At 44.7% G+C, this 65,206-nt stretch overlaps 1 protein-coding gene across 6 annotated transcripts; it reads right to left on the bottom strand.

Moving 5' to 3' along the window:
• Positions 1-4,650: 4,650 nt before the first annotated feature.
• On the bottom strand, positions 4,651-60,718 carry CHST1 (carbohydrate sulfotransferase 1). Of its 6 annotated transcripts, XR_013985106.1 has the most exons (4): positions 60,531-60,718; positions 40,334-40,499; positions 38,734-38,899; positions 35,131-35,796 (listed from the first exon to the last, which is right to left on the bottom strand). XR_013985106.1 is itself a non-coding variant. In XM_081002063.1 (3 exons), the coding sequence occupies exon 3, from the start codon at positions 6,590-6,592 to the stop codon at positions 5,327-5,329; it is 1,266 nt and encodes a 421-aa protein (XP_080858189.1). In that variant the 5' UTR covers positions 6,593-6,636; positions 16,282-16,329; positions 33,725-34,495; the 3' UTR covers positions 4,651-5,326. The 6 variants fall into 6 exon arrangements, 5 of the variants coding, with proteins under 5 accessions (XP_080858189.1, XP_080858188.1, XP_080858192.1 ...); XM_081002063.1 differs by lacking the exons at positions 35,131-35,796; positions 38,734-38,899; positions 40,334-40,499; positions 60,531-60,718 and adding exons at positions 4,651-6,636; positions 16,282-16,329; positions 33,725-34,495; XM_081002062.1 differs by lacking the exons at positions 35,131-35,796; positions 38,734-38,899; positions 40,334-40,499; positions 60,531-60,718 and adding exons at positions 4,651-6,636; positions 33,725-34,494.
• Positions 60,719-65,206: the final 4,488 nt, after the last annotated feature.

Here is a 65,206-nt window from a genome sequence, read left to right as displayed (position 1 = left end):
GGAGAGGCCACCAAACTCATTTTTCCAGTGACCTTTCACAGCCATCCCCACTTAAAATGGGTTTTCATCTTTCAGGCTAGGGGGGCACCTTGTGAAACCACCCCAGTGGGATGGGTATGCAATGCGGCAATTGATGTCCCTGCCCTTTCAAAGGCCACTGAAGAAAAATTAATGGAACTGCATAGTCTCCCTTCCCTATGTTTGGCAGCCGATACCAGCCCCTAATGACTTTCTTCCCACAGATACATGGCGCACTGACTCAGTATTGGAATTCTGTTGGGAGATTTATCACAACTCCAAGCGGAAATAACTCAAGATAGAGGCTGAGAGCCTATGGAAGTCTACTGTGCTTTTATGAGCAGTTTGGAAACTGCCCGCCTGCTCCGTCCAACCCATGACACTTTCATTGGATCTAGTTGCATTCAACTCTCAGGTGTCCTCTTGGACTGCAGCTCAAAGCTAATCTCTTAACATTCCTTTCACCATGCAGATTAATGATTCTGTAGTTAGTTTTCCTCCTGCCAGCTGCACAGTGGAGCAACATTAGCCATGTGGTTGGATACCATGGAGTGGGGTTCCCCCAACCCTACTCCAGTAGCTGCCATTGGCATGAGTTGTGGGTGGATACTACATGCCGTTGGCATGAGTTGTGGGTGGATACTACAAGGTGGGGTTTAAAACCTCCAAGGCAAGTTGACCTGGCAGAATATTTAAGGTGTTTTTTTTTAAAAAAAAAAAAAAGTTTGTTCGTTTTTTAAAGAGGGGGCAGAGGCAAACATCTGAGTTAATCTACAGTCCATATTGTTTGGTTTTAGGCATAGCTAATTTGTCATTTTCTTTTCAACTGGCATCAGAGATTGCTGACCACCAAATAACTCTTGTTCATAAAAAGTTGTTTCAGATAGATTTTGTGTAATTTCTGCATCAATTTTAAAATAAAGCAAATATGACTACTAAGAAGGGTGTCAGGCAATCAAATAGCCACTAGTACTGTTGGGGAAGAAATGCTGTAAACATAAGGCTCCATAAACATAAGGCTTGTTGGTGTTGGGCAGGCAGCTGGTATGGAGCTTCTTACATGAGTGCATGTGCTTCTCACCTTCTTATCTCTTCCACTTTGGGAACAGGAAATGGCTCTGCAGTTAACACAAATGTAGTAGTAAAGACTGACATTTATTTGTGCCAAGGCCTTTTCAGTTTACAAAATTAGGGCTGTCACTCAAAAAAATAAATTGTAGTGAATTAGTTATATACATTTTAATTGATTGATTAATCAATTAAATCTGCATATGAATAAACCCTCCAAAGAAAAGGCATTCTTCTTTGTTTTTAGATGACACACTCATGTGTGTAATAAAGGAGAAATACTTCTTCTGCAGAGACATCTACTACCCAGGGATCTGAAAGTACTTACATACAAAAATAATCAACATTAAAAAAAAAACCAACCAAAAATCTGCTACCCAGTTAATCAGGCACTCCTTTTTAATTAATCAGAAGATGTCTAATCTTTTTGAAGCTTTATACAAAAGATGCATTCATGTTTGCCTGCATGGTAGGTAACACGGTGGTCTTGGTGTGTAATGTCCCAAACTAAAATCTTGGTCACAGCATCAGAAATGAGAAGACACAGAAACATTCCAAGAACGTAGTTTCATTGTCATGGAGAAATATTACGCCTCAGTCTCAGGACTCTAAGACAGCTACCTTTGGAATGCAGATGAGAAGACCATAAAATGCAGAAGGTTATAAGGAACACATTTTCTTTTTGACAGAAAACCAATGGTCCTGGTCCTTTGGGATTAATAATAAAAACAAATAGTTAAAACCTTAAACATTTGCATGCTTCCAATTCCTACCTGGAAACCGCCCCCCCACAAATAAAAATCTTCTGGCCCATTGAATATTGTAATTCCACTTACTGCCCCCATCAGTCCCATTATTTATCACACACAATGTAGCATGTACAACCCTTACCCTTAACCCCAGTTAACTGCTCTTCAGATGCCCACTTCCAACAATCCAACAACCACAGGTTTGATTCAGTAGCCAAGATCATGCCAACACATATAAAACTTCAGCTCAAGCCTAAACGAGTTGGCTCAAAGTCCAGCAAGAGTGAATCTGCACGTGGAAAGAGGAGTCTGCTTGAGGACTACCTACCTCACACGGAGGCAGGAGGTGAGGGACAGGAAGGCTACGGTGGGAACACAACTCCCTTCCCTACACACATGCATGCACACACCCCAGCATGCCATACTGCTCTTCCTGCTGCTAAAAACAGGCACCTCCTTTGTCTTCTCCTGCTCAATACAATTGTACCTTGGATCTTGAATACCTTGGCTCCTGAACAAATCGGCTCCTGAACAATCAAAACCTGGAAGTGAGTGTTCCGGTTTTCGAATGATTTTTGGAAGCTGAACGTCCGGCGCCACTTCTGCGGCTTCGATTTCCAAACATTTTGGAAGTCAAATGGACTTCCGGAATGGATTCCAATCGACTTCCAAGGTACGACTATATCCATGAGAAGGGGAATTAGCTCAATTTAGTCAGAAACAAGCCCAGAATATACCCAGATTTTCAGCTGGTAGAATCCCATGGGGTTAACTTGGCCACTTTTATTTTGAAAGAAAATTGCGGGACCAATTGGGAGGTGCATGAGCAGGAAGGAACCGATCTTTGTTGCTTTCTTTAACGTTTTGCAGATAGTTGGATGTGCTGGTGCCCAAAAATCTTTGGGGGAAAAGTTTTGAAGCAACTTCAACTAACCTGGTGTGCCAACAGAAGCCAGAACAAGGGCTCTTGGTAACACAACAGGGCTTTGCTGCTGCTCCTTACATCCCGTCCCCTGTGTCTTCCAAAAACAAGATCTGGAGAACCCTCAGAATAGCAAGTTGAGGGAGGAACGTGGGAATCGTTCTGTCTGGCAAGAAGAAATAAATGCTTGTGCTGCCGGAATGATCAGAAGGGTGCAATGTTGAATTCCTTCCTGCAGATTGCCTAGTTAGCTAGAGGATGGGATGGAAGGGAAGGGAAGGGAAGGGAAGGATACCCTTGTTCTTTTCTTTCTGGTAAGAAAGGGGGGGAAACGTGAGCCTTTTGCCTCCCCCTGCCCACTTACCAGATAGTGGGAGGGACTTGTTCACTTTCTCCCTCTCTCAGGTGGCAGGAAGGAAGAGGCCAGGGAAGAGAGCACATCATGGTGAGGCAGGGAGAGAGGGTGAGTGTGGGAGACCCCCTGGAAAGCATCTTGCTCAGGTTCCCCCCCCCCCACCTTCCAGCCTGACACTGCCTCTGATGCCATGGTTCCCTCTTCCTTCTGCCCCACCCCCACCCCCACACAGTCTACTTGTGTAACTGACCTTTAAAAGAAGAACATAGTGCGATTCTGTATCTTTTCAGGTCCTTTTTAATTCCCCGGGATTCCCACAAAGAATCCCGGAGGTTTTATTTTGGTAAGAGCGGTAAGAAATCTCTAGACAGTCCTAGCCCTGCCCACAGACTCCTGGAGTTCGCTGTGGGAAAGGATGTGACTGTGAAGTCAATTAACATCCACAGCGTAGATAAACCCACACAGTTTTAAATTATTTCAAAACTGTTTAATGCCATAGCTTCCTGCAAAGAATACTAGCGATGATATTGGGAGGGAGCTGGAAATACTTTAACCCTCATAGAACACCAGCTCACAGGGTTCCTTTGCTGAGATCTAGAACTGTTAGGCAGGCTAGAAGTTCTAGAATTGCTGCAGGCTCTAATGCAGATGTGAACCTACCAGAGCAACAGGGCAAATAGGGGGTAAATAATCGTATGAGGCTGCCTTATGCTACATTTCTCCCTCTGTTCCTGCACTGCCGTACCTGGCTGTAAGCAGCTCTCTCAGATTTCAAGCAGAGGTCTTTGCCAGTCCTGCTGCCTCAAATCATTTCAACTGGATATGGTGGGGGTTGAACCTGGGACATTATGCATGCAGACATGTGCTCTTCTCCTTGGAATCACAAGTTCTTCCCTAATGTGCTTGGTGGTTCTAGATGAAACAAAAAACCGCCAGCTTAGTTGGGGAGGTGGAGGGAGTTCTTGAGCAGGCTTAGAATACTCTTATAATTCTACGCCAGTGTGGTGTAGTGGTTAAGAGCGGTAGTCTCGTAATCTGGGGAACCGTGTTCGCGTCCCTGCTCCTCCACATGCAGCTTCTGGGTGACCTTGGGCTAGTCACACTTCTCTGAAGTCTCTCAACCCCACTCACCTCACAGAGTGTTTGTTGTGGGGGAGGGAGGGAAAGGAGAATGTTAGCCGCTTTGAGACTCCTGAAGGGGAGTGAAAGGCGGGATATCAAATCCAAACTCTTCTTCTTCTTCTTCTTGTTATATCAAGGTAACTAGTTCCAATTTACTACACATTAAAAAGGCAGGAGGTTAAAATGCATACGGCTCATGGAACTGCCATTATTTCTCCACCTCATCACTTAACAATCAGATAATCAGCCTGTCTGCCTATGATGTACTCTGCTATCAATCTTTGGATCTTTAAAGGTCTAATAGTCGCACACATCCTTCCCCTTCCACCCCCACCATTACACTTGGTCTTGAGGAGAGTTAAATGGTCTGACAATTCATTGAGCCTGGCCTGGTGAATTTGTCCCTCCAGGAACAATTGATTTTATTGTATTCTTTATTTGCAGAAAACACAGAGATAAAGCATTAAGGTATTGTTGTTGATGTTCAGCAAACCACTTCCTTCCTTTCCTTTTTTGGCACAAATAAATGTCATAGGTGTTACTCAACAAACCATGGATCAGCGACCAGCCTGATAACATGACTCAGACATATCAAAACAAGATTTAAAACAAGGAGACTTTTCCACATTCAGCTAACAGTAAAACCTGCTCATAATCAGGAGGAGTTAGGTGGGAGATGACAACACTATTCATAAATTAGACATATATATATATTTATATATATATAGTTATAGTTATCTCTTACATTGTAAAAGTAAACAGTGCAAAAGTATAATTCCTCAGGTGCCCTTCGGTGTGGAAAGCCTGAGGGTTACTTTTTTTCCCTTTTATACATTGTTACGTGTGTGTGATTTGTAAACATTGCTACCCATCCGCAGTTTGTGTTTTTAGCTCTTGTTCTTAAGAGACCCAATACTCATAATCCATACTATGGTCTGAGAGCGGGGGCACCTTCTTCATGTTAACTCTTTTGGAGACTTCCATTCAAAGAATTAGTGCAAATTTCAGAGAGTAGGAGGGGAAGAAGGAAAATAAGGCAATAGTTAGAAATGGCTCGTATGAGCATTAAAACACGAGTCCCTAATGTCTGCATTACCAGAAGGGCAGGAAGTCCCTCTCCTCCACCAGGCTGATGGAGAGGTTCTTCAATTCCTCCTCAGAGGACACCAGTTTGTAGCCCAGTTGTACCAGCACTTGCTGGCACGCGTTCTGCGTGAACGCCACAATTTCGAACGAGAGGCGGAACCGCCACTTCTCTGCAGTCGCCGCCGAGTTCCGGACAGTCCCGTACTTGTGTTTCGCTGCGGACCGATCTCCCCTTGTGTTGTTCTGTATCCATCGTTCCACATTGCTGTCCATGGGAATGCCAAGGAATTCATACATCTCCTCGGTCTTTTTTAAGGGATTCCTGGCCAGGTCTTCATACCTCACCAGCATGTATTTTCCCTTGAGCCAAGGCGGCCGGTTCAGCCCGGTGGAAACAGAGTTCAAAAAGTCCTCACAGACGGTGGTGAGCTGGGTCACGTCCAAGTTGTAGGGCTTCCTGCCTGTGCCATCCCAGATCCGCCAAAGTCTGTAAGTGTCTCGGAATGTCTCACTCCTGGAAGCCAGGATGCCCCTGGGGTCCCTCACCAATTGTATGATTTTCAAATTGAGCCTGGGGTCCTCCACCAAGGCTCGGAGGTCATTGACCTCTGGCACCCGCACTGTTTTGATAGCAACATGCCCGTGATCCTTACAAGATTCAGTGGCCAGGGTCAGGTTCAAAGTGCCACACTTCTTCACACAGTCACCTTCTTCCAGAGGTATGTCGGCGGATGCCGCCAGTGTCTCACAAACTGGTGGGGAGCACAGAGCTTTGCTAGCCCCCCTCCGGAAGAGCCTGTCCGTCGTGTGGTTCACGGGCTGGGGCTTGATGTAATTTTCCAGGAAGTAAAGGTCACAGTCGTAGAGGCTTCTCAGCAAATCTCGGCCAGCACCCAGCATGATCCGCCGGTCCGTGGAGCCCTTCGTCTGCGTCAGCTTCGGGATCAAGGTGTACTGGACGTGATAAAGGGGCTCAAACAAATAGAAGACATCAAAGTGCTGGTTGAAGAGCTGCCCGACGAAAGAGGATCCACTTCTGGTGGTGGCCAAGATCAGAACATGTGTCTTCTTGGAGGTGTTGTAAGCGACGGTGGGGTTTTCATCACACAGCCGGTCGGCCGATTCAATCTCCTGGTTCAGGCTACAGTTCATTGGGTTGGGAGGCACAGGGCAGCTGTGGAAGGACTTGGTCGTGAAGGTGCGGATGGCTGTGTACTGGATAGCAATGGAGGCCAAAGCAAGTAGGAGGACAGCCTTCCAAGAACATTGCATGGCTGGTCACCTTCATGGAGATTCTTCACAGGTCACTTTAGTATCTGCAACACAAGAGAGTCAGCCGGGTTGAATACGAGACCCCCACAGATAAATTCATGTGCCCGTGAAATCTGAATTTGTGGGTGGACAACATGGTACCCTACAACCTCTTGAGAATAAATTAAGCAAGGATATCAAAACCTGCAAATTATGAACTTAATCTATTTCTAGTCAGTTCTAACAGCCAAGTCTGGGGCTTTGTGGAATTGCATTTGTTTAGCTTTGCTTTTACCTATGCTTAGGATAGGTGAGGAAAGGGGGGGGGGAGTACTTCATGATGAGCAAAGTAAGTGCCTCATTGCCAGAAGCCAGTTAGACCTAAAAGACCCAAGTTCAAATCACTAGGTTACCCATAAAGTAAATCACTAATAAAGTAAACCAGGAGACCCCAGGGTCAGTTCAGCATCTCTTAGATTGACCTACCTCAGACAGCTAAAGGTAAAATGTGCCAGCCTCATCACCCCAGTATCAACAATTCTGAGCTTCTTTGAAGGTTAAACAGAAACACAACACACACACACACACACACACAGACATGCATAGAGAAAAAGAAAGTGCATAGGACTATGGAGCTTGCAGGGCAGCAGCTGAAGAAGGAGAAAAAGGGTTTTCTTGTGTGTGTGTTGCTTTGTGGCTGATTAGCTGCTCTCCCTGTGCAAAGGTCAGAGGGGGCAGGGTTTCTGTTGAGGCAGGTGATTAGCTGTGGGAGGAGCTTATCAGAGCTTGCAGGGCAGCAGCTGAAGAAGGAGAAAAAGGGTTTTCTTGTGTGTGTGTTTCTTTGTGGCTGATTAGCTGCTCTCCCTGTGCAAAGGTCAGAGGGGGCAGGGTTTCTGTTGAGGCAGGTGATTAGCTATAGGAGAAGCTTATCAGAGCTTGCAGGGCAGCAGCTGAAGAAGGAGAAAAGGGGTTTTCTTGTGTATGTGTTTCTTTGTGGCTGATTAGCTGCTCTCCCTGTGCAGTTTGATCCATCTTTTAGATTCAGGGGAGCTGTCTCAAACGTTTGTTGGGGGAGACCTAGGTTTTTTTGGGGGGGAGTTATTTGTCCTGTCTTCACACTTTTTATGATGGAGGACCGCTGTAGCCACCCCCAACGATACGTTCTCAAGATGGAGGGGGAGGGAACAGCTGCAGTCGCCTGCGGTTCCTGCGCAATGTTTGCCATCTTGCCAAAGGTTGCAGGCAGCTTTACCTGCAGCAATTGCATGTTGATTGCCCTCTTAGAAGACAAAGTCCAGCAACTGGAGGAACGTGTAGCTACGCTCCAAAGAATTAGAGAGCTGGAGCTCTTCTTGGAAGCAACAGAGCACACCCTCTCCACCAAGGAGGAGACAGGGGACTCCCCTGAGAAGGAGGCTAGTTCACCAACACAGGAGCCAGATATATGGAGAAACGTGACTCAAAGAAGTAGGAGGCCCAGGGTTCGCTCTGATTGTTTAGAAATACACAATCGCTTTGAGGTCCTCTCCCCTAGCATGGAAAACGAAGAGCAGACTCCATTTAAGGATCTCTCCCTCATTACAGTCGATCAGGTATATGAAGATGAGCAGCAAAGTCAGTCCTCAGGGAATGTGCAGGTGACCTTGGAACGGATAGCTCACGGAAGAACCCCGACCAGACCTAAGAGGAGGCGTGTAGTGGTGATAGGGGATTCCCTACTGAGGGGAACAAAAGCAGTGATCTGTGGGCCTGACATGATGTCTCGGGAAGTGTGCTGTCTCCCCGGGGCTAAGATCCAAGATGTAACTGAACGACTGCAAGGAATCATAAAACCCACTGACAAATACCCCTTCCTCTTGGTTCATGTGGGAACCAATGACACTGCAAGCAATAGCCTCCAGAAGATCAAAAGAGACTACGAGGCTCTGGGCAGGAAATTGAAGCAATTAAATGCACAAATTGTCATCTCATCTGTCCTCCCAGTTGAACGACGTGGCCCAGGGAGAGAGGGAAAAATAGTGGAAGTGAACAGCTGGCTTCGCAAATGGTGTAAACAGGAACGGTTTGGATTCTTAGATCACGGACTGCAGTTTCTTGAAGATGGACTTCTGGCAAGCGATGGGCTGCACCTCACAACGGTTGGGAGGAATGTTTTTGCCAAAAATCTCAGAAACCTCACCAGGAGGGCTTTAAACTGACTAATGTGGGGGAGGGAGACAGTGCTCCTGAAGGTAGGAGTCTATCAATTGATGAAGATGATCATCCAAATGTCATAGACCAAATGGAGCAAACAGCACGCAGACCTAGTGGTGGGAGGAAAAAATCCTTAAATAAGAGACACGGGGGAATGATTAATGGACTTCAATGTCTGTACACTAATGCGCAAAGCATGGGAAATAAACAAGATGAGCTTGAGCTCTTGGTACAGCAAACTAAATATGACATAATAGGCATCACTGAAACCTGGTGGGATAAGTCCCACGATTGGAATGTAATAATGGAGGGATACAATCTATTTCAGAGAAACAGACCAGACAAGAAAGGAGGAGGAGTGGCGTTATATGTCAGGGATGTGTACACCTGTGAAGAGATCCAAGATTTAGAACCTCAAAGCCAAAGTGAGAGCATTTCGGTCAAAATCAAGGGAGAGAAGAATAACAGTGACCTCATTGTGGGAGTTTACTATAGATCCCCAAGCCAAACGGAGGACATAGATGATGCCTTCCTGGAACAGATGGCCAAGCATGCAAAAGGAAGGGAGATAGTAGTAATGGGGGACTTCAATTACCCGGATATTTGTTGGATGTCAAACTCAGCCAAGAGCATAAGGTCAAACAGATTCCTCACTGGCCTTGCAGACAACTTCATTGTCCAGAAAGTGGGAGAAGCAACAAGAGGAACAGCCATTTTAGATCTGGTCCTAACCAATGTTGATGACCTGGTTAGTGGGGTAGAAGTGGAAGGATCATTAGGCGCGAGTGATCATGCTCTTCTGAAGTGTACTATAAAGCGGAAAGGAGCAGCCAAACATACTAGGACTCAATTTCTTGACTTTAAGAAAGCCGACTTCATAAAACTTAGGGAAGTGCTGGGTGAGATCCCATGGACAGTAATACTAAAAGGAAAGGGAGTTCATGATGGCTGGGAGTTTGTTAAGAGGGAGATAGTAAAAGCACAACTTCAGGCAATACCAATGAGACGGAAACATGGAAGGTGCCTAAAGAAGCCAGGGTGGCTATCTAAAGAACTTTTAACTGAGTTAAGATTAAAAAAGGATGTGTACAAAAAAGGGGGGAAACCACCAAAGAGGAATTCAAACAAATAGCCAGCACGTGTAGACACAAAGTCAGAAAAGCTAAAGCACAGAATGAACTCAGGCTTGCTAGAGAGGTTAAAAGCAACAAAAAAGGCTTTTATGGGTATGTTCGTAGCAAAAGGAAGAACAAAGAAACAGTGGGGTCACTCAGAGGAGAAGATGGTGAAATGCAAACAGGGGACACAGAAAGGGCTGAACTCCTCAATGCCTTCTTTGCCTCAGTCTTCTCCGATAAAGAAAACAATGCCCGACCTGAAGAATTTGAAGCAAATGATTCAGCAAAGGAAACACAGCCCAGAATAACTAAGGAGATAGTACAAGAATACTTGGCTAGTTTAGATGTATTCAAGTCTCCAGGGCCAGATGAACTGCATCCAAGAGTATTAAAAGAACTGGCAGATGTGATCTCAGAGCCACTGGCAGTCATCTTTGAGAATTCCTGGAGAACAGGCGAAGTCCCGGCAGACTGGAGGAGGGCAAATGTTGTCCCTATTTTCAAAAAGGGGAAAAGAGAGGACCCAAATAATTACCGCCCAGTCAGTCTGACATCAATACCAGGGAAGATTCTGGAGCAGATCATTAAGCAAACAGTCTGTGAGCACCTAGAAAGGAATGCTGTGATCACCAATAGTCAGCATGGATTTCTGAAAAATAAGTCATGTCAGACTAACCTGATCTCGTTTTTTGACAGAATCACAAGCCTGGTAGATGAAGGGAACGCAGTGGATGTAGCCTACCTTGATTTCAGCAAGGCATTTGACAAGGTGCCCCATGATATTCTTGTAAAGAAGCTGGTAAAATGCGGTCTTGACTATGCTACCACTCAGTGGATTTGTAACTGGCTGACTGACCGAACCCAAAGGGTGCTCATCAATGGTTCCTCTTCATCCTGGAGAAGAGTGACTAGTGGGGTGCCACAGGGTTGTCAGGTTGTCTGTCTGCCTGCATGCCTGTTTTACCACAGAACCCCCAGGAATAGCAATTTAGAGTAGGTTCAGCTTTTCCTTTCTCTGACATTTCTGGGGTGGAGAAGTCTTTAGCTCTGGGATGTATGCAAGCAGTTTATCTTAAGAGATTATACCCTCTCATTTGCTAGAAACAAACCTTTGGACGACGTGTCAACCAAAGGCTGCATCAGAAGAGGCAGGTGTGCAGATGATATGATACATAATGAATGTGCGCACAGATTTCCCAGTCACAGCCACACATACATGGACTCAGTCCAACAGCAAGCTGTAACCTCTCAAGGAATTAGTGGTATGTTGTCTGGAATTATCCAAGGCCTGATTACCAAAACAAATGCAATTTCTTAGCCATCTAACCAACACAGAAAGAGAAACAATGAACCCCAAAGAAGCTTATTTATGAAATATGAGAAATATTCTAGCCCTATTGAGAAGTTATCAGAACTAAAATTAAGTTAAACAACTTTTGTAGCACTTCTAGAACATGAAAGTCTGGAGGGACATCTAACCAAGTTTGTTCTGATCCTGTTCAGCTGAATTATTTTATTTATTATTAATTATATTATTATTTTACATACCATTCATCCATCTGGGATAATAAGCCATTATTGATGCTGCCATTATCACTCCAGGATGGAAAAAAACCCTCAGCAATCAATAATTTCTCACACTCAAGTGATTTGAGTCGCTTCAAGATCAAATGAATTGAATAATGCCATTCTTTGGGATGCTATTAATAGACCTCTGAGTGCCTCTGGGATATCTTGCCTTGCAGTCTATCAATTTTCAGAATACTAACATGATCTCTAAGGACCCTAATTCTTGGGAAAGCAGCAACCCTGCCTTTTGGGTAATGAAGCAACTTCCTCCCCGGAGGCCGTTTTCTGAACCTGTCGGAGGTTACTTTGCTGCAAGGCACGAGCAGTTGCTGAGGTGAGGAAGTGACAGAGAGATGGTCTCCTGACATGGTGTTGCTGCCGCTTAACAGGATGGAATTGAGCGGTAAGCTTGGGTGCACCAATGGAGTTCATCTGGCACTCAACCCGCACTCACATTGATGCACCTGCACTGACCCAGGTTCATGGCTCCCCTGCACACACACACACCCCAGCAAATGGCAGTGATGCTGCAGTTGGGAGGTCAGTTTTGGGAGCTCAGCTCTGTGGCACTGCCTTGCTTGTTGCTTCTGGTGCAAGGCGCTAAAAAAGTGATCATTTTGGACCCAGGGAGTCAGACTACTTGCTAAACAGGCAGGTCCGGTCTGGGAGTTGCCAGGAAGCCCTTGTTTGTTGTGACTTTCTTCTCAGAAGACACAAATAAGAGGAGGCTCTTCCCAGAACTGAATACTGTTCTACCCTGTTCTACCCTGGAGGAACTGTTCTACCCTGGAGCCACCATTTACATATATATATATATATATATATATATATATATATATATATATATATGCTAGCATTATAGAAACACTCTTATCCATATAAGCCTTGTATGTCTTAATAATTCAGGCCCCTACACATCCCATCTTGCTACCTTCCTCTTCATTTCCTCTACAGTGTGGAGTAATTTATCAGCAATAACAGACTCTTCCTCATAGTTACAGGGAGCTATGGAGAAGGGGGAGTCACTCAGCTACAGCCAGCAGCTCCTGCCGCTCCCCTGTGGCTCTGCAAACCATGCTTTCTTTCATAAACTATGATTTCAGCTTCTTATGACGGACTCCGTCCAGACTGCTGCTTTCCTGAGGCATGCAGAATATTGTTTTTTCCTCTTTGCTGGTAGAGCAGGTAAACTGAAGCTAGCTGGAATGCAACTGAACCTATTCCTCCCTCTCATGATTATCTGTGAACTCAGCTAATGCACCAGCAGGAGGTCTCTCTTTTTTGTGTGGCCAGACACGCAGGCAAAAGGAAGGGGCAGCTAAACATTTATGCTGTTTTTCGTTTCATCACCTGCAGGGCAAGACTGAAGCCACAGTGCTTCAAAGGTATGCTTCACCCACCTCACTTCTATATTCCAAGCCAGCACCATATTCCATTTATTATCATGACTCATTTCAAGTCCACCCTCTAGAGAAGAGGGTCAGTGCTTCACTGCATGGCCTGGCATGGTCAAGGGGCCACCCCATTCAAAGTGCCCCATCTCGTCTCTTTAGAACTAATCTGTTTTAAGTTACAATTTGCTGCAGGGCATTTTAAAAAAAAAAAAAATTGTACTCTGGAGCCTAGGGCTTGCCGATCAGGAAAAATTGGCGGTTCAAATCCCTGCGATGGGGTGAGCTCCCATTGCTCAGTCCCTGCTCCTGTCCACCTAGCAGTTCGAAAACACGTCAAAGTGCAAGTAGATAAATAGGTACTGCTCTGGTGGGAAGGTAAACGGCGTTTCCGTGCGCTGCTCTGGTTTGCCAGAAGTGGCTTAGTCATGCTGGCCACATGACCCGGAAGCTGTACACCGGCTCCCTCGGCCAATAAAGCGAGATGAGTGCCACAACCCCAGAGTCATCCGTGACTGGACTTAACGGTCAGGGGTCCCTTACCTTTTAAAGACATCCAAATGCAAAATCCACATACCTTGGGCTGGTTGTGAATGGCACCACTGTTTTCTCTCTGCTAAATACCTGGAAGCTGCAGCTGAGAAAAGAGCTGTCTTTACTTCTATGTATTTTACAAAAAAAAGTAACAATTCATGCAAGCTACCTGTACCTTCTACTTGAGTATATGTGCTTAAGTACAAAAAAAGAGCATAACAAGATGCAGTTGAAAATGGAGTGGGGAATCTGTTCTCTGATTTCTGCAGGCATAGAGTCAGACCCTGCATCCTACTAGTATCAATGACATGGTCATGAAGGAGTTGAAGAGGAATGATGTTCCAATACTACTCATATTGGAATACTGTAATTGAACCTATTTCTTTGAGGATCAACCTCTAATATGAAGAAAAATAAATCTTATGAAAGGTAGAATAGCATTGCCTGGCTTTTATCTCTTTCAGAGTTGTGAATTACAGTTGTCCAAACTAAGGCTGCCCTAGGATCAGTCTTCATTACCTCAGTGAGTCCAATGTAGTAAAACTTTTCTATAATGTAGATCGTCATTTGTGTTTTAGGACTTGAGCAGAAATATCATTTTAAGTTTACAACTGCAGAGGTACTCAAGATGTTTAATTAAATGGTTCTGTCCTGAATATATTATTTTTCTGATTTGATTCTTCTCATCCTAGCTCAAGAGCTCAAGGTTACAATGGTTTTTACCTTAACCTCCCAACTACCTTGTGGCCTATATTAAAACAAGAATGTATCACATGAGATGCACCACCCAACACACCTGTCTGGGCATACAAGAACAAGAAGGCTGTCAGACATATGATAGGCCATCTTCTGTGTTTGTACTGGTGGACCACATGCCATGCAGGCCTCTAGCAAAATAGTAATGCCCCCTCCCCAACATCTGTGAGAGGAGAAGGAATGGAAATGGGGGAAATCTGTGTGCAAGGGAAAATTGTGAAAAAGAAGGGGAGGGGGAAATGGGGTGCAAAGGGGGTTGCAAAAAAGAAGGGAGATGTGGGAATGATGATGATGAAGGTGAAGATAAAAGCAAGGCCGGGAGAATGGGAGGGTATGGTGGCTTCACAGATGGGCTGAAGGTGAAAAGGGTACTTAGTAGTTGCAATGCATGGGAGGAAGAAGGTGCAGGAGGTTACCATGGGGGTGACTTGTGTGTAAGTGGGTTGCACAAATGGAGGGGAAGACATGGACATGGGGGTAAAGATGAAAACAGGGATGCAATGATGGACTGTACAACAGAAGAGAGAAGAGGCTTCAGAAATGGGGTTGGGAAGGTGAACAACAATCTGAGTAGTTGCATGGGGTGGCAAGGGGAAATTCTAGAAGTTTAATCTGGGGAGAATGGCAGGTGAGCAAAGCAAGCCGAAGTGCAGCCCCTAGGTTTGTTTGTTTTTAAATGTATGGATGCAATAAACACATTTTCAAACAGAAGTCTTATGCACTTACACCTGCCAGGAAGATCGGCTGCATAACTCCATCAACTGTGATTGGAGGTAAACAGGTTTGCCACTGCATAATGCACAAAGCAGCCCTAAGAGAAAACACGGAGCAACTAGTGATGTGAGGGGCATCTGTGCCCCACTTCCCAAGCAAAGGTTGCTGCAGTGAGAAATGTCTGTTTACATAGCAGCGGCTAAAGCTCACAGGACTGGACTGTGGAACACGAAACGCTGACAGCAAATCCCAGATTAATTTACCCAAATATTTTCAAACTGCCCTGTTGCAAGCAGGTCCCTGAGAATGTTGTCCTTGGCCAATTGTTTTCCACTTTTGCTCTCGCTCTTTGTGCAGAAGCCTCCCTCTACCCGCTCCCCAAAAGCTCATGTTCCGCCTTTGATCCACAATAGCTGCTCTGAGCATTGCTTAATTTAAACATCCAAACATTTTGCTTTATTGCTGTAATTCATGTACGCACAAATTTCATGTCTCCTCAACAGGCTCCCCTTCACCCCTTGCTGCCCATTAACGCTCAACACCACCCACTCCTGATGGGAGAGCAAGAACAGCAGCTGACAGACAACACAGCAAGGGGATTTCTGGAGTTGACAACATCTCTGCACACAGTGCAAGCTTCAGGAAGCTGGATTGGCTAAGGGTGTGTTAGTATGCAGGGCCTGTTCAACCTCAAAGCTCCTGTGGCTTTAGCATATTAAAATTCCTGACGGGGCTAGAAAAGCACAAAGTTCCTGGTGATTTCTCCCCAGAGAGGACGCTGCTGTTGGCAGACTGTGGCATTCCTGGGGAGGGGTTGTGGGGGCAAGGCAGGGAAGGGAAGAGAGGCTGTCAGTCTCATCTGTGCCAGTTATATAAGGGCAGGGCAGGGCAGGGCTGCTTTTGTGGGCCTAGAGGCTAGCCTCAACCACCAGTGTTTTTATTTATCAGGATTTAATCCCAGCTCCAATAAGTCTGTTAGAGCATCAGACATTTTTCTCCTAGAGGAATGTATAAATAAGATGTTGCAAGACAAGAAGCAGATGTTGCTGCTACAAAGCAGGATGGCAAGTTTAATCCAGAACAACCCAACCTTGGATGGCCAACTACTGGGCAAATCTGGGCACCAAAGACTAAGCTTCATATCAGCAGAAGCTATATCTCAAAGCCATGTGTGCAACCAGTCGCCTTATTAACTCCCAAACCTAAAATTAAGAGTGCACAGATCACACAAACAGCCTCTGCCCTGAATATCTACATTTCTGCAGAGATTAAACTGGAACAACAGACTAAGTAAAAAGGCAATGTTTCAATTTTTTTATAATCCGGTTTCTTTATTTCAATCATATTTCATTCCCAGATCTAAGTGCCTCTTTAAAACAACCTGGTTTAAATGGGTATATGAATGCAAGGCAAGCATATTCAAGTCTGTACTTACGATTGTTTAAAAATGATCTCATTATCCTCCGACAGACCATAAAGCCTGCTTTTTAATGAGAACACACAAAACAGCAGTTAACTTTTTATGCTTAAGATCAAGCATTCTAAATATAATGCAATGGGTCATGTATTTGTTATTGTTCAATTTATGTTTAAGCTAGTTATCAAATAGCATGGATATTTACATTTCATGTCAGGTAGACACTGTTCTGCAATGCTTTGTGCACTTATCTTCAAGTAAATGTTGCTGCTTAGTGTCCTTGCATGTGGGGAAGCAGAGCCTTATTTCACAATTGCTCCCCAAAACAGATATAAATTCTGTAGTGCAAGAGGCATGCAGGCTGAATCACCATAATTTTTGGATTCTGCTCCTGGGTAGTATAAATGCTCTATTTGGTTACAAACACTTGCTGTATTTGGATGCTATAATTATCTGTATACAAGCATGTTCAGGAAATATGAATTAGAAAGTTGGGAATTTGACAAATATGAATAGACCTCTTAATCTGAGATATGCCCAGGAGGCAGAAATGCTGGGAATGCTTCTGCAACTGCTCACTAAAAATCTTTCATCGCTGTTCAAAGTTATGCCACCAAATTAGCATCAACATTTCACACGTCTTTCCTTCACAAATCTTAACCCCCTGAAAGAGTCGACTTCTAGGGCCCATTTCATTTCACCACCCACTTTTGCGCCCAACTAGATACATAATAAGCTGTTTTATACCAGGTCAGACTTGTGCATCTTAACCACTGTTGTCAAATCAGACTGGCAGCAGCTTTCCAGGGCACAGACCTCTGCTTTCACCTGCAACTCAATATCCCTTTAACTGGAGATGCCAGAGATTGAACCTGAAACCTCTTCATACAAAGCCACAGTTCTACCACTAAACTATAGCCCACTCAGGTCATGCATCCATGGCAGGGACCAGAGGAGTAATGATCTCTGGGAGGAGCACAGACAGAAGAAATGCCATTCTGCATCAGCACAACCGGATGCCTTCATCTGCCCCAACTGTAACAAAACATGTCTCTCTTGTATCTCTACAGCCACAGCATGCACTGTAACCTTCCATCAGTTTGACTTCACCAGCAAAGGTACACTCCTTCAATTTCTCCCAAGACAGACAGCTGCCAACTCCTCAGTTCACTGAATTATTTATTTAAGATATTGAAACTCACCTTTCCTGTATAGTTCAGTGTGGCTTACGCCATATATTATACAACGATGAAGAAACAAACCAGCAATAAAACAGTTTAATGTAGAAGTGAAGCACAATAAAAGGCTGAATAATTAAAAGCAAAACAAGACCAGAAGCCTTATATATAATTATGACTGACCCAAAAAGTTTTGACGCCCAGGAGGTCATGATGGGGCCCCCACCATTCCACATGCAGAAGCTGACTGGACTGGTAGTTGATTCACTCTTCAGCACTGGCGATAGGACAGCAACCCTCCACCGACGGGGTGCGACAACCTGCTGAGATAAGATGGCGCCCGGCACACTTCCCCTGTGCTGATGGACGCTTGTGCCGATAGGAAAAACTTGAACTCTTAGCAGAGTTCTTAGCAGAGTTCTGCAGCAGTAGAAAGTGTTGCCTTGTGTGTGGATAATAAATCAGACTGAACACAGGCTTCTTGCTAATCTCTAACAGCTTTTAATGAGAAGAAAAACATCATAAATCAGTCCCGGCGAGAGAGCAGGCATCCTTCTCGCCTCTCAGCCAAAAACGAAAGGAAACTCACACAAAGAAAGATTCCCGTATGTGAACCAAACCACGCCTCAGAATGTGAGACGTCACACAGAACTGTTTAACCCTGTAAGTTCTGATTCTCCTCACACCCCCTCTCATCTCGCATCCTGAGGGAAACTGTGAGTATAACTCACCCCAAACACAACCCTTCACAGAACTCCCCATGTCACTGGAAGGTCAAGGGTTTGGTAAACCCACCAGCTAGGTTCTCCCGGCTCGAACAATACTTGAGCCGTATCCAACCTGCCTGGACACTCTGACATACATTCTGGAAACGTATGTCCAAATGCTTCGTTCTGGACTTGAACTGTCCAGATTTTGCCAACCTAAGACAAGGTTGATTGTCTCCCCAAACAGTTATGGGCAAGTAACAATCCCCACAGATCTCTTGGACCAAGCACCGGTAGAAGTCCAACTCCCTGCACAAATCCGACAACGCACTGAACTCAGCGTTGAACTGTTTAACCCTGTAAGTTCTGATTCTCCTCACACAACCAAGATGGGTCTCCCATTTGTCCCAAACATGGTTTGGAATTGACAGGAAGTTCTCCATGTATTTCCCCAATAAGTAAGCAGGCTGATACGGGAGAAGGTGGTCCATCAGATACCCTTGTCCCAAACCATGTAAGGCTTTGTCCATCAGAACTCTACAGTTATCCTGCATTACTGCCTGTCTCATACTACTTCTGTGTGATGCTAAAGCAGGAAGGAAGTGCAACTGCTATTTATCAACATCTTCTTTCTCTCTGTTCCCCTAGAAGTCAGCAGTCCCACATTGGGGGGAAACCCTGAAAACAATCAACATTCACTTATAGTATTCACATACTTTTCTAGGCAGACATGGATGGATGACAGCTCCTGGTTAATTCTGAGATGCATGGTATTGTACATACTCTACTCAGAAGCCCTCGTTTTACAGCTGGGTCTCAAGTCCCAGCCCCACAGCATATTTAGCCTAGCACTTCTTAGTTAAATAATATCGATCCAGGAGGTTTCTGGTGTGTGCAAGAGATGGAAGGAGATAAACTAGCTTTAGTTCTCTTGCTCTTTGCCATGTTGGGGGGGTGGGGTGTAAAATAGAACAATAAAACAATGAATATGTCACCTCTCCTAAGTACAGTGGCTTCCAGTCAACCCCAGCTTTCCATGTGTATATTTGCTAAAGCACTGTCTCTTGCCCTCTGGTGGCTATCTTCTGACTAGCCATCATCAAAAAGGTTTGGAACTTTCCATCCTATGTTGATATAGGCATGAATCTAATAGGAAGGGGAGGGAAGGTCAGTTTGCTGTTGAAGTAGAGTCCAATATCAAATTTGTTCTTTAAATCCCTCTTACCCTCTAACCTCACTACAAAATCTCCAGCCCAATTTTATTTCATGTTTGATTTCCCACTGCCTGCAACACATTATTTGATAGACTTCATTTCTAGATCACAACACCACTTCTATTGTTTCAAACCTAGTTGTGAACTTACTGGTGAGAGAAAAAACATTTGTTCAAATAAAAACAGAAATTCCACAATACAAGTTATATTAAATGGTGCTAACAGAGAAAAGCAAACCATGGATGATAAAGATTCACCTGATTCCATGTTAGAAGACAAGGACCTTCTCTCTCAGAAACCTGCATTTATTTTTCACTGACATTGAAGCACTGGAGGATTCTCATAAACTTTATAATAGTATTCTTGACAGCTATGGGAGGTTTCCATCCTACATCAATGAAAATCGTGTTATACCTTCAAAGGAAATTAATGCATTGTCATGTTTGCAATTAAGTTTTTATAAGACTGCACCACCATTGCAAATAGTTTTTTTGCTCAGTGATAATGTGTATCTGCCCAGATGGGTAGCTCGGAAACCATAGGAAATCATAGAAAGCTATTTGTGAACAAGGAGAGATTTTCAATCTCTTAAATGTTTAGTGAGAAGAACGCCACACTGATTTGAGTAAGATGCACTTAGAAAGAAGTCACCAAAAGAAACCTGTGCAGGGCAAGACTTGCATTTGTGACTATCTGACCCTAGTTCCTAGAGTCTCTTATGTTAGCATAGCCATAACCTCACTCAGCTTTGGGTGCAAACTAACATAACTGGAGTTTAAAAGGGGGGGAGCCATAGGGAGGGGGCAATCAGAAGCACTGTGATGAGGGAAGGGTAGGTCTATTGCCCAAATCTCTGTTGGCTCCGAGTACACTCCTTTGCTCCACCTCTCCCAGTGAGGCTTGCAGAGCACGAAGCTCTACAAAGAGTCAGCAGGATTATTGTGAAAGGGGGCTCTGGCCACTCCCACACACTTTTTGGGGAGTCCCTTGACAGATGGGGGTTCTATCTCCTGATGCACAATATGCAATCTGAATGACCTGTGAAGGAGACTTGTCATCCCCCTGCCCTGCACCACCCTCTTTAGCATAAGTTTCTAGGACAGGGCACTTGTCTGCATGTGTCTAAGTGTGTGTGTGTGTGTGTGTGTGTGTGTGTGTGTATCTGCCTGCTTGTGTACCTGAATCTGTGGGATGACCACACCACTTTCTGATGACATCCACCACTGGCATGTGGCTCTTCGGAGGGGATGCAGTGGGGCAATGCAGCCCTCAGGCTGAAAAAGATTAGCTACCCCTGCTGTTAACAGTAGGAAAGTGAGCTAAGGATCACTTCAGTTCAGCTGTGGCAGATGCTCATCTCCATCCATGTAAGGACAAGGCCAGCCATGACCTCAAATAACGCCACTTGATTCCTAGGAAAATACAAGCTGATCCACATACAAAGCTCTGTGTTAAGCAGGGACATAAAATAATGGAGTTGCAAAGGACCTTGAATGAAATCTAGTCCAACCCACTGCTCAATGCAAGATCTGCAACACAGGATGCAGCTACAAGCCTCCGAGTCTGGTAGCTATCCAGCCTCTGCTTAAATACCTCCAGGGAAGGATGCCCTCCTTCTTCTTCGGCAATGACTCATAGTCGAGTGTCTTCCATGAACACGGTCCATGAACAGTGAGTCCATAAGTGACTGTGGAGGCCAATTCTGGATCCACAAGTTCTTCCATGGTGTGGACATTGGTTTCCCTACCACCTACCATATCAGTGTGTTCCACTGGCAAATAGTTCTTGCCTTTTGGTAGTTTCTTCTAATGCTTAATACTTGAAATTATTCTCATACCTAAATTTGATTCTTTGCAATTCCCACCCATTAGTACTAGTCCTGCTTTCTGAAGCAACCAGGAACATGCCTGCTCTACATTCTGCATAAGACTAGATATTTGAAAGCTGCTATATTCTCCCACTATACTTCACTTCTCCGGGCTAAACATGCCCAGTGCTTTCACCCATTTCTAGTAGGGCTTGGGCTTCCATCCTGTTCACCTCTTCTGGGCACACTTGTTTGTTGATGCCCTTCTTAAAATATGGTACCCAGAACTGGGCACAGTACAGTGGTGCCTCGCAAGATGAAATTAATTCGTTCCGCGAGTTTTTTCGTCTTGCGGGTTTTTTTGTCTTGCGAAGCACGGTGTCGGAAAAGCTTCAAAAATCACCAAAGTCCTCAAAAACCTCAAAAAAGGCTACCACACCGCGTGCTATGAGTTGCTCCTCGAAGTCAAGTCGCAACTGTATTAACGGTTTTAAGAAAAAGGAAACAAACTTGCAAGACGTTTCCGTCTTGCAAAGCAAGCCCATAGGGGAAATCGTCTTGTGAAGCAACTCAAAAAACCAAAAACCCTTTCGTTTTGCAAGTTTTCCGTCTTGCGAGGCATTCGTCTTGCGAGGTACCACTGTACTCCAGAGACAGTCTTATACAACCTACAGTAAAACTATTACTTCTTATAAACTAGACACACTGTTTCTTTTATTGAACATTGCATTAACATTTTTTGCAGCTGCATCACACTGATGGCTCATGATCAGCTTGTGATTGACTAAGTTATTTAAGTATTTTTCACATGCACTGCTGCAGGGTCAGATCTCTTCAATCCTGAATGTGTACCTTGGATTATTTTTGTACCTAAATGCTGGACTTTACATTTATCTCTGTTGTGTTTCATCTTGTTGGTTTCAGGCCAGTCTTCCAGCCTGTCAAGATCATTTTGAATCCTGGTGCTGACTCTTCTATGGTATTTTCTATCCCCCCAGCTTTGTGTCTTCTGCAGATTTGATGAACACCCTTTCTATAGCCTCATCCAAGTCATTTATAAAATGACTGAACAACACAGAGCTTTAGACAGAGTCTTGTGGTACTCCACTTGAGAGCCCCCTCCGGGCTGATACAGAGCCATTAATAAGCACTCGCTGTGTATGGCTGCTCAACTAGCTGTGGATCCACCTAACAGAAATATCACATTAAACAGAATCAAATGTACATCTGAAGCCCAGCCAAGGAGCACTAATCAGCTGCAGCCAAATGAAATGTTCACTTGCACTTTTTCATAGGGATAAATATGTCCTATGCCCTCACAATTGCATGTTTTTCAGTTACAGACACAAAGGAAGCTTGGAGAGCCCTCAACTGCCAGATTCCTGCACTGAATGTTTAAAGAAAGTGTTTAAGTATGTTGTTTCACTCAGGGATGGGCTGTGCCAAGTCCTTTTGCCTCTCTGTGCCAACAGCGCTGTTACTTTAGCCTCAGACACTAGAGCCTGCCATTGGACTTCACAAACTCTGCTAATGGTGGGGGCGGGTGTCTCAGCTATTTCCTGGGAGAGATGGTTGTCAGAGCAGCCTAGAGAAATATATTCATCCCTCCTTACTTTCTACCTAATTATTATTAGACTTATCAACGTACATTTAAAATTGCTCTCCCTATTTCTCCTGGGCTTGCTGCACATGTTATCAAGTTGGTGTGATTGCCACCAGACTCCGTAGGCATTTCTCCATATAGCCAGTTACCGGCTATACTGTGCACCAACATAATCTGGCCAAATTTTAACCATGCCAAAGCGACACCTCATTTCCACAGCACAGCTAAAGTTAGACCAAGAAATGCAAGACTTCCAATAATGTGAGGCATGCATCATTTTAGCTTTTCAGAACACATCTTTCTCATCTTTTAAAGCTGGTGCCTGAAACGATAGATTCCAGTAGATTGAGTAATTAATCCAGTGCACACAAGATTTCCCTGACCATGGAGAAATCGTACACCATGTTGTTACCTTCTTCATCTCTACTTTGCTTTCTTGCTTGGAGGGAAGCATAATAATAAAGTCCATGTGTAGATTGCTACATGCCATGTATGCGCACTACAAGCCACACCTGCCCAGAGTAGGTATGGGCAACAAAATAAAGGCATGTGCAGTATCCACATCCATGCTTCCCACATAGCCACGACTAGCTTACAAAGTGCAAGAGCAAAACAGCTCCATCACTGCCACCTTCAGAGAGTTGGGCTCTGTCCGTCTCAAACTGAGCAGAATGGGAAGGAAAAATACCACAAGCCGACTCATTGATTGGTGTGGGTGACTCAGCTCTGGGTAGGTGGGGTGCTCTTGCCCTATGAATCAGACACTGCCCTTACATCAAATCTTCACTTAATGTCATGGCGCTTACAGGGGCACAAAAATTTCAAAACCCAAATAATGTGAAAACACCATATCGCTGACAGGTTTGTTTGCTTCTGTTAATTTGTGTGCCAACCCCTCCTTCCACATCCCCCTCAAGCTCCAGCAATGATGACTTACTTTGTCTCTCACTAATGTCACACTTCTCATTAGCTCATATTTCTCATTACTTTTTTGGCCTTAAAGCTTGCTCTCTGAGCAGATTTATATGGTTTCCCCCCACCCTTTACTCCAACACTGGTTGGTTGCCTTGCTGAGGAAAAGCATTTCAACCCACCAGGCATGGTGAACACTGGCTTGGGGGCAGATAGAAAAAATACAAACAGGTATAATAGCACACAATTTTTCACTGAAGCTTCGTGCTGACTTCTTCCTTGTTTCATATTTTATTTTTCATAGTGAGCGTAGAAACCCTCCCTTGGGAATCCCTTCTCTTCCCTCAACACACACACTATTCCCAACAGACGCTGAAGCACCTGGTGTTGGCTGGGCACTTAGTTTCACTATTCCCCTCCCCTTTCCAGCATCATAGATACAACCGTACACATTGGTACCTTCTTTGAATCCTTGCCTAGCTGACAGCAATACTGAGAAAGAGAATGGGAGGATTTCATAGCAACAAGTGAGGTACAGAAATGGCACAATTAGGATACATATCTGCCAGCTGTGCAGCTTGTCCATGTCTCTCTCACATGCACGCACAGCCATATCAGTCTCTGAACCACGAGGCAGGGTTTCACAAAACAACCTGCTGCAGTTGCTGTTGTGGATAAAGTATGAGCCCCCCTTACCCAACTTGATGAAATCCTACATCTCTTTGGCCAGTATGATTCTGGCAGCAGCCCAACCCCTAGCAGCATCTGTACTGTATTTTCCACTACCCCTAAAACAGATTATAATGAACAAGTCTGTTTCCATGGAAACAATACAGTGACTCAGGACTTTGGGCCTCGCTCTAAACATGATTGTCAATAGCAGAAGCTCTGGGAGACTTCAGATGCTGAAGGAAAGAGAGCAGAAAAGCTCCTGACAAGCTGACACACATGCCCCACACAAATGTTATGTACACAGAGAGGGACACAAGGGTACACATGGCTCAAGCCCACTCCAGAGTCATGATTCAAATTCCTCCGCCTGACAGGTCAAGAGCTACTGCAGCATTTGGGAGTCATAACTGCAGCGTGTTTACCAGAAGGTACACACCAGGTTTCTAACAGGCAAGGCACATTCAGCCAAGCCTCCAGTAACTTTAATACACTTGAATGTACACATCGCCTGAATGTACGCCTCACCACATCCAAGGCTTAAGTCTGCATCTGAAGCACATACAGTACACAACTCACCACAACCTCCCCTTCAGTAAGCAACACTCCTGTTCATACCAAATGTCTAATTACAGGAACATTTCTCGCTACAGTACATGCCTTTCAGGCAAATAAAAATACAGTGTATTTCCAAATTCCTTCCAGTTGTGCATTTAATCCAGAGCATTGGTAAAAGGGATTTTTTTAATTTTTTAAAAAAGGATAAACTTAAATTTACTTCTACTCTGCACAAAGTCTTATTCCAGAAGCACGCCAAGCACCTTTCAGCAAGGGAGGAATAATTTATTAACTCCAGCAACTTCTGCTGTGAAGCCCATTGCTTTTTTTTTTTTTACAGGGTTGAGCATTGTTATTATAACTTTATTGGCCACTCAAGTTTGGTGGTGTAGGGCAGGTAGCCACATTTCCTTTACTATCTCATTCAGCTTCTCAACAATCTGTGTGAGACAAGTCAGTTTCATGCCCATTTAGCCAATGGGGAACTGGATCTGAAAGATAAAAGACTTATGAGGCTACCCCAATAATCCCAGTGATGAAGCAAGACTTAAATCCTAACTCAGGGCCTTTGACATCCAGTATTTTATCCGCTGCACTGCTGGACCATGCCTTTGCCTCTTAACTTTGATTGCCTACAAAGCTGAGGAACTGGCAGGCTTTAATCTGAGATAAGGGTCTCCCCAGGAAACACGGGGCGCGGTACAACAGCACATGCGACACAAGCCACATCCACACATCTGTGGTAAGCATGAAAGTGCCAGAACCATGAGAGAAGGGCCAATCAATACAGCCTTTCCCACTTGACATGTAGGGCCAATTTCCACACTGCCGCAAACACTTGTGTGCGCACACACACATCTGCAAGAGAGAGAACAGAACCACAAAAGCCAACTAATTTGAATAGATTTAAACTTGGATTGTGATCATGAAGTGGTCACATTAATCCATTTGCCTAGGAAACTGTTTATGAAGAAAACGTTCCCAGCCTTGTTAGCATATTTTTAAAGCAATAGTATTCTCACTCTGCCGAGACACAAAGGAATCTAGAATAGTATGAGCCTCTTCTGTACATGTCCCCTTGCTATCTTGATAGGCCATTGCCCTAGGCAGACTAGAGGAACCAACTTCAGTGCTTTATTTCAACGAAGGTTCATTTTTCGACAACTCTGAATCTATTCCAGAAGCTGCTGTCAGGTCCTGAGTAGAGCAGCAGCAGAGGCAAGGGGGTGAAAACTGATTAGTTTCTCTGTCCCACTCATTAGCCATGTGTAACCCATACATGCAATCCTCGTTATACCACGGGTCAGCTATAAGCTGCATCTTTGCAGATGGAAAACTGTTAAATGGGGGAAAATGAACCAGATGAGATCAGTGTTTGAAACTCCCATTGTCCTAGGCACATTTTGCGACAGGGAATTTCATTAGTGCAAGCAGTTTCTGAGCTCTGGGCACAGTACTGCACCTAAGATTTCAGATTAAAACTGCAGAATGGAAGGAAAGGAGGACCTTTTTCTGCCTCCCCACTTACAGCTACTCTCTTAAGATTGGATAAGAGACCCTCTTAAGAATATTAGGGGGGTGGGCAGAGGAAAGACTAGACCATGTGAAAAATGAACATAATATTTGTAGCTGCAGTTCATTCATTTTCAGATTTGTATTCTTGTTATAAAAAAGTGCAGCTGGACATTCCGTTGTTGCACCCATAACCTAGGTTTAAGGTGCTGTTTAGCTCCTAGCTTTCAGATCTCAGTTTCTAACACTGGATGAGATCACTGTGTTGACATCTGCACAGGGTCAGGAGAGGGGACCAGACCATTTCGTGTCATGCTATTATCAATAACAGTTCAGCCCAATCCTCTTTTGCCTTTTGGGGACAGAACTGTGACATGGGTAAGTGAAGAACTTATGGGTGGAATTCAACATCTTAATATCACAACAGTTCCATCAGCATTTCAGCTTGCCAGACATAACAATCTCACCTCTCCTCCTTCCATGTGCTGTTCTGAGTTTCTCCCACCCTCTAAAGCCATTGGAGGAGGAGTCCCATTGAGCTAGTGGGACATGTGGCACTGGCCCCCTCTAGTGTAACTGTTTAGCTGAATCCAGTCCTATGTCTTCCATATGAAGGTATAGTTAGGACTGTTCTTCTCTGCATTTCCATAAGAATTGGTAATGAAAATTGCCTCCAAAAGATACACATTGTGCCTTCCTCTCATCACTCAGTTGCCGTATCCCTCTCCCACATGTCAAGGCTCAAGAGGCTAGATTTTCAGGGTCAAACTACTTGATTCCCATATATGTAGCAGCAAAGCCCCAGTTTCACATTAGTTATCACTGGAACAGAGGCATCCTGGAAATCAGCAGGGCCTCCTGGCAGTTCTCTCTGTCTAACCAGGCAGCTAGGATAGACATGAAGTTGTTGGTTTGCAAATACACACACACACACACACACACACACACACAATCCTGCCAGAAGTGAGCAAACTGTGGCTTTGCTGCCTACATTAACTGTCTGGCTGAATGATAACTTTGTTTCCTGAAATGAAATGTTGCTGCCTTGCAGGCAGGGTAGATAGCAAAGCTTGATGGCAAGAGTTACGATTCCAAACACATTTTTGTTCTTTGCATATCTGAGAAACCATAGGGGCAGGACAGTGCTTGCTGGGATTGTTGGCTGGGAGTGCTGTTGCCAGACCAATAAATAAACAAATAAATAAAAATTGGGGGGTCGAACTAAGAAATCCTGTGTTAAAACAGCCTAGAACACTCATCTCTGCGCGCCACATCATGCTACGTGGCAAAATCTGTGTGCACATCAGTCAACCAAATTCCCCTAGCTAAATTCATCTCAAGAAGTAAGTACAGTTTTTCAAACAGAGTAAACAGTTTCATGGAATTAGGAGCCTTTTCACTAAGATCAAGGTTGCCCCTTGAGATATACTGCCCTGAGAAGAATTGCTTTTATATACTAGTTGAAGGCAAGAGGGAGGGGTGTGTGGTGGGAAAGCATGACATTATACATAGGTAGAACTCCAACAAAATTTAAAAGCTTGACTCCAACCCTGACAGGAATTGTTCATGTTCTTCCCCACCCCACCCCAACGCCCAGCACAAGTCAATTCTGCACTAAAAGGTTCAAATCCCGCCAGAGGCAACTTAAAGCCTCACATTCCTGAAGTAAGCAGTGTACAGATCAACTCTGCTGAATAAAACTTAAAGTTTGAAGGTCACCTGTGCTCACTCTGGCCCACTGTTAAAAACATTTCCTTTGTGTTTTTACAGTGCATTCCTTCAATCTCTTTATTATGCCCACCCTCAGTCCTTGAAGAAATTGTGTTTCTATCTTGCTTGTGGGAAACTTTGCTACCAAGGTGTATGTATCACCTCGTTTCACTGTGCGAATTATGGTTCTGTAGTCATAATAATAACAACAATAACAGACTAATGATTTCAGAGAACAGAATGTACATGCAATTAAACATCATGTTCCTCTTCCTTAAAATTAGACAGAAGATTCGTTTTTATTAGTTTTTATTTTAGTTAGCACAAGTTTCTCAACCCAAGTAAAAGAGATACTGGGTTAATAGTGGAAGGAATTATTTAGAGGATGACAAAGGTCCCTTAGGAGGAATTCAGAAAAGAGGAATCGGCCTGCGGCGGTAGGGAGGAGATAGGGAGAGATATACCAGATAAAAGGTAAAGGTAAAGAACCCCTGATAGTTAAGTCCAGTCGCAGACGACTCTGGGGTTGCAGTGCTCATCTCCCTTTACAGGTTGAGGGAGCCGGCGTTTGCCTGCAGATAGTTTTTCCAGGTCATGTGGCCAGCATGACTAAGCCGCTTCTGGTGCAACGGAACACCGAAACCAGAGCAGCGCACAGAATCACTCTTTACCTTCCCACCAGAGTAGTACCTATTTATCTACTTGCACTTTTTGGCATGCTTTTGAATTGCTAGGTTGACAGGAGCTGGGACCGAGCAACGGGAGCTCACCCCATCGCCAACCTTCTGATCGGCAAGCCCAAGAGGTTCAGTGGTTTAGACTACAGCGCCAGGTAAGGGAATTAGTAGGAATATATTTGATGGTACATTTATCCCTTTGTACAAGGTGTACTGAGCGAACAAGTGAATTCGGAACGGCTGGGATTAGGAAAAGTAAATAAATTTCTTGGTTTGGAGCCAAATGGGTAGGTGGCTTCATTTCAAGGCCACGAGCATCCTTGACCTCCTATTTTAAAAGCAAACACAGAGAAGCAGAGAGAAAATGGCCACAGGTGCACATCTTTGGAATGTGTGTAGGATATGATGGCAATGCAGATTTGAGAAGTGTGAAGAACAGCAGAGATACTTTGCAGCCTTTTCGCCAGATGTGCCTCAGAGCCACATCATACTATTGTTCACCCAATAAAAAGGTGTCCCTGAATTAAATCTCTGGCTTTTCCCAATAAGCATTTTTCAAAATATCATAAAGGAAAAAGTAACAGCAGAAGAAGTTTTATTTACGGAACCAAAATAGGCATTCTTGGGAAACATACCCAAGACCCATGTTTTCCAACATATTGCAGAATTCAGGGGCAGACTTGCTGGGGAGAATCAGAAAGTGGGAACCACCTCCCTAAACTCCTCCTGCACTCAGCTCTTCCCTGAAATTGCTCCCTGGCCATTCTGCACACATATACACACCAGCTGGCTTCCATAACTAGAAGCGACCTTAGCCAGGGAAATACTTAAGGAGGGAATCAATAGGTGGAAAAAGCATCACACAGCAACATAGGAAGCTGCTGTATAACAAGTCACACCTTTGGTCTGTTTTGCACAGTATTGTCTACACTGACTGGCAGCAGCTCTCCAGGCAGGGTTGGCTCCCAGCCCTAAGTGGGGAAGCCAGAGATTGAACCTGAGACCTGCTGAATGCAAAGCAGAGGCTCCACCACTGAGCTATGGGTCCTCCCTCTTATTACATGCTGCAAATGGCTGCAGTCCCTACTTTTCATTGTAAGGGTGAATATGGCTGGGAACTTTATGTTACCCCTTGTAATGGACATTAGACTGAACTTTTGGCATAAGAGGCTCTATTTCTACTGTAGAACACTGGTAGAAACCCACTCCCAGTCCTTTGGACTGGGTAGACCATACATCTAAAATTAAAGTGCAACTATTAAACCTTGTTCTTAAGGTCCGTGTTTGCCCTCTATGGGGAATAAGCCTAATTTTCATTCATACCTAACCTAAGAATGCAAATACTTTACTATCAAAACCATCAGCCTGTCTTAATCCTCTCTTCCTCATCCTCAGTCTGCTTTGCACAGTACCCCCAGATTTCCTTCTCAGTGCCACATTCCCCTGTACCACTAGTGTAGATGCATTTTTTGAAGCATACCTGGTAAATCCTGCTTTAAAAGGTGCCCCAGTTATTTTAAATAGTCATAAACAGCCTGCTTTGGACAAGAACATTTCTTCTAGTTCAGAAAACAGCTGGTTGCTTCAACAGCCTGAGTTTCAATTGCAAAATTCAGCATTTCTGCCTGAGACTGCTAAAAAAAGGTTCCATTCATAGTTGGACTACTGCAGGGCATTGTAGAAAACTCTACTTTTGAAAATTCAGTGCATGACTACAAAACTGCTTGACCGAAACTTTGCAATGGAAGCACATCTGACTAGTGCTTCACTATCTTAACTAGCTCACAGTCCATTTCTGTACCCAATTCAAGATGTTGCTTTCGACCTTTAAGACCCATTGGGACTTGGGATCAGGGTACCCAAAGAACTACTGCTCTTCACACATACCTATGCAACCCTTGAGAACTTCAGAGGACCTTCTTCAAGTGTCTCCATCCAGTAAGGTGTGGTGAGTGACTATAAGGAAATCTACCTTTCCAGAGAAGGCTTCCTGGCTTTGAAATGCCCTCCCACATAGCACTTACCTTTGAGTCACTCCAGCAGCAGCCTCTTTATCTGTTTTAGATTTATATATGTGACTATAGGCAGTGGAAGACAGAAGTGCCTGGCGTGCTCTGGTCCATGGGGTCACGAAGAGTCGGACACGACTAAACAACTAAACAACAACATGTGACTATTTTTATGCTGTGTTTATACTTCTATTATTTTTGAATTTCAAATGGTTTTATTTCTTCTTGTGAGCCATGCTGGACACACAGGGCAGCCTATAAACACTGTAAACCAGGCTTGGGTTGCCAAACGTTGTTGGATTACAACTCCCATCAACCCTGATCATCAGCTAAGCTGGCTGAGGATCACAGAAGTTCTCAACCAACATCATCTAGGATCCAAAATTTGAGGAACTCTGCGCCAATAAATAGCCTAGACTGGATGTTGACAAAAACTCCTTCCTTGTTCCCCTTCTCTCTCACACACCCAGATATCTTGGTATTTAAATTGATGAATCAAAGCTTTGAGGGAAATAAGAACTCTGGAATTTTGGTGCCCATACTACAGAGTTGCAGAAACAGAAAGAATGGATAATACTGACTTGACACTGTTATGTTCTGGATTATGAACTAGTCCTGACCTCACCAACCTTGCAACCTCCAGATGTTTTGGACTGGCTGGACAGGACGGGAATTGTAGTGCAAACATCTGGAGGTTTGCCAACCCTGGTTCTCCCCCATCCCCCAAATTCTTATTTCAACAATATTTCCTTAAAACTATTCTGTGAAGGCTGAAATGTAATACAGGTGTCTCAATAAACCTGTTTCATACTTTAGTCTTTGTGGAATGATTCTGCACACCTAAATTCAAAGGTGTGAGTGAGACGTCCAATACACACATAATGGATGTGGGGAAAGCCTTGCTGCAGGGAGGGCTGCTTTAGTAAAAGAAACATAGATTGGATGGTGGGGGCCCCAGAGGAAATATTCAGCTTGCAAAGAAGAAATCTATATGCGAGGTGGAACTGTTCTCAGGACAAAGTCTGAAGGCTTGCTGAGTGTTCCTATACTTTTCTTAAGCCTGTTCAGGATGAGACCTATGTTGTTGTTGTTTAACATGAGGGAGCATGATATCACATGTTTTATACAGTGAGTGCTCACGACTTTCACACCATCAGATTCCATTCAGTCCTCATAATCAATTAGAATGGCCCCACCAGCTGGAGAAAGCTTGGCCTCTTCCAAACAATAGGTTGCTATTTGAGTGCTGGAAAAACAGAATATCCCTGAAACAGATCCACTTTCTTAAGGGAAGATGTCAAGAGTCCAACACAATAGAAGCAACAACTTTGCTTTTATTGTTGTGCTACAGACTGATCAACTGGAAAGGCATTTCGGTCTCATTTATCTCCTTGTTCTAGACCACGTTAGGAAATAAGAGTGCTCCCATTTCAGCTAAACATTTCATTTCCTCCCCACAAATCGCTGCCCCAAAGAGGCCAAATGAGAGTCAGACAAGAAGGAAGTGGTATCTTGTCGCTGCATTCTTTCCTCAGTGGTCATTTCTAACTAAAGGACCGATGAAAGGCATGCTTGCTGCCTCCAAAATTAAATAAGGAAAGCTACTACTGCCATGCTGAAAATACAAGTCAGGGAAATCCTAACCCACCAGGGAATGAGCTGTAGATAGAGAAATTAGAAAGGCTGGTCTAAGCACTGAGTTTGGGGACTCCAGCTGCCAGCTTAATCACATCGGAAAACAAAGCGATAACAGGAGAAAGCATTACAAAGCCTGCAAAAAGCAACATACCCTAAAACCTCTGCTCCAGCCCAGGCTCCAAGTTCCAGATAAGAATGAAAATCGCTACCCCTTGGCAGGCTGGAGGAGGAATCCCAAAATAAAACATTAAGTTGTAGATGCCCTTACCTGACCCATCCCATGCATTTCTCCAGCGCTGTGCTGCTCTGGCATCCCATATCACAAGCAAGGCCAACCTAGTCCCCCAAACTTGCATTGGAATCAGAGTCATTCCTTGGCACTAGCTTAACAAAACTGGAAATCATGCTGGGGTTTCCTGACGCCTCTTCTTCCAAAGAGCCAGCTGCCTGTACCTGGATGAGAGACTCCTAGTTCTAAGGAGCCCGGCAATTCCCACGTGTCTCTGCAGTCACATACAGAAAGTCTTCTCCCGCCACCGCTCCATCCCCTTTACCTGTGGACGAGCCCTCTCGACCTCCTGCACCACCACAAACTGAACACAACACACCTTTGCTCTTTGCGTTAACTGATCCACAATAGCCTCTACCTACATTCAAAGCAAGGTGGTCGCCGTTGTTGCAAAAAAGGGTGGGCGGGCGAGCCAATCCTTTACTTTAACAACCCTTGCTGGATCGCCTTGTACAATAAGGTACGTAGTTTTTCAAGAGTTGCAGGGGAAACTAACCTGGGCTAAAATCGCGGAGCGAACACGCACCGTAAAGAAAGACAAACGCGATTTGACGGCGGCATAAGCTTCCGTGGGCTGTAAGGCACGGAGTGGGTTGGGCGCTAGTCCACGAAAGCTTACGCCACGTTTGTTTTTTTAAAAGAAAGGGCGAATAAATAAATCTGTTCCGTCTTTAAGGCGCTGCCTGCATAGCCTGCATTATTAGGCTGCCTCCAGAGCGGAAAAGTGCATTTCCATTTGCCTCCTCGGTGCCCAGGAATAACCGACCCAGAGCATCACGTCTCTCGCCCACCCCGCTCGCGCTGCATCCTCTCGCTTAATAATAGAGAGAATTGGGGGGGAGAGGGAGCGAGATTGAAGCCTTCCTGCCGCTCGCGTTGGCCAGAGAAGCGGCGTCCTGGGTGCCCCCTCCCGCCCTGGGCAAGAGGGACTTGCCAGGAGCCCCCGTCACGTCCTGCCTTCCCCTTGCAGCCAGCTACCTTCGGAAACGAGGAGCCGCTCTGGGCACCGCGGCGGGTGTCCGCCTCATCTCAAGGGCTTCCAGCCAGAGTCGCCGGCCGCATCTCCCCTCGGTCCGCAGCTCAGGCTCGCTCGGCAGCGGCGGCGCGCGGCCACGGCGGGAGGACCATCCTCCGGTGTGTCTCTCCTCGGGGCTGAGCTCTGGCTCTCGCCAGCCCACCGCCCCCCCTTCCCCTCCCCTCGCACGACGACGCACGCGCGACCGCCAAAGGAGGGGACCCACGCGCAGCTCGGGCGGGCGGGCGGGCGGCGGGGCTGCTCCGACCCTCCCCGCGCGCCTTTTCTTTCTCGCTGCGGCGGCGCCCGCTTCCTTCCCTCAGACGCTTCGGCGCGGGCTGCGAGGTGGGCGAGGGCGGGCGAAGGGGGAAGAAAAGTCCCGCGCTTTCGTCCGCAGCCGAGCCGCCGAAGTATCCTTTCGGCAGTTGCTGCTGCTCTCCAGACCAGTCTCTCTGAAACCGGTGCGGACCTAGTGGCCGACCGCCTTCCCTGGAGAGCGAGGAGGGGTTTTGTTTTGTTTTTCTTTATACCGGCGGAGGTTGAGCTCCCTTCCAACCGCACAGCCAGCAGCAAGGAAACGGTGCAGGCGGCGGCGGCGGCAGCAGCATCATCATCGGGGAGCTCCCCTCGCCGAGCCAGATCTGCAGCAGAAGCAGCTGCCGGCCCCTCCCGCCGCGGCCCATCTCCGGGGTCAGAGCGCAGCCCGCGCTCTGCTCTGCCTAACTGAGGAAAGCGCGGGCGAGGCGGCGGGCGCGCGTGGGGGAGGGTGGGGGACCCCCTGCCGGGCCTGTCCTCCGCAGCGCGCTTCCTTTCGAGCGAAGGGAATTCGGCGCGAGCAGCCGCGCGCGCCACGCCGATTCCGCCTGAGGCGATTCGGCGGTGGCATCGGACCCGGCGTGAGCTTGCTGCTGCCGGCGGTGTTGGTGCTCTCGCCGTGCTCTTTGTCGAACCAGCGGACAACTTGCCAGCTTCCAGATGGCTAGCCTGAGCTTCTCACTCCCTCTCTTAAAGGCGCCGACGCCGCGCTAAAAGATGTCGGGGGTTGTGAGGCGGGAGAATCTCTGGAGCGGCCGCTGTCCGGAGCGCGCGCAACTTCAGCCGTCGCGGCTGACCGCTGCGGGGCGCTGTGGGGCTCGCTGAGGAGAAGACCGCGAGCTTCTCTCAGTTAGGGATGCCTCCCAAGTCAGGCATCACCCGTATGCCAGGCGTACATATCAGCTCCCTAAAACACTTATGAAAGCTTCTCCAAGGATGTCAGGGCTGAGGTTTATAGTACCAGCTTGGTTCAATTGAATGAACCCAAACACACCATCAATATCATGCCAATCACAGGAGCTTTTTGAAAACAACCCCCCCCCCAGCTCAGCTGAAACCACCAGTCAAGCCACACGGACTAAAATGAGGAGATTTTAAAATGGGGGGGGGGGGGGAGTCAGGCTGAAGTTAAAAAGACAACAACATGAACACCATGTGTGCTTCCTTTGGGAAAGTATTCGGTTGGGGGGGGTGCACCACCAAAAAGGTCCTCTCTGTCGTGACCACCTTCCAAAGTTTGGTCAGAGGTAGAACTCAGATAGGGGCTGAAGTACATACAGGTAGGAAGTACATACAGAAGGAAATCTTCCCTCAGGTATGGACATCCCAAGCCATGTATACTTTATAGGTCATAACCAGGATTTTGAAGTGGGTCCAGAAACTAATTGGAAACCAACGAAGGTGAAAATAGACTGGATCTACTGAATAGGTACCAATAGGTCTAAATTATTTCACGGCCAGAATTCACTAATCTTCACTAATTCTCTCAAAGTGGCCTTGTGGCCCCAGAGTTTGCATTGTTTGAAACTGGCAGACCCAACCTTTCTCACCATTTGAAGGGAATTTACTGAGCATTTGAGAATGCATCTTTTCGTGTTCTTGGTTCAACCCTACAAGGGTACACAGTACACCTAGGGAGCAGGTCCCTTTCTCCCTGGAATATCCTCATGGTGACTGTGTGAAGCCCACCATGTTGACTGTTGCACTCGGGGCCTCACACCTGAAACAGTGAAAAAGAAAACATGTTTGCAGATTGTATATCTCATAAAGGGACATTCAGTAAACAAGCCCTATATCTTATTTAACTTTCCTCAAAGGGCCATCTGATGCATATTTTCTCAGCGGAACCATTGAACTTAATAGGACTTACCTGCAAATAAATGTGAATAGGATGTAAGCCTCATTCATACATTCCACTTTAGAAGTTCAGGTTAAGCTGACATGGTGTTGCTAGATTAATACAGTGAAGCTGTAAAAGACATGTTGATTGCTATTGCTGTCAGGTTAGGAAATATCAGGTCCCTAAGTCTTCCCTGTGTGTTCAAATTCTATCTGGTTAAATTCACAAAAATGTGGTTTGTGACTTTTGTAGCTGTGAATGAAAATTGCACCAAAGGCCCAGTTCCATAGGTGGTACAAGGGAACAATAGCCCACCCAGAAAACTGTCTTCCCCACCTTTTGTTCCTGTCTTGCTGGCAGAGTGCAATGCCTTACTATTCAAGCTGTTTGCTTTGGCTGCTGGCTGGAGCTCAGGACTTTGGCAGCATGTATTAAATGGTTTTATGAGCAAGCAGTTCACCCCCTTTGCCAATGCGTTCATGTATACTTTCATACATTCTGCCTTAGCTCCAGCCAATCGCTATGGCTTGCTTCAGCTTTCTCTGAGATGCAGGCAGAATGCACTAATAAGGAGAATCTCAGCAAAGGGACCAGAACACTTTGGCATAAACATCTTGCCTGAACCTAACTGAAGGATGGGAGCGAAAGACACATGGATAAGTTTGAGGCAACCAGTTTGAGGCATTACGTGGGAGGTCCTTGACTGCATCTGCCTTTCTACCTCTTCTCCTTCTAAGGGGTGCACTGGAGCCACGGCACAGGGGAAGCAGTGATCCCTGTATGCTTTCCTCTACATTGCTCTTGGGGCTTTCCATGAGATGGGATGAAAGGGTTAACCTCTTTTCTCCTACATTATAGTCCCAAACCAATTTTGGGGCATCCTGTGTGCATTTCTTTTCTTTCAGGAAAATAAAAATACATTGGGAGATCCAATTACAGTTCTTCCTCATAATGTTTAGTTTGTCCCTAAATAAAAACATTAATAGAATCTTAATTAGAATTTTAAATTAAGCCTGCAATCTTAAACATACTTAGCTGGACATAAATCTTGCTGAAATCAGTATTACTTGCTTCTAAGTATATACAGTTAATTATCGGCACATTAATGTGAAACATAACAGTGCTTCTGTTTGGAAAGAATTAGTATGGGAGACAGAACTTTCCCCCACAGACTCTGCTTCACCACTTCCTGGCCTCTCACTAAGTTTTTTCCTGGTCTTGCAACACTATCATATGTGGCCAACTACTGAGCAGTTTCCTATTGATATCCCACAACCCTTCCTTCCAATTACTGAAAAATTTTGCTGGGGCTAGTTTGACACAGCACATCAGCAACATATCACCTTCTTGTTCAAAAAGCTCACAATTGTCCTTGGTTAGTTATAGGTCAGTTGCAATATGGCAGTAGCCTGGATTGGCTGTGGTCATCACTGAGCCCCTATTTGACCAGCACTCAAATATGTCAGATTGCTGTTGAGTCAGTTTGACCCAGTAGTAGCACTGTAAGAAACTACCTTCAGGGGGGGAAATGCACCCTGGGGTTGTATAGGTTCCTAATATTTTTGCCATGGAACCCCAAAACCTGGGGAAACATGGGAGCATAGATCTCTCATGTGTACAAAAGCTAGCATCTGGGTGGTGCTGAAAAATCAAAGCAAGCAGTTCCAAGGAAGAGGAGAGGATGGGGCTGCTGTAGGATGCCAATCACAAATTTGTATGATGAACTGCTAGGGACTAGACGGAAATATGGAACAGAAGGACATCATTCCTCCACTTCAGTGACTTCCCTAATGCCAATTTGCTGAGGGTTTTTGTTGTTGTTGTTGCCTGAAAAAGCCTTACTCAAATTCCTGTTTTGTCATCGTTTTGCACTGATTGGGTGTGCTAGAAATAATACTGCCTGCCATAAGCACACTGGATCTGTGATGTGATGTGCTTAGAAACTTCCCTGCAGCTACAGGAAGGAAAGTCTTCCATGTGTAATTTATACTGAAGCAGTAATTAAAAACTATACTGGAGGAAACCACCTTAGACAAGGATCTAAGCCAAATAAGAGAGTCAAGGCTTTAAATCGAAGTTCAGTTATGTGAAGTCTTCAAACAGTTGGGGGGGGGGAGTATTTGGTGAATTTCAAGGTGACCCAAGTCAGTTATCTAAAAATAGGAAAGATCTTTCCTGCATCTCCAAACATTTGTGTGTTTCCCCCTCTGTCCAAATATATTTGAATACGGGTCTTATGTCTTCTGCTGTATTCTACACCCACTTCTGGCAGTTAACAGTAAGAGCCCATTTATAATTCTGGATACCGTAATGGCAACATTCATTTTTATGGGTCCCATCTTGCTTAGTGTGTGTTTAATGTGAAGTCCAAAGGGTTATAAAGAATTACAGTAATTATTATTTAACACTGCGTTTAGAAATACTCTCGCTCCCAGAGGAATGTGCTGCTTAATAGTCAGATTTGACTGTGATCAGGCAGGCTCACGTATGACCAGGCATAGGTAGCACCCCACAACATGACCAAGATGCTGTGACCTGGGCTTAAAACCTCAAATTACAAATCCATGCCAACCGATTTGGGTTTGGTTGAGTTTGAACCCTGGAGTCTTGTCTCAAATGTTCCCGAGTCTCTAACCAAACAATGCACACAAAAATGTATGTGTTAGTGAAAAGTCTACACAAAATTGCAGATATTCATGAGAATAATGTATGAAAATGCATTCTGTTAGGGGATAGTCATTTTCAAAAATGCAAATACTATATAAGCTTCCATACAAAAATATGTATATTAGGAGAAATGTGCATGAAAATGCTTACTAGATGATAATACAATGTAAGGTTGGTGATTATTTCCCCTCAAACCGTGCCTTGGGAAGGTTAAATGCGAGGCATCTAAGACAAGCTCCTCCAACTCAAGGTCAGTATTTGAGAGGCATCTGGGGGCATCCAAGGACTGGACTGTGATACATGCATCCTGAGAAGTCTAGGAAAAGAAGAAAATATTGCTTATGGTTCTAACAAGTACTAACATATAATTCAGGTTCTAAAAAATCAGTGAAAATAGCTTTCTAAAATCACGACAAACACCCAGAAAATCATAAAACTTCAGGCTAAGGCGCAAACTCAGCATGTACCACTGAGCACCTGGGAATATTCTTCTAATACATGCTTCTTATCCTGATGGAGAAATCACTTATCAAACATGCCTTTGGCCTGAGGGTAAAAATTGTTTATTCTGGGACTCAGCTAACCTTGGTTAGTTCAACCTTTGAAAGAAAAAAAAGTAATAGGCTAGGTTTATTTTCTCACTGGCATTTTGCAGAAGCTGATCAGGAACATAGATTCTTTACAAATGTAGAGAGTTGTATCACTTCAACAGAAGAAGCAGTGGTATATTTTGAGTGACTCCCGTGACTTTCCCCATATCGATTGATCAATTCATATTATTTGTATGACGCCTTTCCAAAGTTAAGACCATGCTCAAGGTGGCTTTAAAAAAGTTACATGACTACAAACATAGCAAAAGTAGTCATAAACAATAAATCAAACATAAAAAACACATAACCAAATTGAACAATTTCTACATAAATCGTAAGATACAAAATAAAGATACAAAAAAATTAACAGCAACAACTCCAGCCCAGCAAAACAATACCCCAGCCCAACCCCAGCAGCCTCAGCTTTTGTGGCTGGAGTCAGCCCGGGCCCTGCCCTCCAAGGCCAGGTGAGAAAAGGCCTGCAAGCGAGAGCAGGTCTTCCAGGACTCACCACCAAGATGATATCCATGAGGTCTATGATTAGGCTGTATCAGTTCCTTTAAAAATCAGAGCGTTCCTTTGCACATATGCATTGATAATAGACCTGACAGTTTTGGGGCTTAGAGTGCCTGTTCCAGGACACATTCACAGAGCACAAGCACATGAGATACCATCTTGCACTCCACCGCTAGTGATACAGGAGAGGGATTTATAGGGTAACATATTTTTTGACAGCATTGAATTTTTCTGTCCAAAATGTTCTGCTAGCTAAGAACATAATAAGAGCCTTCCTGGATCAGACCAAATGCCTATTATTCAAACATTTTGTTTCCCATAGCAGCCAACTAGACACCTGTTGTTCTCCAGCGACTGGCATTCAGAGGCCTCTCATCCTCTCTGCAGCCATCATGTCTTGTATTACAGGAAATTATTTACAAAACCATGTATATTTGTCAAAACAGCATACAAAAATGTGTTTTGGGGGGATTTTCTCAGATTGCTGTGGAAATGTGGAAATTTAAGATTAGGAAGCAGAGAAACAGAGAGAACTGGTACTGAAGGACTTACTCATCCCTATCACCCACCTACCAATTCTCCTCTGCCAGAGTCCTTGCCCTGCCCATACTACCAAGTTTGCCAGGGTAGTACATTGCTCTTACCAGCTGTTAATCCAATTCTTGTACATGGCTTCTTGCCTGTATGGACTTTCCCATTCTTACTGTCCATGGCAACCTCCCGTTGCAAACTGGGTTTTCTCAGGCTGCTTGTTGCTGTAATTTTGAGATCCCTCATGGGAGCCACCAAACAGAAGCAGGTTCGGCGGTACTGGCGGGAGAGAAAGGAGCTCTTTATTGCGATATAAACTCGCCCAAAAATCTGGGGCCATTCCAAGCCAAGCAGCAAGACGGCACAGCCAGCATTTGTTTGGGGGTAGGAGGGAATCGGGAACAGGCAGTATGGCATACAAATGAATCCCACAGAAGGCAGCTGGCTCTTGAGCTAAGTGTGTCACTATTGCTTTTGACACTAGAGACTAACAGCAGAAACAAACAAGCAGGCTCAAAGAACTCTAGAAGCAGAAGGTGTTGTTTACCATTCAGCAAAAGCTAAAAGTTCGGTGGGCATGCTGTCTCTCCTCTCCCTTTGTATGCTCCTAAGAAGCGACATGGTTTTTAGAAAACAAAACATAGTCATGCTTTTATAAGGAGTCCTTGAAGAAGCCAGACTGGATTATTTTCCTCTAAGCCACCCCTTGGAATCCACCCCTTGGAATCTCATCTTCTTCTGAACTGCCCATAATCTGAAAATATGTATTTATTATTACTTATTTATTTATAGATATAAATAGCTCCATCTCAACTCTTTTTTCCACAAAGTTGCTGGCACTAGGAGAGTTGCTACAGAGTCACTCTGGTACCAGGACAGAATGTTCACCCTGGACGTAAAGAGACCCAGGTTCAAATATGCTGCTGTGAGACTGACTTCATGGAGCAACACACCAAGGGTCAGTTCAAATGCTACAAAATGTGCAAACGGTCTGCTTGGGTGAGCAACCAGATCACGTGGCAAGACCAAGCAACTTTGCAAGCTGGCAGTACAGGAGTCCATAATGTACACAAAAGTAAGAACCAAGAGAAGACCTCCATTGCTCTCCAAAACTTGTATATCAAAACATCTGATGGACTACACATCTCTCCATTGATGGCTATTATATTCTTTCAGTATCCAAGATGAACAGCAAATAGTTTGCAGCAAATGTGCTCTGCACTGTGGGTTGTATCCAATGTCAGACCTACTCAGAATAACCTCACTAAAATTAATGAACATGACCACAGAAAGAAACATCTTCTTCCAATAGATTATAATTATATCTTGAAAAATGTTTTGGGGAATGCTCTATTTAAATATAATAAAATTTCTGGAATTTTGAAACTGGGAAGGAAAGCTTATAAATTTGTTCACAAAACTGATGTAATAGTGCAATGGATAGGCATCAAAGCTAAACTTAAGATCTATGAAATCTCTGCTTAGCCCTAGATTCACTGAGTATAGAACCTGCAACCTCAGTTTCCCAAATGAAAGCAGAGATTAACTATGTACCCTTCAAAGACATGTGTGATAAACTTCTGTATAGAATTTTTTTAATGCATAACGGAAGAGTTTTACCATAAATTGCAGGTTACTTTTGAATAGTGTTAATAATATTCATTTGATTTTTCTTCTCCATTATTTCAAACACACGTGCAGCCTTTCCTATCGCCACCCCACACTGAGCTTTGTTTGTTCTAAAAAAACTTCCTTCTTCTTTATTGTTATTTATTCAATTTTGGTTCTGGGAAGGAATAAAGAGTGTTAATACTACTGGCAACCTAGTCGGAGCCTGTGTTTATTTGTAATAAAAATAAAATTCAAATATGATTCCTTTAGCAAATAGGAAATGAAATATTAATCTGAATTTTCATGCTTTCCACAAGAATAAAGTCAACCAGCTTGGCTTCCGAAAGGAAAACAAAAATAACTCAAAATGTAAATTTAAAAATATATATATAATCATGGGAGAGGGGTGGGAAACTTGACTGATTGAGGTTAGCAGTTCCGCATCACTTCCTCTGCAAACGCTAGGTAGCTTACGTTGATAAGGAAAGGCAATGAGTCAGTGAACAAGGTGGGTGCTGAATGCATGTGATTAGCCACCTTGGTTGTGACCCTACCTTAAAACTAGTCATGGAAATTGCTCACAGCTATACCATTCTAGAGGGACGCAGGTGGTGCTGTGGGTTAAACCACAGAGCCTAGAACTTGCTGATCAGAAGGTCGGCGGTTCGAATCCCTGTGACTGGGTGAGCTCCCGTTGCTCCATCCCTGCTCCTGCCAACCTAGCAGTTCAAAAGCACGTCAAAGTGCAAGTAGATAAATAAGTACCACTCCGGCGGGAAGGTAAACGGCGTTTCCGTGTGCTGCTCTGGTACACCAGAAGCAGCTTAGTCATGCTGGCCACATGACCTGGAAGCTGTATGCCGGCTCCCTCGGCCAATAAAGCGAGATGAGCGCTGCAACCCCAGAGTCGGTCGTGACTGGACCTAATGGTCAGGGGTCCCTTTACCTTTATACCATTCTAAGTATGACGTATCATAAAGGCTGTTGCCACACAGGGCTGTAGCTAGGGGGTGGCGAGGTGGGCCCTCACCAGGGGCACAGGCGAGGGGGCGCGCAAAATCAGCTTTAAAATAAATATCGGCTTTAAAATAAATATATCTATAAATAAAAATATTGACTATTTCCTCATAAGAAAAGGTTTAAAATAGAGGGTTAATTGAATGGGGGTGGGTTGGAGGAGAGGTGGAAAGAAGAGCTAATTTGTCCGTGGCTAGGGGGTGCAATCTGGACAGTTTTGCCAGGGGCGCAAGATCACCTAGCCACTGCTCCGGCCAAACAGGATACCCTAATGTGCTTCTATAGTACAGGGAAATAACAGTATGTGATCTTCTGTTTGTTTGGGGCAGGGGGTATTCTTCCTGATAACAATGCAACCTCATTGTCTGTATCCAAAGATGACTTTTCACTAGGAACCTAACAAAGTTACAGGTACAGCCTTTCAAGCTTGCCCATATTTCAAATCCTCTCTGTGTGTAGATTCTGCAACCATTCAGTGCCGAAGTCAGGCAGACACAGGAACACAGGAAGCTGCCTTATATGGAGTCAGACCATCATGGTCTGGCTAGCTTAGCATTGTCTATCAGCATCTCCCAGTAGGACTGGGAATGCCTCCAGTTTGAAACCCTGGAGAGCCCCTGCCAGTCAGTGCAGGGAGTGCTGAGCTGGATGCAACAATGGTCTGACTCGGTGTAAGGTAGCTTCCTTTGTTGAGATCCCCTCCAGATACTTACAACTGCCTTCTCTCTTCCTTGCCTTGATAACTCATCCCTTGCCCATTATTGTAATTTGAAATTAAACTGAAATGCTTTTTCATTGGTTGTAAACGCGGCTTCATGCAGTGTAGTAATTCAGGTGATGCTAGTGTGGAGATTTGCCAGATGCCATCAGACAGAGGCACTTGCTTTTGTTCAGTGCCTGGGAGTAATCGTGCCTATTTTTCAAATTGAAGAAGTAACTTTTTTGAGCTATTTTAGCTTGTTGTCTTGCCCTGGCGTTGTAACTTCATCTTTAGCTATTTTAGCACTTTAGTCGTAGTAATTTGATATTTTAGTGTTTCTTCTCATTTGGTGCAGTCTGCTCATTTTTTCTCCCCGGATAAGCCTTTTCATTCATTCAATATTGCCCATTTTGACCCTCAGCAGCTTCTACCCAGTCAGTTATATATTTCTTTAAGTGTTTCGATCATCTTCTTGGAAATATTTCCTGTGTTAACCATAAAAGGGGGGTGTCAACATTGGTTCAGCTCCTCTTTGAGGAAAACTTCCTACTTTGTGATTTGTACTATGATACAGACACCTGAACATATTTTGGAACTGTTGTCCTGAAGACAGGCAAATGGTTCAGTAGAGAGGCAGCTCAGCAGAGCCTAGCACAACCCACCTGCGAATCACAGGACACCTTTACATCTTTGTATTGTGGGAAGGAAATAGAACCCCTGTGACCCGGGGTGGGGGGGATAACAAAAGAATCTGATAGGTGCCTGGATTCAAAACATGGGGCTAAACTCACACTCCAGCAGAATAGAGCCCCAAATATCAGAGTTTAAACTCACAAAAGTCAAGCAGCAGTATAGCATTAGGAATATAGGTTGTTAGACCCTTTTGTCCCATTTAGTCTGCTTGCAAACAGCACTCCCCTCTTTTCTACCCCTCTTGCAATGAACAGACCGCAAACTGCTAAGTAAGTTAAAAATGTTTTACTTACAGATTCAAAGGTCAGATTTGCATTTATCCAAGCAGCAGCAAGGAGAACATGGGCAGAATACTCTTGGGGAGAAAATACAGAAAGATAGCTTCAAATACATGCTCTAAGCTTGGAGCAAAGCTTAGACACATCCTTCCTCGTTGGTTACATGGCACAGAGAGGGCGGGGGACAGGAAGATAAAGCTTCACTACTTCCCTTATCAGAGAGAGAGGGCATGACCTAGCTGAGTCTAGGAATCTAACTATGTGGTCTTAACCCCTTCATGCTCTAACTAGCACTCATGCCTAGTTATGTTTGACTGCAATTTCCCATGATTATGGTATCAGATGGCTCACAGTGGGAAACACTTCGTAAATGCCCAACATCCAGCTGGTCATTAATTGATCAGCTGGTTCTTGCATGTTAAGTCTCCTGAGAGATAAGTATGAGACATATATTGGCCCAGGTAGATCAGTTGGTATATACAGGGGCGGGAGCCAAATGAGCATTTCCCAGGTGGAATATTAATGAAAGATCAGGGTAATTGCTGGACTTAACCCTATTGGATTTTTGCTTGCCCTGTCACCAACATGCCCCATTGTTTAAATATAGGTTTGCCCTATCTGAAAGTTAGTGGCCTTTCAGAAAAACAAATTGGGACAAAATTCAAGCTTCAGTGTTGTCCGCCCCATCCCACCCCAAGGTAGATTTTGTTCCCTTCCTATTCTATTTTAAGATGCATATTTTTAAAATAAAAATACCACACAAATAAAAAATCGCCCCCTCAGAACATTTGCTGGCAAAGCATGGCTTCAGGCTTGCTGCCTCTGCCCCAGCAAGGCAAATCAGTCCCTTGCCATCAGCCTAGAGGTTGCAGAGTGTCAGAGATGCATCCTTTGAACTACAGCCAGTGCTTTTTCCAGGGGGTACTTAAGGGTATGCAGTACTGGCACCTCATTTGTTGTTGTTGTTAAAAAGTGTGGTACTTACTGTAACAACTTCATGATGAGTAATACCACCTATTTTTCTAGGGGGGGAAGCAGCGACCGCAGCAACTGCAATGTAGAGTCCCATATCAATGTTGCCCTCTGTCAAGTTTTCTTTAGGAAACAATGAGGTCATTCAGGGCATCCTGGAACTGACACAACGCCACTCTTTTCGTCTGTCTGCCTAGGCTGCCAATGGCCATGTGTGCAAGACCAGACAGCATAAGGTAAACAGGTTGTGGGACCAGCACCAGGGAATTCCAAGTAAGGAGTCAGCAAGATCAACAGCAGAAGTATTAGAAACTAAAACCAGATCTGTGTTGCGGACACAGGTCTGCCCACCCACACCCATCCATGAGATTCCGGCGGCAATTGCCTGCATTAACTACTGAAGCAACCTAAACTGTTTTAGCATGCCATGATGAAACGGGGATGTATGGTAAACTCGTGTTGATAACAGACTTGTTTCATCCCTGTGATTTGCTTCGAGGGTGAACTCATGTGAGCGGAAGGCTTGTAGTCAGAACTCAGCGCTGAGAAAGCAGGGGGCTGATTCAGGATAAATATATGAGCACTTTGAGGTGATATATAAACATTTGGCTAAATCAATAACCCTGTGAGGTTCAGTCTGCTCTAAAAGATTGTTCTAAATGTCTCAGACACAAGCACCTCTAAGAGTTGCTAGCATTTTTGTGTATAAAACGACATAACCATTGCAAGTTCAAGGTGGCTATAACTTCTTTGGCTACAAATATGTTCATTGTACTCCTCAGAGCCCCAGCTCTCTGTGGATTCTTACTGGTTCATCAGAAACCCATGTAAAAGTTTTGCTAGAATTACATGTATATATTTACCTTATTTACATGGTACAGTGAACTATAGTAAATGGTTTGCTGTGAATGTGCCAGTCTGGGCCACTTGGTTCCTTCCTGCTACCACACAAGAGAAACGAATTACAATTTCTGGCTTAGCATTGTGTCCAAACCAGGGGTCATGGTTTATTTCCTTTCAGACAAACACGATGATCTGCAGTACAGGTTTGTTCTTGACTAGTGATTGTGGTTTGCGCACCCTGTTTAAGAGGAGCAAACTGGCTCGCCTGATACTGAAAACAAAGGTTCAGACTCTCTCTGTGTTTGTATTCTTCTTTGGCCTCCATACACACTGCCCAGGCTTGCGCCCCAGGGAGGTCATTCTGGTGCTGCTAATGCAGCAAAAACAACGCAAGAGGCTGCAGTTTAAGTTACAATTCTCTGCAGCCACAGCAGGCACTGGGATTCTCCAGCGGGATGACTTCACCCCTGGAGGGAGTCTCTCAAGGTCTGTCTCTCAAGACAGATTAATGTCAACAATGTGTGAATCAAGAGAGGAGGAAAAGCAACACTTAATGACTGGTAATCAGGAACAACCAGGTATTTCCCAGCTTTGAACCAATGATGCTCAAGGCATCTAACAATGGTACAAATAAAATATGGAAAGATAACAACACTTTTTAAAACACACACACATACATAAGTAAGCCAGGTAAACATCAATAAAAACAAGTTTCAACATATTTAAAAGTCATCTTAGAGGCCAAAGTTCTGGCTAATATCTTTGCCAGTTGGTGGAAGGTCATCAGAGACTATAATAGCTAGGCTTTCCTTGAGCTGGTCCTCCTAAGGAACCATTTGGAGAAAAGTAGGGGGGGGAGGAGTTTGTCTCTCTACTCTAAAGATGCCATAAGCTCTATCAAAGTGGGTCCCATGACACATGTGCAGCCGCATCACATTTGCAACAGCAGTGGAGAGGACATGTTAGCTTGGGGGAGAATTTCTTGTTGCAGAGTAACACAGAGTGTTCAGATTGATAGAAGATGAAATGTGATCTCATTTACAGCAACCAACGTGTTACCCGCAACGCAGGGGTCTGGCTCCCCCGAACCCAACCGAGCATAAAGTGTTATGTATATTGTGCAAAAGGACAGGCAATCATACAGCCATGCCATTCTAATGTCCCTTCCCACAGCAGTGCCTGCATTAGGAGGCAAAAAACAAAGCAAAACAAAACAAAAAACACCAGCCTCCTCAAGATACTTTCTATCCCCACATTCTCCCCTCTCACCTCTTGCCTTCCCTCTTTCATCTGCTGGGAAGGGATCTGCACATTCTCCACCCCCTCAAGGCACAACAGAGGAGACTGCTCCCAGCTGTGCCACATCAGCTTTGAAAAAGCCTAGCAGGATCCTAGCATGAACAGGAAGGCACAGTGTAGTAGCTGCAGGGCTTCCCTAAGGCCTGAAAGGGTCACAAACAAAGCAGAAGGGCATTTTTGAATCCAACTTCCTTTCTCCCTTGGTAAAGGCAGTCGCTGCCTTGCTGCTTCCAGAGAAACCAAGATGCAATACAAGGATACTTTTTGTGGACCAATACTTTGCTGGAGTTGGACAGAGTGCAAGTGTAGACATACGGCAGCTCTGCATTTTGGACTCATGTGAAATAGTGTTCACTGGTCAAATGCATGATCCTATATGTTCTATGTGCTGAAGGTTTCATGAACTTGCCATTCATTATCCATCCTAAGGGTTTAAGGCTTATCCGGGGAAACATGGGTTAACTGTACCTCAATTACAGTTACCCTTATTGTGCAATCCCAACTCAAATCCCTCTCCCTGTTATATAAGTTCCCCAGGCGAGAGGTTACACATCAAAGGAAGGCTGTTCTCAGCATTTGGTCAACATCACTTCCTTATGATCAAAGGAAGGAGCATGAAATTGACATGAACCCTTTTTATTTGAAAAGGGCAGATGAACTGGAGGAGGGACCACAAGGTGGCTGTGAAATGGTGGGTACATGACATCTTTCAATTAAGATGTCATGGGAACTATCCAGTAGCTACCTGTAACACTACTACAAAATCCAGCCCACACAGCACTCAACATACTGTTCAACTATTGCAGGTTGGGAGAGAGATCAGGTTGTCTCAGCAACATTTGTGGTCTGATGGCTGGGAAATGCACAACAGGAGCGCCACCTTGAGGAGAAAGGTCAGGATCACCCACAAAACTGAGTACAGGTAACTCACAAGTTATGTGAGGGCTACACTCTGGGCTAGCGTGCCTATAAGCCAAATTGTGTAAAGCCAGAACACTTTAAAAAAATAAAAAACTAGAAAACTGGGGAGGAGGGGAATCACAACACTAACTGGTGAGGGATGAATGTAGCTTCCAGTGTACCTCTTAGTCTTCCTCCTTCTCTCCCTTGCTGGATGCTGCTACAGATATCCAATCCAATCCAAGGGGATTGACCAGTAGCCAGAAGAAGTGCTTGGCTGTGGTTCAGACCCAGATGTGGGTTGCTTGGGCACATCTGCTGCTGGTGGTGCTTTCTAGTGAGGAACATGGTGATTGGCAGCTACTGCTGTTGTCTCTTGAGCTCATCAAACATTTCCTTGTATGGTCTCAGAGTGCCTGGAGCCCCACAGAGGATCTTGAAGCTGCATTCCACGGAAGGATCAAACTCTGCAATCAGATCTTTATAACTTGGAAGAGTTGAGACAATTCCTGCAGCTTGCTAGCTCATGCTCCCCACCCCCATCCAGTGGCGTAGCTAGCCGCTCAGGTGCCTGGTGTGGGAGCGTGTCCTGCAGCTGGGGGCGGGACGAGCCACCCATGGGGGTGGGGCGAGCCTCTCTGACACTTGGAGCCTCTCCACCGCCTCCTCCTCATCTGTAGGGTGGCTGAGGGAGAGGTAGTAGGCAGATGCAAGTCCCACACTGCTGTTCCAGGCAGTGCGGAACCTGCAGGCACCTAAGCCACCACGTCACTCCTATAAAGTTTCGTGAGCCCAATTTTTTATTTTAAACTCATTTTGTCACCTCCCTCAGTGATGATACCCAGGGCGGACCACACCCCCCACACCCCCTTCCTCCAGCACTGCCCCCATCCTCATCCTTGCACTCTGAACTTAATATGACCAGTTTCCCCATCTCTTAAACAACCAATACCCATTGGCCCTCAATTAGCTTTTGCAGCTTTTCCTGGATGACACCAGCAAACCCATCACCACCACTTGCTTGGCCATCTGCATAATGTCCTCCACCTCCATGGCAGTGCTCAAAAATTCCTGCATATGTTAACTAAGCATAAGTCGCGAGTTACCTGTAACAGCAGCTCTCCTTTCAGAAAATAAGTTTGATTCCCTTGCAAACAGTTCAATTACTGCCACAAAGCATCAGTATTTGCAACCAATTTTCCCCCATAACTTTCCTTTTTATTCTGTCTTTCAAAGGTGTGGTGTTTTTTTTGGGGGGGGAGGGATGTGTCAGGAAGAATATAAAGTTGTTGCACTCCTACAGGAATAAAAATATGGTCCAATACAGAATACTGAATTTGAATATTTGTTACCACTTCTCCCCTGCCATATCATCAAGAGGAGGGCTGGTTTTACATCTGGTTCTATTCGCAATAGAAATTATATATTTCCCACTGATCCAAACTTGCTGCTGTTCAGAATGTATATACTGCCCTGCAATGTATGCATTGCAAACATCACCTTGCAGTGTATACATTACGGATTCCTATTGAAATCAATAGCAAAGACAGTGCTGCTTTTAAAGGAAGAAGGTTTCAGTTTAGCCCAAATTACACGCGATGGAGACAGACACCCATTATCGCTCTGGGTGGTCTGGGCGTTTATTCTGATACTCCTGTAAAATTTACCCTGACCACCATTTCTCTGCTGGTGCAATCCTCTTCTGATTTGTGCTGAAAATCATGCTTCCGGAGCACATATGTGATGAGGAAGAAGGCACACAGGAGGTCCTTCCCTATGATAGTTTTATGTCACGAAGGGGTTGTTCAGATCTGATTTTTCTGTAGGCACATTTACTAGCTGTACAGAGCAGAGAATTAAAGTAGATACGCACACACTTGGAAGCGCTTCATATTGGAGTTTCCTAAAAGCACTTTCACAGACATCATTTTGCAAGTGTCCACACCTGCACACTATGTAGGCAGTGTGAATGGTTGTTAAATCATTGCTGTCTGCACACATTAGTTTCCTTGCTCCCTCCCCTTTCAAGCCCCGCTGCACTCCTTTAAAAAAAATATATCCTACAAGTTTATTGATATATCGGATGTTTGGAAGGGCAGGCTGCATGCACAGTTAAATTGCTGCACTCAGCATATGCCCCCAGGCTTTCTTTCCTCATACCATGCAGGCAACCTCATGCCTAAATTTTTTTTCCCCTTTTGGCAGGGCATTCTGTGTGTGCTCAGAGGCTACTTGTTCTGGCACCACACAAGGCTAATAACAGACTTCAGTGCGTTTTATTGCAAAGCACCCATGGTACAGTATGCTCAGAGCCTCCCTACCAGGCAGGTACAAGAAACATGACACAGTTTGATATACTGAATGAGGAGTGCAAAAAAGGCACTTCAGGATTCTGACATGTCTGCTCCCTGTTACACCAACCGATTCAACATTGTGGCTTCTTAAAGGGCAACATGCAGCTATGTTTTTTAAAGGGCAATGCACAAAATGGATGCACCTCAAATCTATCAAATTGCCATCCTAATCAGTTAAATAATATGGTTTGGGGTGGAAAAAATTTATAGTGATCACAACATGAAGTTGATCAAAGCTTCAGGATGTTGATAAACTAATAATAAATGGTGAAAGCCAGCCCCTTTTCAACTGTGTTCAAAGTACAAAGGAGGGAAAAAATGATGGTGGCTATTTATGCCTGTCCTTTTCATACATACATACATACATACATACATACATAATTTTATTTGTTTGTTGCCTTTCCACAGTTCAAACCATGCTCAAGGCAGCTTACAACATGAAAAAATACAATAAATAAAACATTAAAAGTACACAAGCAAACTGAACAATTCCCACATATATCACATGAAGATCTAAAATAAAGGTACAAAAAACAAATAGCAACAATCGTGCCCCCACAACAGCTCCAGAGTCTGTTCAGCAGTCTTAGCTTTGAGCACAAATACTTCTGCCCCTCATTTTAAAGAGCAAAACATTGGTGGAAATATGTTTTTTTAGAAAACCTTAATTATTTTCAAGGTAGTTCCTCCCATATACCAAATGGCTTAGGTATCTCTCAGGTGACTCTTTATGGAACTGTGCAGGGTGGGGTGTGTGGGTGTGGGTGTATAGCGGCTACACAAATGCTGTCCAACAATGGCATAAGACCCTCATGGCAGGGGTGCCAACTTGAACAAAGTATTGGGGGCAGGTAAGCCCCACTCCGCATAATCTGTCACAACATGCAGTACACACGTCATTTGTTTGGCAATACCCATCAATTTGGGGGGCGCCCCCTCAAATATTTTATTGAGGGGGCGAAGGGACCTTGGCCCCAAGGAGTTGGCTCTGCAGAAGGCAGTGCAGAAGGCGGCTTATGCCTGTGTGTACACACCCACAATTTGCCATGCTAGCGCCACATGCTGAAATCCTTCTGCACGGCGCTGTCTTCTGAGGGTCCTGCCTTCTTTCTGCATCCATCCACCTTGATCAGAAAGAAGAGCACAAAGTGCTATTTCTGTACAGCTGAATTGGTTCTACAACCAGAAGGGATGAATACATCCAGCCCTTACTCCAGATTTCTATGCCAAGCTTGACCTCTCCTTGCTGCCTTTTGTTTTCCATAAAAGGCCTCACTCTCCCCTCTGCCCCCAGGAGCTTTCTTCTTCTATTCCAAGCAGTGTCGGACTCAGCACCCTGTTTTCTCTTCCTTTGCCGGAGAAAGGAGGGGTGGCCTTTTTGCTTGCTCTTTGCTTGTGCCCGTTTTAGAACTCCATCGATTTCCCACCTTACGTGACTTTTACAAATGCTGATGCTTGCTATTAAAAATTGATGTTGCCTTTTGCCGATGCAGGATCTCATCACTTAGTTTTCTTTCAAAAACACCCATCGCACTAATAGTTATACAAGCTCCTAAGTGAAGTGTCTACTCTGCAGTCTGAACAGATTGCCTTCTTTGATGGGAAGTGAATCACTGATAGAATCACTGACGGAGCTGAAGGCACTCTTTAAACTCGGAAATCTGATATGGCAGATAAAAGGGTGGAATTCAGCATCACGCTAAGGTGATCTTTCCAACAGTGGAAGCATCAGGCAGAACAATCTCCCACCTGTGGCATCTCTCAACTCTTCCTCAAGCAGATTTGGGGAGGGGGACATGTGGCACATGAGATGTGTGTGCGCTCTTGCTATTCAAATGTGGCAGGAAGTTGGAAATTCTACTAAATGTGCTCATGTTTTCAGGCAAACCCTAAAGGACTTCTTTAGATTCTGGTTCTTCATATTACAAGTAGAGAGGTAAAGGTAAAGGACCTCTGGATGGTTAAGTCCAGTTAAAGGCAACTATAGGGTTGCAGCGCTCATCTCGCTTTCAGGCCGAGGGAACCGGCGTTTGTCCACAGACAGCTTTCCACTTCTGGCACAACAGAACACCGTGACAGAAGCCAGAGCACACGGAAAACCATTTACCTTCCTGCCGCAGCAGTAACTATTTATTTACTTGCACTGGTATGCTTTCGAACTGCTAGGTTGGCAGAAGCTGGAACAGAGCAACGGGAGCTCACCCCATCGTGCAGATTTGAACCACCAACCTTCTGATCAGCAAGCCCAAGAGGCTCAGTGGTTTAGACCACAGCGCCACATCCCAAAGAGCCAAATCCCAAAGAGGACAGTCAGAGGGCTTGGTGTGGAAGAGGGAATTTCAGCAGACGTAGCCGGAGAGATGCAACAGCGTCATATTCCACAACATGTGCCCCAGGAGCAGTGACTGCATTCATTAAAAAATGCTAGCAGAGTGATGCATCACAAGCAAAAGGGGCTTCAGTGTAGATGGGGCCCAGGCTATCTGAAAAATCACATTCTCCCCAGTTTGCCTGCTGGCATCTTAAGAAGGAGAGAGATGCGTGGGATGCATCTTCTTCCTGCACTTTTATCAGTTCAGCAAGTTTAAACTGATAAGGACTTGGCTCAGTTGAGCTGCCCTGGGAATTTGTTTGAAGGATAAGATACCCAATACACACACATGGAGAGAGAGAGAGAGAGAGAGAGAGAGAGAGAGAGAGAACAATCTCTGAAATAAAATTCCATAAATACATCCCTTCCCTATAGGACTGCTTTCTAGCCATTCTCAATGGATAGAAGCTAAAGCTCTGGAAGCTAAAGCTCTGGCCTCAACCCATGCAGAAGGAGGAAGCTTCCTCTGCTGCTCACGTCTGAAACAACTAGAGCTGAAGTGGGGGGCATTTTCAGCCTGAGGCCCACATTTATTCCCTGGGAGAGCTTCCACGGGCTATGTTGGGTGGAGCAACGGATGTACATTTTACCTCTGTACGGTAGTCCAGTTTCTTCACACCCACACCCACACACCCCTCTATCCTCTGCCCAGGCAAGCAAAGTCATCTTCACACAATCATAGAATTGTAGAGCTAGAAGGGACCATGAGGGCCATCTAGACCAACACTTGGCAGTGCAGGAATCTTTCACCCAACATGGGGCTCAGACCCACAAACCTGAGATTAAGAGTCTCGTGCTCTACTGACTGAGCTATCCTGAGCACGGAGTTTAAGGATGCATTCCAGCCAGGCATAAGCACCCTAGGAGGATATGACACAGGTCTGGTGAGTGAGCGTGGCCTGACGTGGCTGGGGAGCTGGTGTGGATTGAGGAGAATGTCAAGGGCCACACAGAGGGGCCTGGGAGGGGCTGCATTTGGGCCCCCAGGACAGAAGTTCCCCACCCCTGTGCTTGAGGCGACTCCTCACTTATGCAGGGGTTCAGTTCTGGGGTCCTGCATGCACAAGTGAAATCACGTAAAGTTGGGAGCACCCTCTAAATGCCCTTTAAACTCCCTCTCTGCCACTCTCTTTCCAATCCAGACCAAAAGTACCATATCCCAAAATATCCACAACTGGAATTGAAGCTGTGAGGTGGGGAGGCTGAGCAGCATAAACAAAGCCCAGCTGTGGCTTCCTGCGCCCTCATTTACATCCTCTTCAGGCTTTGGGGAGGGTCTCCTCACGAGCCACGAGGTCTCCCCGGCACTCTCCTGCCCTTTCTGGGTTTGAAATGAATTATTTCTTTATTTCTCGGTGCTGTGCATATACACAGCCACACACGATCGCGCGTAAGTGGGAGGGATGCCTGTACCCAATCCAGGACAAGATCCAATGGGGCTCAGATCCTTCTGGATGTTTATGTATAAACAGGAAAAGACATCTAAGCTTGTGGTGGTGCCAGTCAATGCAGGGCATGCTTCTGGTTGCAAAGCACAAGAAGATAAAAGGATGAAGTCCAACCTCTCACACAATCTGTGCCACGCTGGAAAATAGCAGGGAAGCTGCTGCACTCTGTGATTCAAAGTTGCTCAACACCTGCCTACATTAGCTCTGCCCAGCTTTGAGCAGTGCCAGCCGACTGCCACTTCCACCCATGGGTGCGAAAAAGACCTCAAAATTAAGAGATTCCCTGGAATGACTGGCACCGAGTGATAAATGGATGGTGGTGTATGGCAGACAAAAATCTATCCAGATTAGGTGAGTAGATGGAGAGGAAACCGCCTGGGAGCAGGGCTGGCCCTACCATTAGGCAGAGTAAGGCGGTTGCCTTTCGGCAGTAATTGAAGGGCATTCATCGGAGTGTCTATAATTTATTGTTAACATATTTTTTTTACTGCCAAGGGAGGGGGTTGCCATTTGGATTTGTTTGCCTGGAGCACTAGATGTCTTAGGTGGTTTTGTCTGAAAGACAAAGGACCTGAGACTCTCGCAGCCTCTAACAAAGGAAAGCCTTTTGTTCAGCTTCCCCATTCAACATTGCATCTGTAGGTTTCTTTGTAATGCAGTAACTCCCTGTGACTGACACTGGTTAATGTCACACGGGACAACATACAGCACAGCAGGTCTTACCGGTAGCCCTTGCAACTGTCTGAATCCGGCAAGGGACCCAGTGTGGGAGGAAGCTCCCCATCCTATGTGGACTGTGATCTATGGGACTGTGCTTGGATGAGATGAAAGAGGAGAAGTAATCCCCCCCAAAAGCATCCCCCTCAGAAGCATTGGCAGAAATTTCCCTAGGCATAAAGAATATCCTAAAATATGTTGGGAACCAATTCAATTGTGCAGCTGCGCTGTGTGGATATGTCCTACTTCTCAAACCAAAGGGCAAGTAGTGGGGGACTTTGCTTCCCCTAATGCCAGAGGTGTCTCTGCTTGAATGGGGAAATTAGGTGAGGCAATAAAAAAGGGGCCCAGGGAACTTAAGCTAAAAGCTGGGCAGTGGAGTAAAAAGTCTCGATTCTCTTTGCTGGGGGGCTCTCTGCTTTATTCCTCCCTCGCCTGTTGCTGTCTCAGACTCCAGACTGGTGTTTTACTGCAAGCTTGACACAGGGGCTGTGTACAAACCATGCATTTAAAGCACATTTAACATGGCTTCCCTCAAAGGTCCCTGGGAAATGTAGTTTACTTTTCACATAAACAGAAGCATAGTGTCCCAACTAGGGGAAGTAATAGTACCTCTCTATTCTGCCTTGTTCAGACCACACCTGGAAAACTGTGTCCAGTTTTGGGTGCCCCAGTTTAACAAGGATATTGACATGCTGGAACGTGTGCAGAGGTGGGTGACCAAGAGGATAAAGGGTTGGGGAACCAAGCCTTATGAAGAACGGTTGAGGGAGTTGGGTATGTTTAGCCTGGTAAAGAGGAGACTGAGAGGATAGCCACCTTCCCCTATCTAAAGGGATATACACCATATACCAAGGGAAGGAGGAGAGGCATTGCATGGTGACCCATCACACATTGGTGATGGGTTTCTTTTGACTTTGGAGTCACCAGTTGTGAAGAGCTGAATGATAAAGAATTACAGTTTTACTAATAACTGGAGGGAATAAAGTATGTGCTAACGTGTGTAAAACAACCATTACATTGTTATACTCTCCCATCCATTCACACAGAGCTGCCAGAGTGTTATTCATTCATTCATTCATTCATTCATTCATTCCACTTGAAGCTCACATTTCCTCCAAACTGCAGTAGTGTCAGTGGGCCAGATTTGATGAAGTGAAGGGCTGTGGGGGCCGACCAAAGTTGTGGTTGACCTTTTATAATTTTACCCCACAGTTGCTGAGCTTTTTTTTAGGGTTGGAGTTTTTAGGGTTGGAGTTTTAGGATTTTAGCCCAGGAAAAAACCTGCCACAGGGGCCAGATTTAACCGACCAGCAGGCCGGATTGCGCCCCTGAAATGGATTTTGGACATGCCTGCTCCAAAGAGATCAAGGTAGCACACATATTTCTCCCTCCATTCCCCCAAACATTATCCTCAAAACAACCCAGTGTGGTAGGAGAGAGGGAGGGAGAGCGATGATTGCCTTCACGGCTGAGCAGAGATTTGAACCCTGTTCTCTCAGGTCCTAGTCCACCACTCTGACAGTTAACCATGACACCACACTAAAGTGAAGCAAACTCACAGACTGGTCTCAGATGTGCTCGTGCCCCTCTGTGGAAATAGCCATTCCGCCTCTTCCTTTGAAGGGGAAAGTAGCAATTTTCACAATGGTCTTTCAGTGTCTCTATTGATGTGGCCACTAGAAAGCTTTGGGAGTGTCCAGCATCTCATCTCTTCTTTCTTTTTGGACCACTCACATTACCCTTCCTCCCAGGCTCCCAAACCATCTGAAACTCTCCGACTTGCAATAGTAACCCAGCTGCCTTGCCATCATCGACAGAGGGGCGTCCGTGTGCCTGTGCAGTGGGGATGCATCCAAACATTCGCACACACCATCTGCTCTGGTGAGATACAGGCTGCCTTTATCCCACCCCTCCCAAGCACCTTCTGTCTGTTCCCTTTGCCTCTGCCTCTCTCCCAGCACTGCTGCCTGCTTGAGCAATCTTCAGAGGAGAGTGAACAAGCTTGTCACATTAAAAACTTAATGCAAGACTAATTTGTCAGCCGCAAACAAGTGGCAAACCTTGAGTGCGTTTTCTGCCCATTTTACTCCATTCACCGGGCAGAGGAGGAGCATTTCCTTCCCAGTGTAATGGGATCTGATTTGTTGGCATGGTGATGGGAACATAGCAGTGCTGGGTGTGCAAGAGAGACCTCTCTTGGGGAGCCCGCAAGATCGAAATTGAGGGGGTGGCTTTGGAAGGGCTGGAAGGGTGGGGGAGGGAGAAATAAAATGAAACCAGCCTGGCAGCTGTTGCAGCTGTTTCTGGCTTTGAAATTTTGCGCTAAGAGGGTGTGAGACAAGCCAGGATCAGGACCATGAACAACTGAAGGAGCATTTCGGCCTTCACATGTAACTAGACCGCAACAACGAAAAGGAAAATCTGACTTGGCTGCAAAAAGACAACGTAGAAGATGGTAGGGGGAATGTTATACTTTCCCCTTCAAGTCAGAAAAAAGGCCTTGGAAATTCTATTATTCATATTGCAAAACTCCCCCAAAATAAATGAATGGACAAGAAAGACAGAAAAGGTCCAGCTGGAAATAGGATTTTGCCATATGGCAGCCCTGTTTAGGGAAGTTTTTAATGTTTAATGCTGTATTGTGTTTTTAATATTCGATTGGGAGCTGCGCAGAGTGGCTGGGGAAACCCAGCCAGATGGGCGGGGTATAAATAATAAAGTAATAGTAGTAGTAGTAGTAGTAGTAGTAGTAGTAGTAGTATATGCTAAAGAAGCACAGCGTTCAATGAAATGGAAATATTTGGAATGTACAGACTCTCTATGGGCAAATAACAGACAGAAACAGGACATGGGAAAAGGTAATATGCCATGGACCATCAGACTAAGCTGATGACTGCGATGAGCTGCTGCTGTGCTGTCACGAGGGATACTTGTGTGTGATCCTTTCCTACTTAAGCAGGTCTGTTCTGTGGATAGGACTGTAAGCAGCCTGCCTGTGAAATGTGAAACATCTGCCTTATACGCAGAAGGTTCAAGGCCTGGCATTTCCTGGGAGAGCCTGAGGTGTCCCCTGTCTGAACCATGAGGAACAGTAGTCACTCACTGTAGACAAGACTGACATACCAGTCACTTGATTCAGCATGCCTAATGCTTGGGCTGGCCTGCCTATGCCTACTTTAGATGAACTCCATTCTGAAAACCTGTGTGTTCTGGTGTTCCCTGTTGTGCATGCCAGCATGCACCTTAAACCCTTTCTTCCTATCACATACTTCAGGGAAAGCAGCACTGAGAAGCTTCTGGGCCTCATTTTCAGGGAGTTATAATGCTGGAAGTAAAACAGGCTCTTTAGGCTTGTTTAAAGATGTAAGGCAGAAAGTTCTGTCAAAGCAGAAGTCCAGGGCAAAAAAGCAGGAAGACCATTACCTAACTGAACGACACTGACACGTATACACATGGCAGTGGGCACTTACAACTACTGAAGTGAACCCTATAGTCTTGGGTGTGGGAAATGCACACCCAAATCCACATGAGGTACAGCTTGATCTGCCTTGATTGAATAAGAGTTTCTCAAACTTTTGTTGCCTAAAGTGGAGGAGGAGTATTGCTGCAATACAGACAGGAGAATGGAAGTACTACTTGACTGAAGTGCTGCCTCAGTGCTATTATAAATGCCATTATCATGGCAAGCCATGAGGTGTGACTATCAGCTTCCCTCGCAGTTGTGGAGTGCTGAGCTCTTTATGTTGAATAGAGAAAGAGAGAATGCAGTTGCCATTTCATTTTCATTTTTTTTTTAAAGGTAGCAATATAGGGAAAAGAACACATCCCAACATTTTCCTGGGACTCTGCCTGGTCTAAATCTAAGTTTGAAGCCAGCATAACAAAAGCAACGCAGCTAGAATTTTACAAGGAAAGGACCTCTAATATGGAACTATAATTTGGTTGAGTGTCCAAAACTTGAGCATGGAACTAAACAAGCATCGTTGTGGAGGTTTTCAGAATGATGTATTAGGGAATTTTCTGCTGTGAAGGTGGAGCAGGAGATATATCCATTGCATGGATTAGTTTGGTGTCTTGCATTTAATACAACAGCTGTTATTTGAAATTGCTTAAGCAACATCTAAAATACCTAGAGATAGAAATATTGAACTGTAGAGTTGCAAGGGACCCCGAGGGTCATCTAGTCCAACCCCCTGAAATGCAGGAATCCTGTCCACAGCCATCCCTGGGTGGGCTTAAATCACCAACCTCCTCGTTAGAGTTGGAACAAGCATGCTTAAATAGAGCATTGCTTCAGCCCAAAGCCGCAACTTTCATGTTAACCATGCACAACCCTTGCAAATTCTCACTCTGCCTGCCTTCCAAATGACTATGGGACATTTTGACCTGTGCGCACAGGCCATAGATGCAAAGTTGCACCAATGATGCTTAAAGCCCTTTTGAAACATGGATCTCTTCCTACAGCTAATTTATGGGTGTTTGGCTTAGCATTAAAGCACCGAATCAGAAGAACTGGAAGCCCCTTTACAGCTAGGTGCTAAGGGTTGCAATCATGGGTGTTATTTGCAAAACAGGAGTCAGTTTAAAGCTGGTTTGCACCCACTCGGCATTGGGAGTAATTTCCTACCAGTAAGAGGTGTTCAACAGGGGAACAGCTTGTTTTGGGGAGGGGGTGAAAAGGGGGAAAACTCTTATTCGTTTGAGCACAGGCTGGATGACCATCTGTTAGGGATGCAGATGCTGTCAAGTTGCATCTTGAATTGCATTGAACAGAAGATTGGACTAGATGGCCTTTAAGTCTCCTACCTGTGTGATTCCATGCGTTTTCATTTATTGGCCAATGCAAGAATCAAATCAGTGCTTGCATTTGTAAATAACTCATCACATAGAGCACTTTTGTATCACCTTTGCAGTTTTCAGCTGAAGTAGCTCACATGCGTCTCTCACAGTCATATAGATCTGACTGCCTGGTTGTCACTTGATTGTTTTTATATATTTGAATACCTGATGACATCCAACCAGCCGTGCAGTTCTATATATGTCTAGTCAGAAGTCCCACTGAGTCCAATGACACTTACTCCGAAGTAAGTGAATACCCACTTACCTGGAGTAGGCTCTACTGAACTCAGCTAGGGCTGTCATACGTCTGGGTTTCCCCGCATACGTCCAGGAATCGGACTGTCAAAATGGCGTCTGGGTGGATTGTTGTCAACAACTTTGTCTGGATTTTCATGGCAATCCTCAACTCAGCGAAAGTTTCATCTGAGAAAATATGTATTGGCACGGCGTTGTACATGTCTGAAATGATTCCACTGAAAAGCATTGAAATCTCACATCATATCAATCTGTAGTGCTCTATCAGCAAAGGCCCATTTACCCCCCACAACTCATTGTTTGACGTTGCCCTCATCAAGTGACATGCATGTACGTGTGAACCAGCCTCATAATCAAGGAAAGTAGTTAACCAAGTTCTGAATAACAGCATTATGTATTTATTTTGTTTTTTGCATAATGGAGAAAAAATCTTTTCTCATTGTTAATACTCTGCCATTATTTATGCATAAATAAAATGCATGAATAAGGTTCATCATTGCTCATTATATTTTCTTTTGCTTTTGCGATTTAGCCAGCAACAGTGCCATCAATGTGCATTTTCTTTTTATCCTATGATGTGCTTATACCGTCACAGACATTTTGCCACTTATTTAACTAGACAATTGTAGGAGACATATGAGTTGGTATTATTTGCCCCCCTCCTCATTAGTTTATGTACGCAGAGTCCCAGAACATCAGGTCCCCCAAAGTATTGTCATGGGCAAACGGGAATTCTTTCTGAAGTGACATAGCCCAGGAGGGACGTTGCTGCCATTTTTGTTCTGCTCCTTTAATAATACAAAAATGTTTGTTTACATCCATCCCTGTGGCTTGGAAAAATGTGGGAGATGGCTGCTCTGGGATTATTATAGCCGAACAGAACCAATTCAGAAGAAAACGTAACTGTTTCATGAATGGAGTATAATGTAAACAAACATCCATACATGCTGAAAAATATAACATTAGCCATGGACTTGGGAAGTGTCAGTTCAATTTCCAGTTTGCAATCATTAACTTCTCACCTGCCATAAAATAGGAATGCTGGCGATTAGCAGGGCCCATGATATTATTAAATTGAAAGATTTGTATCCCACCTTTCTGCCAAGTGTATACAGTGGTACCTCGGGTTACAGATGCTTCAGGTTACAGACGCTTCAGGTTACAGACTCCACTAACCCAGAAATAGTACCTCAGGTTAAGAACTTTGCTTCAGGATGAGAACAGAAATTGTGCGGCGGCAGCGCAGCAGCAGTGGGAGGCCCCATTAGCTAAAGTGGTACCTCCAGTTAAGAACAGTTTCAGCTTAAGAACGGACCTCCGGAATGAATTAAGTTATTAACCTGAGGTACCACTGTAACAGTAAACAGCTAACAAAAAACAAAGTGCTGAGGGTTGTTAGAAGACCCCTATTCCCCTCACATAGCTACAATTCCCAGAGTTCTGAGAACTATAACAAACTACAGTTCCCAGAATTCTTCTTTGAGGCAGGGGGAACCATGGCTGCTTAAAGCAGTGTTTTAAGTGTTTTAAATGTATAGTGCAGAAGGGGCCTAAAGCAGAAGAACTTCTTCTACTGCAGGAGTCAGCAAACTTTTTCAGCAGGGGGCCGGTCCACTGCCCCTCAGACCTGGGGGGGGGGGGGCGGACTATATTTTGGAAAAAAATAATGAATTCCTATGCCCCACAAATAACCCAGAGATGCATTTTAAATACAAGGACACATCCTACTCATGTAAAAACACGCTGATTCCCAGACCATCTGCGGGCTGGATTTAGAAGGTGATTGGGCCGGATCCTGGCCCCGGGCCTTAGTTTGCCTACCCATGTTCTACTGTCACTATTCATCATATACCTAGCACCAACAATGTTCCAAGCACTTCACAGAACATTTAAAAGACAAATATATTTTTCTCCCACTTGCCCCAAATCTTTTGTTTCTCTGTGGGCCTTCACATCTCTGCATGGAGATAAAAGTGACAGGGAAAGCTTTATTTGCTTAATTTCAGCTTGTCAGCTGACTGTTGAAAGCAATATCTGCTTGTCAGGCTGCATTCAAAAGCAACAGGGCAGAACCTGTCAAAAAAACAGCAACATGGCCTCAGACCTATCTGTATTTTTTAAAAAAACATCCTGTCTTGAGTTGGTTTTGTACTGTTCAAAAACTATTTTCACGGGTTTTAGGTTATGACCGCAATCAGGTTGAGGCAGCTAATGTAAAAGTTGAATAATCAAATCAAATAAATAAATAAATAAATGTTTTTTAAAAAATGATTGACCTTCCCACATAAATTTTCATCCCATTCCAGTCAGAGGGCAGGCATGGGTCCACACCTGGTGCATACATTCCTATGCTAGCTTGCTGCCCTCAAGTACAGTGGAAGACACACTCCTTTCACCAGCAATGGAGTAAAATTCAACTACCAGTCCAATTGGCTTCTATGTGCGCTTTGAGGGAGGGCGCTATCTTGTCCTTTGCCTCAGGCAGCAAAATGTCTTGAGCTGGCCCTACATGAAGGACTCAGTGCATTAGCACCCCAGATGGGCTTGTTTCTCCCATATTCACAGTGTTGGAGCCAAACAGAAATCTAGCGTGGCTCTCACTCTCTGGCTCCTGCCTGCTTCTAGTTCAGCTCTCTCTCACACACACTGGATATTGTCGTTCTCACAACCAGAGCAACTTCTGTACTTAGGGCCATTAACTCGCCAAAGAGCTTGCCTGGCTAGTTCAACGTTGGAATCCTCCACTGGATTTTAACCCTTGCTGGATCCAGGACCCTCGGAATTAGAAGAGACTCAGGCATCATACAGACTGACCCCACAAGCTCACATCTATATCTATATCACCAAATCAGGAACTTACGTTTTCCTTATTTTTATTACCATCACCTGCTTGGAAGCTGACATCTTGTCTTTAGAGCCCCTTGGAACGTGCTATAGCATCTGTTTCCCTACTAATCTCTGCACCGCAGGCCTGCAGCTCTGATGCAGGATTCACAAGGGACTAATGCTGTGTAACTGAATAGTGTAGTGTTTTATTTCGCGCCCAGGCCTAGTTCTCACTCAGGTTGTAAACTTGTATCTGGGCTGCATCACTTTAGGCTACAGGTGGGAGCTTACATAATTAAATGCTCCCCCTTGCTCCCCCAAAACAAAACAAAAAAAAATCTACATCTAGAAAACAGGGAGTGGGGCAGGAGAGATTTCTTCTTCCTGACATACTGGATTTCTGCACAGAAGAAATGGTTTTGTATGTAGGATGGATCGATCAGTTCAGTCCACCTGTAGTCTGAGACCATTCGACTCCCATGAAAGCAGGCAGGCAACTCTCAAGGATCAGCCTGGTTAAGCTTCAAGAGGAGGCAAGTTCTTAGAATTTTATTGCAGGGGGAGGGATCTTATAATTACCGAATTTTTTGCTCTATAAGACTCACTTTTTCCCTCCTAAAAAGTAAGGGGAAATGTGTGTGTGTCTTATGGAGCGAATGCAGGCTGCGCAGCTATCCCAGAAGCCAGAACAGCAAGAGGGATTGCTGCTTTCACTGTGCAGCGGATGATCCCTCTTGCTGTTCTGGCTTCTGAGATTCAGAATATTTTTTTTCTTCTTTTCCTCCTCCAAAAACTAGGTGCGTCTTGTGGTCTGGTGTGTCTTATAGAGCAAAAAATATGGTAAATATGAGGAGGTTCAAGTTTGTCTTTCTTTAAATAAAAACATTATGGCTGATGGGAATGGGTCATCCACTCTTGATATTACCACTCAATAACAGAGCATCGTTATCTGAGGTCAGTGCATTTTTTTCTGGGGAGATGCAGGGGTAAGCATACCCCTAAACATTTTGTGAATCTAAGTTTGGCGTCCTTGAGGGGCAGTATTTCAGTATGAGTAGGAAAATGAGAGTACCCCTAAAAAAAAATTTAGGGGGGAAAAAAGCACTGTCTGAGGTAATTTGTGCTCCACCATGAAATCTAATAATGCAGACTTACCTGAAAACTAGGTTGTTGCCATCTCCCCCTACACATTGCAAAGAAATGTGCCCCATGCAAAACCCATGATTACCTCTACTAGCGAAGAAAAATAGCATAATTACACTACACAGTGAAACTGGTTCCATAGCCATTCCCTTTTGGGGGACTTGCAATAGTGTTTTCTAGCATAATTCGTAGCACCTCATCAAACTACAATTCCCACAATTCTTGAAAGGAAACCAAGGCAATCTGAGTGATCTGAAATCAGTGCTTTCCCCCCCTGGAGGTACTCATGGGTATGTAGTGCCGGCACCTCCCCCCACCAAATGTTAAAAGGCTAGCACTAACTGTAACAACTTCATGGTGAGTCCTGGCACCTTTAGTTCTTAAAAATAAATGCACTGTCTGAAATCATTAGTTTGCAGTGCCCACAGTGTCTAGGGAACAGGAATAATTGATTGCTTTAATGTTGCTTTATTGCACATTTCAATTATGGATGTTTTAATGTTTTAATGTGATGGTTTTATTGTGTATTTTAACCATGGTGCACTTTTAATTATGATCTATTTGAATTATGCGTGGTTGCTTTTCATATTTTGTAGACCGCTGAGATGCCTATTTTAGCATTAAGTTGTACATAAATTTGATCATAGTCACGATGGCAACATTCACCTAGTCATAATGCTAAGGAACATTATGGTAAGATCATAATCTGTTTTGAGA

The sequence above is a fragment of the Podarcis pityusensis genome (assembly GCF_964106645.2).
Source record: "Podarcis pityusensis genome assembly, chromosome: 1".
Taxonomy (NCBI): Eukaryota; Metazoa; Chordata; class Lepidosauria; order Squamata; family Lacertidae; genus Podarcis; species Podarcis pityusensis.
The sequence above is the reverse complement of the archived record's forward strand: the minus strand, read 5'-3'. Positions and strand labels throughout refer to the sequence as shown.

Excerpts from the sequence above, each read along its gene's own strand:
- CHST1 (XM_081002063.1), bottom strand. The coding sequence starts at position 6,592 with ATGCAATGTTCTTGGAAGGCTGTCCTCCTACTTGCTTTGGCCTCCATT.